This window comes from Chiroxiphia lanceolata, chromosome 2 (assembly GCF_009829145.1).
Source record: "Chiroxiphia lanceolata isolate bChiLan1 chromosome 2, bChiLan1.pri, whole genome shotgun sequence".
NCBI classification, from domain to species: domain Eukaryota; kingdom Metazoa; phylum Chordata; class Aves; order Passeriformes; family Pipridae; genus Chiroxiphia; species Chiroxiphia lanceolata.
Genome location: NC_045638.1, coordinates 17,957,858 through 18,029,946, shown reverse-complemented (window position 1 = coordinate 18,029,946; position 72,089 = coordinate 17,957,858). Strand labels below are relative to the sequence as shown.

Below are 72,089 nucleotides of genomic sequence, written 5' to 3'. Positions count from 1 at the left end.
CAATGCCTTAGGCATTCACAGCTCTTCCTCTTCCCAGGTGAACTACAGAGAAATGGAGAAAAGGTGGAGAAGAAGACTAACTTAAGGAAGACAAACATTATATGGAGATATTGCATTACCTTCAAACCATACATTATTTACCCAAGGTGTTTGTAGTTAAGGTTTTATTTCAAAGAAAAGCAATCAATTTCAGGAATGAAAATACACAGCTGGCGCTTGTAAATAGCCTTAAGTCTACCCTGCAGTGACACCTTGAGGGGAAAACATTAAAAATAAATAACCAGAACATGCATTTCAAATCAATGCTAAAGAAACAGGAACTATAGGACTACCTGGTTAGACAGCTCCCTGGTTTCATGGAGCAGCTCACGAGAAGGTGGGGCTTTATGGTTACCACTCCTGCCAAACAGCTTTCTGTTTACCACCTCTCAACTTCTCCTGTACACATTCCATATTTCTACAGTCTCATTTTCCTTTCCCTTTTTCCTCTTCTCCAAAGATACAAGTATTTCATGATTTCGAAAAATATTTTGGATCAACACTTGGTTTTGACATTATTTCTGCAACTGAAAATTACCTTTTTCAGAAGAGGGCTCCTCATGTTCCTTATAAATTGCTCAGCCTCCTAGAGAGCAACAAAAGGCTTCAGGGTAACCTGGAGCTGGCATTCCCATGGTAGTCTGGTCTGGCAGATGTGGTTGTGGGGTCAGACTGATGCTTGCAGCCATAGGTGGGCTAATTGTCTCTTGTTCCTCTCCTACTCACCAGCCTTTTCTTTCTGTTGCATGCTTAAGACTGGTCATACACACAAGCTCTTACAGAAGCTTTTATCCAGACATGATACAAGAATGGCACCAGAGATGTGCTCTTGGAAAAGACCCCCATTTAAGGCTGTGCAGTCTCATCTCTTCTGAGTGCAGAGGCAGACGTCTGGGGAAATGTCCCTGTTTCACCAAACTGCGGTGGCCAGCCTTCTGGGGTGTCTGGGGGATTGCTGGTTATGAATAAGAGCAGCTGCACATGACCACTGCTCCTTACAAAGGGCATTCATACAGAAATTAATACTGGCATAAGGCTTCTATAGGTGTGAGATGCACCTCTGTTCTTTGTGGTCAAATAGCAGGTCAGCACTAAAAATGCTTTATAACTCCTCCGGTGGGGCTTTGGTCCAGTGAAACTCAACAAAGGCAAATGCAGGGTTCTGCACCTGGGAAGAATAACCCCAGCAACAGCACGACTGGTGGCTAATCTGTTGGAAAGCAGCTCGGCGGAGAAGGACCTGGGGGTTCTGGTGGGCAGCAAGCTCTCCATGAGCCGCTGTGTGGCCCTTGTGGCCAAGGTCATAGTACCTGGGGTGATTTGGAAGAGCGTTGCCAGCAAGTCTGGAGGTGATCCTGCCCCTCTCCTCAGCTCTGGTGAGGTCCACAATCTGGAGTACTGTGTCCAGTTCTGGGCTTCCCCCTTCACAGAGAGGACATGGAGCTCCTGGAGGGGATCCAGTGGAGGGCAGAAATAAGGTGATTAAGGGGCAGGAGCATCTCTCATGAGAAAAGGCTGAGGGATCTGGGCCTGTTCAGCCTCAAGAAGAGATGACTGAGAGGGGGACTTTTGGTGGTGCTGAGGCACTAGGGCAAGAGGCAACAGGCAGAAACTGATGGACAGGAAGCTTCGCCTGAACATAAGGAAGAACTTCTTTACTGTGCAGGTGACCAAGCACTGGAATAGATTGCCTGGAAACGTTGTGGAGTCTCCCTCACTGGAGCTATTCAAGAACTCTCTGGACACAATTCTGTGCCATGTGCTCTGGGATGACCCAGCTTGATTGACCCAGATGACTGTGATCCATTCTAATCTGACCCATTCTGTGATTCTGTTTCAGGGACCAGGTTACACAGCAGGGTTTGTGTAGCTTGCAGGCTTCATGTTTTGTGAGTAAACACAGTTGGTTTGAGTTCAGCTTGGGGGAAAGGGGAGAGGGAGTGCTTTAGAAATGCTGCTATCATGTACAAGCAAGAGATAACACTGTGTGCTTTTGTTAGAGAGATAAAAGGCACGGGCACAAAAAATTTGTACATTAGTTGTTACGTGCCCTGGCATACTAATATGAATTAATTTTAATTTCTCATCAGTATGTTTAATTTGTAAAACTTTAGAAAATGCAATTGATGTCATTTGGGAAGGGCACATACTAAGAAAATTAGACTTTTTGAGTACAAAATTCATTTTAACCTGCCTGTGGATACTGCTCCTAACCTTCATAATTAAACTATCTCAAATGTCAAAAATATCTTAAAATACAATTAAAGTGAAGGTTTGTGAGTTCAGTCAAATAACATAGTCAGTACATTGTTTACTGCTGCACATATGAAATTCCACAAATTAAATTATATCCAAGACAGATGGTGTCACCACAGCAGTCGTATGTATCCTGTATATGCTGGCACTGGGATAATGGGAAATATTTTTTCTATTCACTGCAACATTAGTCTCAATTACCTTCAAATTAATTTACCAACAATAACACCAACAACAAAGACGTCAATTTATTCTGGTTTGCACTTACAAACCACAACAAATGACCGTGTAAGAAGTAATCATATATTATAGACCATTATGGATTCAGCAGGTCAACACATTGCTGACAGGCCTCTCTAGAAATCCCACATATGTGGAAACAAGACATCAGGCACCATTCTTGCCTTTCATGTGCCAATATTCTTCACTGGTCAGTAATCAGCCCACTGGAGAAAATTAAAGGAGAGTATTTGATCTCATCCCAAATACCATCCTGTGGCCACAAGTGATGCACAAGCTGCCTCCATGAGAGGCAGCTCCGTGGAGCCAGGTTTATTAGGTACATTTTTTCCAAAGCTGCCTTGGGAAACAGATATGCCTCTTCAGCTTGGTGTGAAACCTGGACCAAACATACCAAACCCAAGCGTGGGTCAGGGCCAGCCAGGATCTGCCGGCACATGGTTCCTACATCTGAGCAAAGCATCACAAGCACAACTTACCCCTTTCCAGCTTGCCTGGGAGGCAGCTAGAGTTATTAAACCTGACCAGATGTGTATACTTGGATAGAAAATAGTTGTGCAAAACTTGGTGTAAGATAAGATGGAGGGGTAGGTCGCATTTCTTTACAAACATCTGCAAGAAAGTCAATGTTACCTGTTCACAACCATTCCCCTATACATTTTGTCCACCCATTCTCTCATATCACATATTCACCAGCAACAAGATGTCTGTGCTCAGGCCTGACTTGGACTATTGTGTATGACACCAAGGACAAAGAACAAAAGCTGCCAAGTCCTCCATTTGTCCCTGGAGTTCCCCTTCAGGGCCACACAAAATGACATTTTGGACAGATCTCTTATGTCTGTTAAGAACAATCAGCTCTTATGGAGCAGTCCCCCGTGTGAGCATCCTGTTAACTTCAGGTCTTTAATCCTTAGGCCAGGTTGCTGTTCATTTAACTTGTTGTTTCTTTTAACTTGTTAGGAAAATTTTCCTTGTGGGCTAATGGGAAAAAGTATATGTGTTATGTTATATGTGATCTGTTGCCATGTTGATGCCACCCTCTTGTTGTTAGGATGCAGAGTCTGCTGGAGAGTCAGTTGGGTTGGGATCTTCTCATAGAGCAGGTCTTCTGAGCTTGGTACAACAACCTTTGCTTCCATTTTACTACTGAAAAAAAGGTGTTTTTTGAGGAGAGTATCTATGCATTTAACCCTTTATTCTGGTAGTTCTTCTAGTGCTCAATCACACTTTGTTCCTACTCATCTTCATGTTTCTTTTACAAATCTCCCCATCCTTTGAGCTCTCCCAGGTTCTGGGCAGACTCTCTACTTGAGAAGAGGCACAATACATTCACAGAGGTGGATGGTGAGGCTGTGTGCCTGGCTCCTGTCTTGTCCAAATGATCCAGGAAATCCTATCTGCTGGTAATGGCAGCAAATGATACTCCCTTGCCCGTGCAAGCCCTTTCACAGCTGATGAGGAGAAGCACTTTGCAATGAAAGAAATTTGAAGGTGCTCACAGGTACTAGGAGCTATGTTGAGCCTTAGCAAGGGGGTCCCTGCAGAGCAACCTCCAAGTTCCCTTTGAATGGTGCAGCTCACGAGCCTTGGTCACCTCAACTGATAGGAGACAGCTGGGCTGTTTCCCCAAAAGCTCCCTCACTGCTGGAAGAAGCTGGCCCTGGGAGCCCCAGAGCTGTGCTTGCTCCTGCAAACCCTTGTGGCCAGCTGCACTTGGCCAGGGTGAGCCCTCTTTGTTCATTTGTACAGCTTTCCTGGAGTCAGCTCTCAGTGACTCATCTTGGATTAAGTGCTGATGAAACTCTTCACCATGAGAAATGGGGTTGAATGACAGCCAGAACATGTTTTGATTTAGTTTGGTTTGAAGAGAGGAAAGATATGCTTCTTTATCACCATATATTTCTATCCAATTGGCTTTTATGCACACACATGGTACCCTATAAGCACCAAAAAGCTTTGACATCTGTGGTGCCTGCAGCACTTCAACACAGCCTTAAAAAATTGACGATTGTCATTGTACAATTCAGCTCTGTATTACCAGATGAATGCAGCTCCAGCCTTCAGTAGCTATCATTTACAGTTTTATTTCAAGTAAAGACTACTGGGTAGGCCTTTTAAAAAGGAGTGAAAAACAGCTTTGAATTGTACAAATTGCAACAAATAGTGGCTAGTTGTATGTATGCAAGTCTGTGCCACAGGGAAGGTGGGTATTACAAATGCTCTGGGATTCCATTTCATCCTTTTATAGTTGCTTTTTCCCCACCACTGCATCCTCTCCAGTAATGGTGTTAAATAATGCATACGTAATTTTGTTGTTTTATGATGTGTTTTGCTTCTAACACCGAACTGGGACTGTCTTTCCCTCCCTACCCTGAAATTCGCAGTTGTAGATATAGAAATTCTATCATTTGTTGCTGCAGCATTTGAATAATTAGAAAATATTGTTTGGAGCACATACCGCTTTTTCATCGGCCTCTCTTGACTGAATCAGATGGTCAGACACTGTCATGCCATCTGTAGTGAGCCCTGCAGGTGGATGTGCCATGCCAAGAGGTTTTGTTTGACAGCCTTTCTTCATCAGATGGGTTTGTAGGCAGCTCATTACGGAATGATGAACCTGCCTGTTTCTGGGTAATTATCAACTTCACAGTCCATTGGGTGAGATCAGCTCCCTTATAAGTGACTATTGGTTCCTGTAAAAGGGATATTTTTTTCTCTTGAGCTTTTTACTGCACCGTTTAAAAGCAAACCATCATTTCAGAGACTTTAATCACAATTGTCTTTCAGTCTCCTGCATAGAAATCTCCATTAAAAAAAAAAAAAAAGGAAAAAAGTTACCAAAATATAGATAAATAGATGTACAGTGTACTGATCAGCTTTGATAAATCCTTTGTTTCTGCACCTAGCACATTCGCACTATCAAAAACATAGGCCAAATCTTCTCTTCTGTTTCTTCTGTTGCTGGAGACCATCTACTGCATTCTGGGTACCTGGTTTATTTTCAGAAGTTATTGGGTTTGTTTACAGTTTTTACCATTTAGAGCTCAATTTCATAAAAAAGTGGATGAATAATTCCTTCCTTAATGTCTTCCTGTGGGTCAATGCAAGAGAAATGAATGCAGAGCAATAGGAAATTGCATCAGGAATGTTGTGGTGCATTAAGAGACCAAGTAAACAAAGAGACAGGTGTCACCAGATACAGCTCCCAAAAGCACTTCTTTTGCCAAGACAGGACCAGGGATGGTATTTTACACCTGGAGAAGCACTGAATTTGCTGACATTGTAGCAGTCACACTATACACTCATGAAATTTGTATTCCAGGCTGGGTCAGCAATCAGGTTGTGACTAGTAAAGCATCAAAGAAAGCTGTATAAGGGAGGAAAAATTGCATCACTGGTGTCACTCATTGCACAGACTTGATGAAATTGGGTTTCTCACGCTGTGCTCTCTCAGCAGCTGGATGCTGTCCCCCATGTGGCAGTGCTGGGAGGTGCCAGCCAGCAGCCAGCACCGGGGAGTTCTGCTGCTGTCCCTTCTCCCCACAGCACCTTCCCACCCAATGCCTTGCCTACTCTCCAGGGGTCACAGCCTCTCTCCCCACGCTGCGGGGCACATCTTGCCAGGCAAGATGCTCCAAGCCCTGGGTTGCACAGTCCCTTCTCACTTGGGGCTGACAGCAACACGATACACCCATAGGCACCAGTCCCAAGAGGATACTTAGCTCCCTGCAGGACCATCCAGCCAGCTCCCACACTGCACAAATGCTGCTTCTCATGAATGCAGGTGAACCCACAAGGCTGATCCCTGGAGGAAATGCTTCTAGTTGGTGCTGTAAATTCAGTTAAAAAAAATGCATGTTTGAGAGTGCAGCAGCCTGCGAGAGAACTCCAGGTATGAAATCATTACAGGCAAAACAAAGCAATTTCTCTCTACAAAATGGGTTCTGTCTTCACATTGCCTCTGCAAACAGAATGACACAATGGTGGGGAAAACACATCTTTGCAAAACACAAATATAGCTAAGGAATCCACAAACAAAATGCCACGCTCTTCCATTCAGAAATGGCAAAATGTCTCTTAAGTAGGAGATAAAAAAAATGTCCCATGCTATCTAGCTGGCTCTCCACTCTGTCCACAGCAACGCAACAAGAGGTATCTCGGGAAATGCTTATACATGTTACGTATATAAACTATGGTTAAAATATAGTGAGAAATATTTTCTTTGGGAAAATGAATCTTATGACAATTAAATTATGTTTCACAACTGTATAGTGATCTAATAAGGAGTTAACACATTTACTCACAGTTAGCATCCATTTTATAACAGAGTTCTCTAATAGTAAGGATAAATTACCTGTCTTTAAAAATTATTCCAGCAGCAAGTTTGTTGCATGAAATACAGCAGTGTAAATGATTAAGTGCAATTCCTGCTGTAGTCACTTGGTGGCATTTGGATGTGTTGGAAGACTTCAATTTTGGACGGTAAATGAAATGGAATATTGCATTTTATACAGAGTGATGAAATGTAAGCAATAGATCAGTGCCAGAAATAAGAATGTAGATGAACGTAAGAGTAGATTAATAATAAAAATTCTAGAATAAATATACAAAATGGGTCATTAAAATACTTTAAGATGCTGTAAGGTGCTTGATGATAAGTAATGTTATTAAGGCTAATCTCAGGATAAGCTTGTTATTGAGAGAACAGTAACTATTAGTCTTGTGGCCAATGTCCCACACTGGTCAGGTGGGTTCCCTTAGGCTCACGGAAACCAGAGAAAAGCAAACAACCCCTGGGCTTCCATGACGACCCCAGGCAGCCCCAGGTGCACCAGGGTGGCCACATACAGAGGCAGTGTCAGTCATGTCAGTCTGTGATGCTGCTCCTGTGCAGGTCAGTCCATCCTTCCTTCCTTCCTTCAGTCATGCACATCCACCTAGGTCACTCATCACCAGGCTCAGAGGTCTGCAAAAACATAGCTGTCTCATCAAATGCAGTGAGATCACAGTGAAACAGGCCCTACCAGTTAGGAAACAACCAGGCAGCAAGTCCTTCCTTCTGTTGCACAAACCACTGCTTCCTACTGACAGAGATGTAAGTGTTGCTGAGCCCTCATGGTTCATGGACATATGAATTCAGCTGTTAAGAGGTGCCTTGGGTGCAGCATTGCTCTCAGCTGAAGAGAACACATATTTCAAATCTGCTAACACTGCTGCATTCTGGTTCCAGCAAAGTATTAAAAAGACCATCTAGAAAGAGATTAAGTTTTGTTTGTAATTTGAAGGACAAAATCAAGGAAGAAAAAAATCTTTTAGAAAGAAAAACTGTGTTTTGTGTGCTCTTCAAAAAGAAGAAAAACTGGCTGTAAACTGTCTCCACTTTGCTGCTAGAATTACTTCTAGACAGAAGGGAAGGGGGCTGGCAAAATTTTTGTTTTAACTGCAGGTCTGGCAGTTCTTACCAGGAAAAAACAAGCACAATTCATAATATTGTGAAACTCTAGAGGAAAAAAATTGGGTAAATAAAATGCTATGAGGGAATTAAATATTTTTTCTACGCACAAATACACCCTCCCTCATCTCTAATATGAAAGTCTGGGGATTTTTTGCTGAGCAACAAAGTACTAGTAAAGACTTAAAATTACAAAGCGTATGCCAGTTATTTCCCCATACAGTCATCTGTAGATATATGACTGTTGAGATGTCCCTTTCCCTAATATTTGCAAAAAAATGAACTACTGGATATAAGTCACTGTGTATTTATTCGCCTGAACCAGTATGCTTTAAGAGAACAGCCTCTCAGTTTCCACCAGAAATACTGTTGCCATAATGCATATGTTATAAAGGAGCCTGTTTTATTTCCAAAGAGAAGGTTGTTTCTCAGAAAAAGTGGTCACAAGTCTATTATCAAGCCATTTATTTCCTCTGCCCCTTTCATCATTGCACCCCTTTTCCCAAACGTGCAGTCAGGGACACGAACACTAATTGTTGAGTTAGTGAAGTTGCAGAATTATGATGATTGATACTGCTTTACCTCCCTTATGCTGGACTCTTTCTCTGGTGAGAAGCAAGAATTGAAACATGAGGTACATATAAAGGTGAGACAGCTGCATGAGACCAACACAGTAACCTACTCACCACAAATGATTCTTCCTGCATCCTAATCATCACACACACACAACCAGTATCCAGCCATGATGTCAAAAATAGTCCCTTCCTGGCAGATTTGGTCTGCTGCCTGTACGCACCCACTGCCAGCTGAGTACTTCAGAAATGGATCCATCAATGAGTGCTGGGAACAGAAAGTCAGATGGTGGCACTCCACGTTCAAACTGGAAACGGAGATGTTTATTTGTCAGCATTGCAAAGTTACACCCAACCATCCACCTCATAAAATATGATTTTGCTTCAGGTCTGACTCACAAAGTCTCTTAGCTGTGTCATTCCCAGCCTGGCAGCATCTGAAGAGCATGACCATGCGGGGGCTGGCCAGGCTTGTGCGTTCTGGTCCTCTGTGTGCCAACAGAGGAATCAATACACAGCTTTTACTCTGAGCCACCAGTAAAATACTCCCAAACTGGGATCTGCTCCCCAGTTTGGTAAATTTTTTTGGATAGCTATGGCTGTAGGCAAGAAACTGAGACTGGTGGAGAAGAACAAGGACTTTTAAGAATCAGAATGTGTTGAGGGGGAAAACAATCAAACATCACAGCAAAAACCAGATACTCTGTTACCAAGCTCAAGGCAATTCCACACATATAAATAAACCAGAAGTATAGTACCCTGCCACCATCACTTTAGCAGTATATGGAGCTATTTATACATGCAGGAGCAGTATTTCTGCCACCACACCCCCGGAGCGTTACCTCTGGCTGTGACGTGACACCGCAGCCGCAGCTGGGGCCACCTCCCCGAGGAACATGAGGGCACTCAAGGCCACAGCCCATGGCAGCTGCGGGGGGGCACAGAGCATCCCCAGGGCCACCGAGTGCAAAATCATGGAGAAACTCTCCCGGAGAGGAGAATTCTATGATTCTATGAAAAAGGTTGTCTTAAAAATTCCCTGTGCAGTTTTAAGAAAGACATCCTCTGTGCACAGACACAACCAACCTCACTTAAGGCTTCATCTCCTGTTTTATGTATCCTCAAAGGCCAGCTGCAGACAGACGTGCTTTCAATGATTGGCATCTTAGTCTACCATTGATTATTAATTAGCAGACATGCTGTAGGCTAAATGCAAGTAAAAACCAATTTAAATATAATTTTTTCCCCCTAAGAGTATTTGAAGGGTCATATTTTGCCAATTTCAAATAATATATTGAAATCACTTTTGCTTTTGGAAATAATACTTCATTTTTCAGGTATCAAATGAACTTCACTATTCTTTCTTTGGTGATATAGTCTTGGTTTTGTAATAGCTGGATGTTAGAAATGGAGAAGCTTAACACAGTTTACTGAGGTAAGGTTTGCTCTGAGTCAGCATAGTTTGGTAAGAGATTCCAGCACATAGGTGAGGTAAATCAATACACATCATCTGCAATAAAGATAACACTTGTAAGCCGATAAGGGAAAAGTAAATCCTGTTTTAATGTAGAAGAAAATGCTGAGGAATTTATATTCTTTTTTTTTTTTTTTTTTTACTAAGTCATGTGAGGTAACTATGTTGTTTAGAACTGACAGATGCCTTTGAAGCATTTTATCCGGATCAGCTATCTTGTAGAATCTTCTTAAGCTAAATAACAGAGTCTGCACTAACATCACTATCTACACAAGACCTCAGAAGTACATAAAGACTACCTCAAAGCAAGGAAGATGATTCCCAAATTGTAGTCTCACAAATCACCAAAATCACCTCGACATACCCTACAGCCAGCTAGTTGGTGGCTTAATGCTTCTGTTCTTCATCTTTCAGACTCATAAGACAAATAGCTTTACTACATTCATTATTACAGTAGCACTTCTTCACTTAATAGTACCTGTCACAGGGACGCTGTGTGATTTTTGAGTAGGAGGGTAATGGCCAGAAAACCCCTTATGTTTTCCTCAAAAGAATTTGGTAATTCCTTCTGAAACTGTCTATTTGAATATCATTAAGGACTATTAAGCTTTCAAGTTACTCTTTGAGTCTCTCAAACTTTATCTTAGAAGTTGGAAACATGAACTCCTAAGCATGTCTTTCCTCCTTTGTTATGATATTAAAAGGACTTGAACATAAAATGAAAAAAAAACAAACATATAATATTTCTACTATGACTTGAAGAAGGAATGGTGTTTCATTGCTCTGCAATTAAATCTAACTTTAATGGATTTCTTGTAGTTAGCAACCGAAATCTGGTTTTCACTTCTAGCACAGCTTTGGCATTCAAAGCACATGTATTTTCATACTTTTTCATTCAATCATCAAACTGTGCAGTTTGCCATGAAGATATACAACCTGAAATATCATTATCACTGACTAAAACAAGTTGTATTGTGTTACCTTGTTGAATATGGGCACAATACTGGCCAGCTTTTCTGCAAAAAAAATTCAAATAAAATTGAAGCATCATATCTGTTGCCAATGTAAATATAAATAAGTAGGAGCAGAGACTCAAATAAACTGTGACTAACTGCAAAATAAATGTAGGTCTGAATTTATTGCTGTGTTTAAAATTTATTAGTTGTCTGTCTTTAACTTCAGAAATTCAGCCAGGACATACCTACTTAAAAATTACACTAACTCCTGGTAAATGCCTGGGTAAAGGAGTAGAATACTTGTGAATCTGGGTCTGTGAAAGCCACTAACTCCCCTGCTAAGACAAAAACGAGGTTCTGAATCATGACAGTGATGTGCAGACCTTGGAAGGTCTCAAGAAGGCTCACCACTGTCTTGGATGGGGCCAGGGTTTAACCTCAGGAGTGTAAGAGGTCTAAAAAGGAGTTCAGGTAGTGGAGAACTGGAGGCATTGCACTGGATCCCAAGAGGTTTAAAAATTGACATGCAAGAGAGGAAAGACAGCTACAGCTGTGCACAGATGAACCATATGAAAAAATGCTGACAAGTCAAAGATTTTGTGATTTTTAAAAGCAAAGATTCTAATTTTTTTAGGTGTGCAGCAAAATTAAATTCCCCAGCTGCAATGCTAGCATGGGGGGTGTGTGGGTGGGTTGAACAACCCATGTTAAGAGGGTATTAGAAATAGTGCTAGGCAAGATGATGGCCTGTGAATGTTACAGGCAGATGTGACAGATTAGCTGTATCACTGGGTAGATTTAAATGTGTATGAGCTGGTTAATTTGCAACAAATTCTAATAACTTACAAAAAAAAAAAACCAAAAACCAACACCAACATTTCAGGTGGTGTGCTTAAGGAATCATTACTATAACCTCGAGCTATCCACAATAACTTAAAACATTCAAATCCTGGATCATTCATACTGTTAATGTGTTACTGGTTTAGACATGCTACTAATTTATAGAAGGTTAATGTGGCTTGTTGAAGAATTCAATTCACTCCAAGTGTTTTCAACAGCCAGTAAGAGAGAGTACTTACCGTAGAAAGAATCTATTTCAAAATGACAGGACTCCCCTGTTCTTCTTCCTCTTTTTGACTATAACATGTCAATTTATCAAGAAAATACACTAGTTTGCACAAACTCTTACCTCTTTGCTGGGAAAATAGAGTAGGGTTCATTTATTCATCTTCTTCGATTATTTCTGCCAAGTCTATTTCATTGTTCCAGTCCCACAAAATATGAGGAAGTTTTTAAATTAGCAATTTCTTTCTGAAGTAAAACACCCCAGTAATAAAGTACCATGGATTTCATGGACTGGGTGAAATACCAAATGAGTTCACATTTTGAAAAAGTGAACTACTTTGAAAGGAACAAAACCAATATATTCTTTCCGGAAAATTACTAAAAGCTGACCTGTAGCTAAAAAAATACCACGTTTATTGACAAGGTGGTGTGCACTACTGAGGTACTTTGCATTGCAATAGTTCACTTACTGCAAAAGTAAATGAACAGCTAAGGTATTACCTCAGGAATTTATTTTTTTCATTTCTGCATTTACACAGGCACTCTTCCATCCAAGTGGCAGGTAAACTCTGGAGTAAACTGAGATAATAAAATTCTTGAGTGTTTTAGTAAAAATATCACAGCAGAAACATCCTCTTTGAGCAACTAAATAGAAATCATGTACTTTAAAAAAGTTAGGGACATCATTAGGGAAAAATAATTCCAGTGAAACCATCAGCATTACAGGATCGGTGATTATTCCCTACTGGAACATGCAATTACAGCTCTGCTCCTGCTGAGGTCATAATTACTGTTATCCATAGGGTGGTGGTTGTATTTACTTTCCTGTCATTAATTCACAGGCTGCCTTTGGATTGGACAGTGAAAGACAACCCCACTCATACGTACAACGTGACTGCTACAGTGACTCTCCAGCATGGGGAAGAATTCATAATCTAATGAACGTCATTACAGATAAGAATTAATTCTCACACGAGCATTCTTCTAAGAAAGTTCATGGGATCTTCAAATCCAACAGCTGCTCTCTGTGACTATTTTAGCCTATGCCAACAAACAAACAAAAGCTGACAAACAGAAGATTGCTGAACCGGTCTGACTGTCTCTTTATCATTTCTCCTTACAGTTGTGTTGAAATAGACACAGAACTCCAGAGTTACACAATTTTCTCTGATTTCTCTGATATAACTATCTTATGCAGCTGATTTAGGGTAATTAAAGAAGCTGGTATATTATCTGCATTTGAACACATTTGAATGATTCGATAATTCAGAAATTTCATACTACTTTGAAAAAAGAAAAGAGATTCTACCAAAACTCTGAGAAATTCACTCCTTTCCGGATTTCTATAAAGCTTGTGTATTAACAATTCATATCCAAACATAGTTTAAAAATTCTGTTAGCATACTAACACATCCAATGAGTGCTGAATTTTCCTAAGTGACGTTGAGAAGAGGCAAAATTAAAGGAAAAGCTTAAAATGTTGTAGACAGCATTAAAATCTACTATCAACAAATAAAGTAGAATTAAGAAGGAACCTTAATTGCAGAAATGTTGTGAAGTAAACAAACCAACAAACCTGCACAGCTTGTCATCATAAACAGTAACAAAGTGCTGGGGAGTGCAGATCAGGAGGTAGAGAGGATATTTTTTTTCTGTGTTACACAATTACTTGCTTGAGTGCCCCAGGCACATGAAAGCTTTATCCAGGTGTGCTTTGCATCAGGGACATGACTTTTATCTGTAGATTCTAAGATTTAGCAGAGTTATGTCCCTTGGAAAAGAAAATATACCTGTTTCCTACAGGACAAAGCAAGGTAAAGATAACGTTTTGCATTAGAAGTGATTGTGTTTGGTTTTCAGTATTTGATCACTGGGGTGAGAGGGAGTGGAAAGTATGAAAGTACACAGTCAGTAGAGTCTGTGCAGAGGAAATAGTATAGACTACAGAAACAGCAGACTCCCACCAACCACGAATTTTGGAAGGTTTTGGCAGCTTCTGCTTTTCCCCTCATGCTTGAGAACATTTCAAAGGCAAGATTACAAAAGAAGACATCACATGTTCAGTTCCAAACTGTAACTGGGGCTCCAGGGAGCGGAGAGGGGGCAGGTACAGAGGCAGCGCCCGCTGTTTTTCAGGATTCACTTCAAAGCACTTCCCTTTATACCTCTGTGTGCAGGTAAGGATCACAGCCCAACAGATGACCCACCGCCTCTCCATTTAGACAATAAGGAGGAGGATTAAGTTAACCTGAGACTGCGTTACCAACCTGTGCCTCTGACCTAAATACCACAGTTAAACAACAGTGTTTTGTGAATGTAGGACTTCAGGCAGGAACTGGACTGATACAAACCTGGCACGTGACAGCCTTTGCTCTAATCAAGTGCTTTATAAACATGCAGCTCCAGTCTCGCACCTATGAATTATGAATTTCTCAATACATCCAAGGGGTAAGGTTGTCACACACCAGAAACCCCAGGTCACAGAAAAGACCAAAGTAGTATCACCTCCTTAAAGCAATGTCACTAAAGACTTGCACTAAACCTCCTACTCTTTTGCTTTTCCCCTGGGAGTATTTTCTTGGCTAGAAACCTATACTACATACTGATCAAGATGTTCACCTTTTTCTTACCCAGTAGCATGCCTAGAGTGCAGATAAGAAAATACTGGAAAAAACCCCATAACCAACCTCCAGAGTAAACCAGAGTTGGCAACAACAAAGTGCTCAAACCCCTGCCTTTACATCTGAGAATTTAAATACTTGCATTGGCAACTACTTTCCACCATTTAAAACTTCATCTCTCCCAGGAAACTAGAGAAGGGAAGAAAACTACCACTATTTGGATATTCCTTTTGCTGAGTCTATCATCTTTGTTAATAGCCTCTAATGAATAACTCACTCAAGGATAAACATGCTGGCACTATTATTTGTCAGGAGAGTCAGTATGATTCAGAGGAGAGCAGTCATATGACTGTCACAGTTTCTAAGTTGTCAAAACCTGTGGGAAAACAAAAATTAGTAGCTGAGAGAGAAGCTTAATTCTCACTACTGCAAACAACTCAGCAGCCTGTGCCTAATTCAAAATACATACACACAAACTTAAAAGGGAAATATTACTATCCAACAGAAACTACTCTAGAGCAGACAGGTTTCTCTTGCCTGAGAGGCCTTAGAATGACAGAGAAAATCACTACAAATTATTTATTACACCAACTTGGCTGAAGTAACAGTTCTTTGATACACAGTCCCTCTTCTTAGAAGAGTCTTAAATCATGCTGACTTTAAAAGTACCAAGGTGGACACAAGAGTGAATCTAGGCATGACACCTCATGCTTCCTACACCAGACTTCCCTTTTGCATCCTAGTCTTTTCAAATGGGTGATAACAGTCATCAAAAGTTAAATGTCTGCACACATAGATCACTGCCCTGGCCAGAGGACTGGAATCATTCCTATAGAAGCCACTGACATATGGTTTCCAGAATTTGGAACTGTTTTTTTGACCTCTTGGGGTCAAGACAAGTTGATTCTAGGCATAAATTTTACTACCTTATCAAAGGCCCCCTTGTGTAAGTTTGTGTGACAGGGTTCTACAGCTCTGGAGGGAGGAATGTTTACCAGCAAGCAGCAGACTGAGGAGATTATTACATGCTGAGAAGCAGCATGGGAAAGTCTCCCAGGACTGGTAAGCTCTGGAGACCAGTTGTTCTGTTAAATCCACCAGAACTGATAAATTCAGAACACCAGAAGCCTGCTGGCTGTGTACACAACCACTACCCACATCAGTATCAACCATGGGATGCATTAACTTGGATCATTTACAAGCAGGTAGTGCCTGTTACATGCAAAAAAAAAACAAAAACCCTACAGGATTACATATACACACCTAACCAAGCAAAGTGCTCTTCAAAGGACCTTCTAAACTACCTACCTTGGAGTCAGAGGTCCCAGAGGTGGGGCCTGGCCTCCCAGTTTTTACTCCTACAGAGTAATTAGGAGTGTGTAAGTGAATGTGTTGTGTGAATAGTTATCTGCTATTAGTAACAGCTCTAGTAACAAAAAACCTGTTTGCTGTGATGCATGTCTCCCAACTTGATCTGCTATCATGGAAAGGGGAATTTACAGAATCAAACATCCAGCTACATTTTCAGTTATTTCTTGGCAACACTAATCCCCTGTACCCAGGATTGTTGCTGTCACTGATTTAATCTGTCATATGACTTTCTCAAAAAAGTACTTGCAGAACTCGCTTTATGTAAGATCTCATTTCCAAGACTTTCCTGGAAGTCAGAAAATGGAACTCCAACTGTTCCTGATAGGAACATTGTTAGCCAATCTAACCAGTTCTTGCTAATCTGTGGAATTTGGACTCTTCATTTGAACACCAGCATGTGCAGAGATTAATCATCACAATAAACCAAATAAATAGAGGGTTAACACCTTTAGTTGCTTTTACTTATGAAAGGCAAATTTAGGAAAGGAAATACTTCTAAACAAGATTCCTGCTGATGCTACTTGATGATAAGATTCTAGAGAGCCTGAACCTTTGTTCATGCCTGCTCCATTTTTCCATTATTCCTGGCAAAAACCCACACATACCAGCATAAACCTTTTAAGTATTTCAAGCAGACCTTTGGCACATAAAAGTATCTCCCATGCATATGCAGTACACCTACTAATTGCATCACTACCACTGAAAGTTGTGCCATTATTAGTCAGTTGGAGAACTACTCCCAGGAATCTTAGAGCTGTTAGGAAAGTTTTTAATGATCTCATCTGACAATATGCAAACTAAGCATTAATGCCTCAGGAAAGACTCTTTAGCAGGAACATGTTGTTGTATGTGCTACTATTCTACTCTAATAATTTCACTTCTACACTTCCGTGATTTTGCTGTCTGCTTCTTTAAAGTAACAATTCCATGGAATTACAAACTGGCAACTTCGGTGCCTAGCAGCTTCTTTTCATTTGTCCCATTTTACTAGTTCAATACAGGGATGTGAACACCTGGAAGTTTCTCTTTAAAAACAGACAGACAAACACGATGGTTATTACAACATGAGAGCAGGTTGCTACAGTAATGCTAATAAAAATCATCTGCTGGACTGTTTACACTGCTTTGCATAAACTCCTTCAAGTGCCCTGAGCTAAACAGTAGCTTTGTTGCTCTGAAGGTTTCTGCTTAGATGGCTTAGCAAGGTCTTGCCCTTTGCTGCAAGCTACAGGATTGCACTTTCAAGATTTTTCCCATCATTTAAGTGTTTATAATCAGGAACTTCTGGAAATTTCAGTGACAACTGACTGCCAAGCCCTGACAATGAGTTCTTATGCTTTGACTATTGCCTGAACAGAACTGTGGCTTAACAAAGAAAGTTCGGGGTTTTTTTAACAATTCTTTCTCATCCAGTAAATACTGAGTTTCAAATATCCAGGACAACTTCTTAAGACATTCTCAGCTTCTTAATGGAAAATTTCCCTTCTATATAGCTAAAAAGGAGTCATTTAATACTTTGAGTATCTCAAAAGTGAAGCTACATCACTAAAGTGCTTTGAACTTACAAAGCACAATGTTCTCTCATTTACTGTTTTTCTAGCTAGTACTTTGCATTTAATGTGCATTGGTTCACTCCTGTTGCCAATATGAGAAGGTGCCTTGGACTGAAAAACATCACCACTTAGTGCATCTAGAAGACACACATTCAGAAGCTGAACTTTCTGATGAAAAAAAAAGACATAAAATTATTCTGAAACATCAGTATTCCTTTGAGTCAATAAATATCTTCCATTTTTCCTGCCAAACTTTTATTGTCAGAGAGAGTGCATGTGGGAGATATTAACTATTAAAACTCTGTTTACAGGGAAAATGAAAAGCAAAATTTGGACAGCTTCAGAAAAATAGTGACAAACACTAGCAATGTTTTACTTACGTAAAGCAGAGATAAAAGGAAGCAAATTACTTTTCTGTCTCTCATGAAGCTGAAAAATTGTGGAAAAAATTGATTAAAAAGTTACTACCTCAGCAAGTAGTACAGGCAGTTCTCTTCCTGGATGCATAGGCAGTGTCTTGTTCAAACCAGAGAAGAGAGGAATAATAGGCAAAGCTGCCCATTGTTATTTAAACTACTTGAGATAGGTCAAAACCACTGAGCAGCCAGTATCAGCAGACAATCATTTGACTCTGGGATTGAGCAAACTCATCTTCTGACATTGAAGGTCAGTTAAAGCCCAAAGAAAGATTTACCAATGAGATTAGCCCTACCACTAAATTCTGTGTGGGGATGGACCTCCCAAACCTGAAGCAGTTTGATTATAGAGTGAATCTTCACTAGTTCTTGAAATCTGGTAAGAGGCCTAATCTGGTTCTCCATCTCCAGTAAATACTTCATAATCTCTCAGGTCTAAGGGTGGGCTCTAGAAGATAGGGCTGAAAGGTACAATCAGAGTCTTCTTCCTCAGGTGGTATCACTAGAAATTATTTAAAAGGTTTGATATATCATGAAGATAAATTGCCTCTTCTTTGAATTAGAATGTCAAACTCCATACTCAAACTATGAATTAAAATTGGTCACATAGCTTAGATCTTTTCTATACTTGACTTAAGATTTCTAAAAAATGCTTAAATTTTACCTGTGTAAACAGTTATCCTTCAGGTTTAATAGAACTATTTTAAAGAGCATATGCTTATTATTTTTTGTATATAAAATAGTTCAAGAATTATGATTTTAGAGGAGGATTTATTAAAAAATACCTTAAAATATATTTTCAAAATCTGTAACAAAATAATGACTCATCAATCTTTAATATTAAGTTCTTGCCAAAGCAGCTACAAGTCATGAATCAAAATACCAGTATTTATCTGTAGAAATAACAGAGTTTTAGAATACAAAGCAATATAAGTACCCATGAAAATATAAATATTATTTAGTAGGATAATTTTAATAAAAATTTTTAAAAATAAATTTAGGACTTGCTCAGTCTCCACACAATGATATCTGAACTGAGCTGAGCTTCTGCTATTTTCAAAGCAATTTTCTGGTAGAGGGCACCATTCATAGTTTGATTCATACTTAGCACACTCTCTTCCCGCTCATTCTGAAGCTTCTTCCTGAACTGCTGAACTCCTTCCTCAGTGTCCAGTAAAGAAGCCAGAGGAGCATTATCCATTTTCTTGCCAGTCTCATTCCCCCATGGCAAACTGTTTTCAGCTTTACTTTCTTTTGAGAAGAAAGAACTCTTCGAGGTGAGCATTTCTTTTTCCAAAGCCAGTGCTAACTGTTCAGTAAGTACACTTCTTCTTCCAGATCTCAGGAGTTTTACACGGCAGCTTGGTGGGAGAACTCTAGTAAGGCTATGAAGGCACTGGAACACAACAGTCAGATTTCTGTAAAAGAAGATTATTATTATTATTATTATTATTAATTACTATCTTATATCTTTAAAATTCCATAGTGGAAAATAAAACAAAGCTACTTGAAAACAAAATAAAAACACTTATGCTGATTATAGTTTTAAGTATTGTGTGTACTTTACATACAAGAACAAGCATTTAGAGGCAGAAAAAAAATCACTTATTCATTGATTGTCACTATCAGTAGGTATGTACATGCCTGTTAGGTGGCCTACAGCTTGTCTTTCTTAAACAGAGGGTGCACTTAAAATTAGACATCCAAAATTATTAAGAAAGCCAAATAAAAGTGCTGGTAATCATCAGGAAACCTACTCTCCTGGATAGCAGTGTAGCATATATGACACAAGGACATATTCCTTGTTCTAAGAGAAATGCAGAGTTTGTTAAAGTCTTATTCCCAGTGTTTGCCCTGATAAATAAAGAAAACCTCAACCCAAAAAACCCCAAAGCACCTTGAAACAGTGAGTTTTCTCACACAGATCAGAAAGACGTCTTTCCTTGAAGTACTTCTATCTCAATTTAGTTATCTTAACATTCCACTACTTGTAATGTATAGTTTATTTGGTTTCTGAAAGGCTGTGAAAAAAAGAATAGTCTGTAGCTTCCACCTATCCTAGCTGGATAAAAGGTCAATCCAAAGACAGGAAAAAAAGATACAGAAAGTAGAATCATAGTTACACCACAAACATGCAGCTCACTAACTATTAATGCAAAACAGGATCAAAAGTGAATAGCACTAAGTAAATTAACTTTTCAAAAGGAACCAAGAGTCTTGAGACTTAAAATTTTACTGATTGATCTCTTAAACATTTCAGCCTTTCCTCTTACATAAAGGAGATCAACTCCTAATTTGATAAAAAGACTGAACCTCACTATAAAATACAGACTCCTAAAAGTTCTACCTTTTTTTTCTTTTATTTTTCAGCTTGAACTCTTCAGGACAGCAATATTTGTCAATATTCAAGAAGTACTTTTTATGTTATAAGCCTTATCCAGCTAAATCATAAATTATGGCAGTATTACTAACTTGCTTAGCCTGGCTCAGGAAATTTTCAAAACATTCCTTCAAGAATCTACATAAGAAATGAAATCACTGAGACTCTTCCGATTATTTCCTTTTCATAATCATGGCAGATAAGAAATAAATATAGCAGAAACATGTACAAAATGAGACTAAATTTATGTTGCAGTACTAAAATAAAAAATGACCTAGCAATAAATTTAAACTTAGTATAATTTGATGTTTATGGTTTGGTTGGCTTTTTTGTTTTAATACGCCCTTAAGGATTTTTCTTTTAATCAACACATGTTGAAGAAAAAATTATACCTTATACTAAGAATAAAGTAAAAAAAAAATATATAAAATTAGGATGCAGCAAAATGAAGAGAAGAAACAGTACCAAGCAGATCTACTGGAGACTAGACTTATTTGTAATTCTAACTAATTCTAATTGATATTCTAACCTAGACAAAATTAAACAATACAGTTCAGGTTCTGTCGTAGTTCTGATCTGAAAATAATTCTCTTATTGCTGATTGTTATCATATCATCATATTGGAAGCCTATTGATTATGATTTTGGCAGCTGTTTATGGTATCAGTAGGAAACAGTGTAAAGACTAAAAAAGCATTGTATGGAATGATGAATATATGCTATGCTTCGAGTGAATTTACCTGCAAAATATTGTTAGAACCCCTTCAAATGGATTTTTCAGGCTCCAGTTAAAAACTGTACCATACACATTTCCTGCTTTATGACAGAACATGTTATCATGGCATTCCTTAAATGGTGTGCATTCCATTTCTCCCAGTAACCATGAATTTACTGGAGTCAATGTGTAGTCAGAAGACATAATCTGAAAGGAGAATCTGACAGCTGTTGCAAGTACAGCAAGTATATCTTCCATGGCACCTGCAAGAAAATATAATAAAAAGATATTTGACCCAAATATTTTGATCATGCTGCATGCATTAAATGTGTTTAGATTTTTGGCTCATACTTCTAGTTTTTCATGAAGCATTTGCACCTGCATTCAGGCATTCTTTGGGAATTTTGTCTCACCTAAATTCTTACACCTACTTCTATCAAGCAAAAGAGTTGATTAATGGAGCACCACCAATATAATGAAAGCTCTTAAGATAAACATCACCTTGCCAAAAGAAGGCTGTTAACAGCCTCCTGGGATAGTAAGATGACGTCAGCTTTAGCAATGATACAGCATTAAAGGAAGAAAAATTAAAATTCATTGCAAACAATCAAAAGGACATTTCTTTTTGTGAGCGTAAGCTCAGTTAAAAAATCAATTCAATCAGGAACATTAAAAGAAAGGAAAATAAATGACCATAAAAGACATGTAGATGAGGAAAAGCTTCAATTACTTGGGTATTATTTAAGAGGTAATACTGTGTCAGAAAAAAACCCATATATATATATCTATATATGTCTATATAGATATCTATACATATATATCTATATATGTCTATATAGATATCTATACATATATATCTATATGTCTATATAGATATCTATACATATATATCTATATGTCTATATAGATATCTATACATATATATCTATATGTCTATATAGATATCTATACATATATATCTATATGTCTATATAGATATCTATACATATATATCTATATGTCTATATAGATATCTATACATATATATCTATATGTCTATATAGATATCTATACATATATATCTATATGTCTATATAGATATCTATACATATATATCTATATGTCTATATAGATATCTATACATATATATCTATATGTCTATATAGATATCTATACATATATATCTATATGTCTATATAGATATCTATACATATATATCTATATATCTATATAGATATCTATACATATATATCTATATATCTATATGGATATCTATACATATATATCTATATATCTATATAGATATCTATCTCAGCATTCTGTACTCAGACACCTTCAAAATTATCCTTTCCAGATACCCTTCAGCATCAATGCTAGCACAAAACCCTACAGGAACTCCATTTTGAAAAATGTTCCATCTGGTATTTCACCCAGCTTTTAATTCCCAAAAGGCCTATGCAGTTCGTGTTCAAAGAGACAGATGTGATTACAAGTTGAAAACTTAGTTTGGCATCACCTAGAATAACCAGAAGAATCAAATACATAAAAATTTATGAATCCGAAGTATATACATCTATTTACCTGTACAGTAACTATTATCCCTTAACATCTTTACTGAAAATCTTCCATTTGAAATATCTTCCATACTTAACAAAATTTTCCCACAGAGTACAGTGATCTGTTTGCTCTCCTGTGAACCATCATTCCCGTGTTTTCGCCTCTTCGCATGTAGAAGAACTGCACAGCAGACACGATGAAACGCCAATAAAGGTGAAAGGCTGGTGACAGCAATGACTGTCTTTGCTCCATCCAGATGAACCCCTGAAGGTCTCTCAGGAAACTCTTTTTTCAGATCATCCTTGCTACGTAAGTCCAATTTAATCTTTTTTGGAGGCGGCTCAATTTGACATGAGGAGACGGCCAATGCTGAGAAGGCCTTGTTCAGCTTAATGATTTTACTTTGACACTTGATAATTGGAGAAATTGAAGAGAAGTCTTGATCCATCACTAAAGATAAGCTGACATCATTCAGTGACCTGTGAAAATCCATACAATACCACTGCACTCCCAGTTCATATTTTTGCCGTCTGGTACACAACCATAACTCTGCAGATATGTACAGACATTTAAGACTACCACAAATTCCAATACCATTCCAGGTTAAGTCACAGAGTGGGCAAAGAGTATAAGTCCTTCACATGACTATTTCATCTAAGATTAGTATAAAGATTTTCAAAACGTGGACTGAATTTTCAAATAGCTTCTAGGAGTTCCATGCCTCACTTCAACTGAAAGAATCTGGATGTTTAATTCAGCCAGAAAAGGTTGAAAATTCTACATAACCTATGCAGATACTCTATCACATTTGTAAATTATTTTTAAAGATTTAACTTAAGTTTTAACAAAAAGTTGCAAAAAGTATCAATTCTGCCCTTTTGAGGACTAAAAGCCCTTCTGATGATCTGTATTTTTATAGACATTAAAATAAAATTGAATGTAGAGTAAAATAAAAGGTTTAAGATACCATTACCTTAAACATGCAGCAATTTCCTGAAATGTATGAAGTACTTTATTTATTCAACACAGGGTTGTTTCAATGAAATCCTAATATTACTGTTTCAGATCCTCTCTCAATGAATACATTATTCTGTCAATCAACTCAATCTCAAGATGCCACTGACATTTGAAAGTCTTACAAATCTCTAATTTTCTTTACAGAGAGGTATCACCACCTCATAATACAATCTAAGATATCACTGCAATCTTGCATTAGTAGGAAGAACAAAAATAATCTATAAAGAATTTCAGTGTTAGGAATGGAGAGAAAGCAAGCCCTTTACCCCAAAAACACAGGTTGTTTTATTACAGTACTGATTTAGAGTCCAGAAGACCCAGGTTCTGCTGCTAGCCTGCCAGGTAACTTTTGACAAGTGACTTCTCCACAGATCTTTTCTCAACTGTAAAAATAGGGGAGAGGACTAGATATTGCCACTGGATTTTAAAATCTGAGGATCTTTGAAGCTATACAAGAATGAATCATTTAATTTTCAAAACCAAAGTCATCACCATCAATTCTAAAAGAACAAACACTGGAAAGGCAAAAACAATCTCTTGCCTCAGCAGGGGCTGTCAAGAGGATGAGGTCAACTTTCTTGTAAAGTTACAGCAATCTGGCAGTTGAGAAAGAAGATACCCACAGCTCCAGCAGAATGGCCAGAGGGTGTAACAGGTCAGCTCCCTCACAACCACTTGAATGATTTTCAGTGGCATCAGTAGTCTTTGAGCTCACCCTAACACAGTCTCAGCTACACTGCTTGTGGGAACATGGGTCAAAAGGCACGTTCTGACTCCACCAAAGTTTACGTTACACAATGAACATCGTAAATTTATGTTTCATGTAATCCTGTTTTTTCAACCTATGTTGCAAATGAGTTCCTTCTCTGTAAGGGGGAAATGACATAAGCAGTATTTACAACTGAACTGAGTAATTAAAATAAACAGAATAAACAAATAATTGTAAAGATGACAATAAGAACAATCAAATTATTTTGAAGGTTTAAGTATTGTATGGCTGATCATTCTATTGTTCTACATAATTTACACAATACATAAGCTTTGCAAATACTTTGACTGGATACTTGACTAGAATAGTCAAAACTTAAGTACTTATTAAGTTGATGAGAGAACTTAGTATGCTTTCTTTTGTGCTTCTTCAAGTAAATCACTCTTTAGGAATGGCAAGCAATTAACAGTAAAACATCAGGAACTGTATACTTAAAACAGAGCCTTATTTACAACATATACTGATGTCAGCATAGCTATATCAGCATGGACTGTAAAGAACCGTAATTTTTGTCAAAAAAAGGAGAAAACTTCTGTGAAAAGTCTCTAGTAATTATACTCGCACAACTGATTTCTGGCTATACAATGTATTTTTTTGCACAGTGCTAGAGAGACAAGCAGCAGCAAAAATACTGACAAAGACACACAAAAAACCACTTTAAATACATATGTTCAAAATGCGAAAAATCAAAGCTTAAAAATCCACTCTCACTACTGCAGAGCTTAACTTGCATATTCGCTTTCTATAAAACTACCAATGAAATTATTAGATAAATTTACATACTTACCAGTGAAAGGATTCAGTTAGTTTTACTCCAACTACCAAGCTGTCACCCACAACACGCTGCCACAATTTCTCTGTGAAGTGCTCTGGGATTTTAGATGCCAATGATGTCTCTTCACTAAGAGAATGAGGAGGATTTTCTACATCATCCCAGAGAGAGACAAGACCTTCCTTACAGAAAAACGGGTTTTTTAGGTAAATTAAGTAGAGATACTGGTTCTTTTTATACTGCATTATTTTGTTTTACCACAAATGATTGCTGGAAGAGCTTTTCAGATACATAGAATGAAATATATAAGTTAGTTTATTCTCAACAACAGGTTCAAAAGATAGAACTGCATATTCTTAAAACACATGATATCATGTAAAGTAAATCTCGTTCTCTCCTTGTGAACATCACATGTCTAAATCTTGACCTGTCACACAATTAATTGTCCAAAGAAGATTTAAGGTGCTAGAATTTATTCTATATTAGTGCATTTATTTGCTCAACACTTTGTTGTCCAAAGTTGGCTAACTTGAAAGGGACCACAACAGTAACTGAAAGGCAGATCAACTCCATTTCAATTAAACTAGGAGGCTTTTCTGGAGCAACATATTAAGATAACGTTTTCCCAACCTCAATCACCTTCTCAGCCCACAGTTCACTCTGCCCCCATTATAAAATCGATTTTTCTCACACAAATCTATGACAGCTCACTTTTTGTAACATGTTAGATCACAGACAGATATTCAGTCTCTAGGCAACTGTGCCAATTAGGACTGTACACTCCCCTACTGTTTGTCACTAACTCTGTTAGAGGTTACTCCTCCATACAACTCAGTTGTCAGGAGGTATTGTGCACATCAATTTCAAGGAAAGACAAAAGACAACTAAATTCACTCTAAAGTACACACACTGGCAAGTTAAGATAATGAACCAAACTTAAAAGGCAGACTAATGAGTTTTGATAGTGGCAACCCCTACTGGTGAAAGTAATAAGAGGTTGAGGGCAGCACCCTCTACAAATGGCTCAGCAGAATTCAGAAGTGATCTGTACCATCTTCTGCATTTTACCTCTTCTGCCTTTGGTAGAATATGGGTTCTTTCTTCAACAAGATCTATCAGTGCTCTGCAAGATTCAAGAATAACCCTCTTTTGGAGTTCTAAATGCTGCTGTAGCTCTCGAACAGAGGTGAAACCTGCCTGTAAAAGATAAAAATCATCATTAGACTTATGCTTATGTCTCCTGCAAAAAAAGCAAGGTTATTGCAGATATCAAAATATCTTTTCGGCTTTACATTCTTATTCAAGTATCACAAGCCAAGATCCTGGCATTCGTCAAGTAATGTTTCTAAAGAATGTTCATGTCAGGCTACTCAGTTGCAAAGTATGAATCTCAGAATCTTGGTCTCTCAATATTAAATCCAGAGTTTAAGATAAATATGAAGGTAAACTATCAAATTATGTAGATATTCAGATCTTTCATTATTAATTCTGCTTCATGTTTTCACTGATAGCAGTTTCATTTTCTTATCAAGATTAGCATTGATTATTGGTCAAGTAAATAAATTGAAGAGTTGGGAGATTTACAAACAGACATACATGCTGGCTATGTCTCAGTTAAAAAAATCCCCAAACAACAAAACCCCAAAACAACAACAACAAAAATACCAAAAAAAAAAAAAATTAAAAAGCATGCCAGCACCAGCTTCTCGGGTTTTAAGAAAGCTCCTCCAAAGCTATTATCTGGAAAGCAAGATCCTAAGAAGTCCAGTGCTGCCAAGGAGTGAACAAACTTACCACTGGAATGCAAAACCAAACTTCCCTCTTCCCCATCCCCTCAGAAAATCCCCAAATCCCCCCAGGCAGGATCACACATAACACCAATACAAGCCTGAATAAAAAAAACAATTCATGGAAGCAAAGTGATGTCCTCTGCTCAAGCTGCAATGGAAAAGGGCACTTAGAACAAGTAGCACTCAACTCTGTAAAAAATTTATCTATCAAACTATGCACCCAAGTACGAGATTCCAAGAAATATTCCAGTGCCAGAAGACAGAAATGAAGAGTTAAGAACAAAGATGAGTCTACAATACCTTCCTAATTGAGGTCATCAGAATACTAAACCATCATTTACTCCCACTGGAGTCAACTCCTGAATAAACAACTGAGTAACAGAAAGCAAATGGGGAAGCACAGACTGGGAAGCAGTCAAAATGGCCAAAAATTCACTGCTGTGTGCTTGCTGACCAAGCTGACTTTTGGAAGCCCTTCTTCCTCATAAAGCAACACAAGAAAGAGACCTGAAATTTAGCACATGGCAAACTCAAGACTGAGGAGTGCCCACCATCAACTCTCTCTGGCACAAGGGACAGGCACATCCTTTCTCCTATGTGCCAAGATGTACTGCACAACAAGCATAAGAAGTTCCAAGCTTTGCGCTGTAAAACTAAGAAAATAAAACTAGATCACCTGAAACCAGAAAATAAACATGAACATAAAAACAAGGCAGTCCAGAGCCAAACGCAACAGAGCTGTGAGTAAATCCAGCATTATAATCCTTACAAAACTGTAAAGTATTTGGAGAGGACAACAGACCAGTGGACATAAAGATATTTCTAACTTGTGGCATTTCTGCCAAAACAACCAACTAAAACCATGAGAAACCCTGTAACCACAGCTGTTGAAATGTATCTGCAGTGCTCTGCCACAGGATGTCTTCTTCAGAAGATACTAAAACGCATATTAAAGAAAAATAAATATTAATAGAAGAAAAGGCTGGATTCAGGCCCAAAAGACTGTATACAAGATAAAAATAGAACAGTTCCTAAATGCACGAACTGATCTATTTTTCAATTTCACTACCTCCAAAACACAACTTATATATGACTGTGTATAAGGTAAATGCCACCTACTTATATAGTAGACCATAATTCAGTCCTGCCAAAATTTTCACACGGCTAGAAAACAGTTGTGCAGGTATGAAACAAGGGTAAAGCAACAGAGGATGAAAAAGGGCTGCATCTGCTTCATTTTGCTCTAAAAAGCAAGATTCCACAGAGACTGTCAAAACACGATTTGATTGGCAATTTCTAGAATACCTGATTTTTGATGACAAATATCAGGAGGATCCACTCCAAGATCAAATAACATTTGGAAATTCCCAAGCTAACCAGAACCCAGGCTTCAAACCAGAACCCTATTGCTTAAAAAAAAATCATCCTTGAAATTCAATTATGCATCAGATTATAAAAACCAGCAAGAGTACTTCATTGTTCAGCAAATACAATACAGAACAATGGAGATGTCAACAGCAAAACAACAGTAAGGTTAAAAAGAAATATCTGCACCTACTTCCAAATTCATCAGCTTGACAATTTCAAAGTTTACAGCATTAAAACACAGGAAGACTTCCAACTTGCTTACAGTATTTGTGCTAGCATGTGGCTTTGAAAATCAGAGATTAAAAAGATCTCAAAATACTGAAATAAATGAGGTCTTATGAAGGATTCTGTGTCTGTAAGAACAACTTTATCAGCACCTGATAAATGAAATCTCCAGCCAGTGGCTTGCTTCTAGCAGAACTAGTAGAAAGTGCAAACCAGATTATTCATTTGATCCTAACACAGATGCAAAAAAGCAAAAAAGCATTTTGACCACTGTTCTGAGAACAACAGCTTTTATCTTTTGGAAGAAGCACAACATCTCTTTAGATGGTTGTTATTAGAACTAGAAAAGTTGTTTCTTTTTCAATCTTTTCCTAATATCCCTCCCTTCATTTATTTATTAACTGGCAAACTATTGCCAGTTAATTTGCTTCATTTTTAAAGGCTGGAAATAAAACTGACACAATACTCCACTTAGTTTTCACTAATTCTCAAATTATGGGAATAATTACCTTGTATCTTGTCGTTAAAGCACTTTTAGCAAACCAACAATAGCCTTATATCTCAATCTGAGATCTGACTCAATATGAGCTTTTTTTTTTATTAATCTTCCTATTTTGCCAATTATTATGCATTTGGTATAGGCCAATACACACACTGCAATACTGGGTATTTACTAACAGAATGAAAGAGAGAAAGGCAGGTAGAAAGTTAAGCAGAAAGGCAATCATATATTCCCATGGATTGCTTGGGTTCTAGCAAGTTTCCCCCAGCTTGTTTTATAAATGATGCTAATTAAAAGAAGGATACACTTTAGCTTCACCTACTGTACTTTGTAAAATTACCCTTATAAAACCACTAGGAACAGGAGGAGAAACATCAGCAGGTGGTAAAACAACAGTAACCAACTTGTGCAAAAGCACTGGGAACCTGGCACTACACAATCTGATAGTTATGGCACGTGGAACAAAAGAAGCAAACATTCTAATTTTATTAAACCGGTACTAAAACATCTATGAGTAAAATCACTGTTAAGAAGCTTTGATAAGATAGCTTCAGCATTAGCTCAAACTTTTTTAATTAAATTTAAACTAGATCTTTACAATTACCCAAATGTATTTATAACAACTGAGAGAACCAAAACAAAGACAGCCATTGATTTAAGAATAGATACTAAGTCTGTTGTCTTTTTTCCTGAACCACTTCTTCAATAAAAACAGCATAATTGACCTCACCCTTTAGAAAATGTAATGATACAGAAAAATAATTTATAGAAAATATGAAGGCAGAACAGCTGAGTACAAACCTGCAATCTTGTTTCAAGAGCTCGGATAGTAAGCAAACCATTCTCTTGCAATCCTTCTGTGGCAGGAACATCATGTTTATAATTAATACCACTCTGAAAGAAAACAAAACCAAAACCAAAATCCTGAATGAATTAAGAAGCTGAAAGTAAGGTACAGGTTATTACACAGCATCATAAAATTCTGGGGGAAAATGCAGAAAACCAGCAGAACCACATGATGCCTTTTAAAAGAAAAATCTTATCTTCTGAAAGCAGTTAGATTTTGATAAAACATAATGGAAAGACCCAATTAGCTAATTAACAAGCACTATGGCCTTAATTAAGAGCCCTTAGCCAACAGGTAAGCATTGTAGCAAAACTGTTACATATGTGAAGCATTTTCAACTGCATGAATTTCCCAAAAGAATGTTGATACTATCAAGGAAGTAGATAATTTATGATTACAGCAGGGAATATTGTATTCAAACTTCAGGGCATTTCACAGCACACATCCAATTTCACTTTGCACCAATACTTCAATGATTTGTTGAGGTTTTCTTAAATTAATAAGCAAGGACTGAGTAGCTGAGAAAAGGCAAGCTCAACTTACTGCAAAGTCAACCCCTCCAAGGTCTGTTATTTTGAATGTATTTAACACGTCTGTATTGGAGTCATCCTTAAAAAGGAGTAACAGTTGCTCACTTCCAGAGCCAATAAAATCATCCACCAGAACACACTTCACTTTTTGGCATCTGGAAGCCACCTACAGTAGAAAAGGTTTTAAAATAGATTTATTTGAGATCTCATTTGCAGAAGCTTGCTTTTTATAAAGAGGCAGCTTATTCAGGTGCATGGAATACAGTAGTTTTGAATTTTAAACTCTCACTCGCACCCCATAATTTAGAGCCTAAGTAACTCTGGGAAAAATTAGCAATTTCTCTTTAAAGATCACTTTCCAGAATACAGGTTGCAGAGATGACAACTTTTCAGTGTACTCAAATGGCTGAATTTTTTTAGAACAGTAATACTTGCAGATCAGTTAAAGGCATTGTAACTTTGACAATGAGAAATATTTTTGCTTTGTTACACTCTTAAATATGCTTGAACTGTAAAGTCAAATTTGTACAATAATGCTGACAACTAAGTAGGACAAATTTTTATTTCCTGAGTTATGTAAGTATTCTTGTCAGGTTATTACAAAACCCTAGCACTTTGTCTCTCCTAACTTTAAGAAACAATAGCAAGGCCTCTTCTTGTTACGAAACAACACTTTTTGTTACTAGGAAACGAAACTCAAAAAGCTTTTAAATTCCAATGAGTAGTTTAGGCCTTGCAACAATATCAGTTTAACACAAATTATGTAGGCACACTCATAACTGTCTTACAACTTCAAGTTCTCACACTACTGCAGTTTTCAATTAGCAGAAGCAGCTTAGGCTCAGATTCATAAGCGTATTTTTAAGACACAGAATCCCAGCTTCATTTTCAGATATACAAGCAAGCAACGAAAGCAAAACAATCTCATACTTTAGACTGGTTATTTTAACATCAGCAACAATAACAAACAAGAACTCAAACAAACTTAAATGAGCAGTTTTTCAGCTGCAGAAATGTCAAATAAGACAACATAAACAAAAAAGATAGTGGTAAAACGGAGCTGTTTAAAGCCCCCAGTACCTGTAAGTTGTCTCTCCTCTGTACAACACAGCTATTTCCAGAGGCAAAAGACACAATAAATACCAAATCATTGCTACTGGTTACAGCTGTTTTTACCGAACACGGCTTCTCGAAAGGAAGCTCACAAACACCTTTAGGGAGACCATTTTGGAACCAAATAAGCTGGTTCTTGTGGGTTATGGCAACAAGTGATATTCGGAGCCGCTTTTTCGATCTCTCACTCTTGCAGACGTAGACAGAAGATACCACTCTGCTGTAAGCGTGGGGCATGAAGCACGTGCCAGGCAGCATTTGCTGTGTTTGAACTGCGTATCCAAAGAACTCGCTACCCCAGAGGGCTCTGTCTGAAATGGAAAACTCATCCACATCTTCACTCTCTGGCAGGCAAGCAGTTCTTATGCCTAAGACAACAGCACCTTCACCTACAATTTCACCTGTCCATACAACTGAAGAAAGCTGAAGAGGAGCACTTTGAACCGTGCGGGTGTTGGAAGAGATGTAGAACAGCTTGTTGGTGTGTCTCCACAGCACTGACGGGCCAGCAAACAACCTGATGTCTTCTTTCAGCTCATAATCCAATTTAAAATTGAAGGACTGCTCAAATTGATTTGAACTGTGAAGCAACAGTAAAATGTATTTGACATTATTCCGTTTTTTCTTTTTCATCAAAATGCAGGGAAGAATAATCCCTGTTCTGGAATCTGTTGTGCAGCTACAACAAACCATTTCAATTTTTGAGTGACCAGCATGCATGCTGAATGCTCCAGAAGACTTCTGAACAAATACCTTAGTGTCTCTGTTGAACGCCATTCTTCTGACACATAAATTCATTGTTTTATCAGCTGCTCCTTCCACATGTTTTGGTTTTGACAGCTGAAATACAAGGACGTCACCATTGTAGGACAAGAGTTGTTCTTGCTCACCCAGAAGCATCTTGATTTGTCTTTATGTATATTCCTCTACAAAAAAACCATATGCATCTCCAAGGATTATTTCTTTGTGAGAAACCTATCTGGATATTTTTCACCTACAAAAGCAAAGAAGAAAAAAAAGATAAATTGTTCTGGGACTAGCTGAACTGATCTTTAAAAAAACCTATGCATTGTAAAACAACATCATGAGCGACTGAAGAATGAGACCAGTATGTAGTTTAATGTCACAGATTAAAAATGAAGTTAAACAACTTTCTACTGAGACATTTAAGTAACAGAAACATTTCAGAAATGCTTATTTGCCAAAGTATGAATTCTCTGGTTATCAACAGTTGCACAGAATAATATAAATTGATAGAAACCAAATCAAACTGTACACTTGCAATTTGTGTGATTGAATAGGAGGTGTCAACGCCATAAATATACTGAACAGACTAGAAAGCAACGGTGCTTGAATTTCCAAATTTAAGAGCCTTGTCTCAGGTATAGCGCTAGTTAACAATTACAATTCTTTTTTCTTTATAGCCTCGCTAAGGAGAAGGCTCTCTGAAGAAGCGCACAGTCATTTTTCGGCTCCCTCCCTTCCTCCCTGCCCACAGAAGACCCCGAGGACCTGGAGCGAACGGCAGCCGTCTCACCAAGTTTCACTCAACTTTCGGGGTCCGCACAGACGACCCTCACCCGGCTGAGGCAGCGTTACCGCCCGGCCCGGACCACGCGAGCTCCTATGTGAGAGAGCGGGCACGAACAGGGGCAGCGACCGCGGGCTCCGCACCGGCGGGGCCTCGCCCGGCTCCCGCGGTGGCTCCCGCGGTGGCTCCCGCGGTGGCTCCCGCGGTGGCTCCCGCGGTGGCTCCCGCGGTGGCTCCCGCGGTGGCTCCCGAGGTCTCTCCCGAGGTCTCTCCCGAGGTCTCTCCCGAGGTCTCTCCCGAGGTCTCTCCCGAGGTCTCTCCCGAGGTCTCTCCCGAGGTCTCTCCCGAGGTCTCTCCCGAGGTCTCTCCCGAGGCCCCTCCCGCGGCGCTTCCCGGCCGGGCGGGACCCTCCGAAGCTCCCGCCTCGGGGAGCACGACGGGAACGCGGGAGGGGGCGGGGCCTCAAGGCGGCCAACGGCACTGAAGCCCCGCCCCCCGGGGTCACGCGGCGCTCCGTCCCCTTTTCCCGCCGCCCCTCGCGCTCCTGGAGCCGCCTCAGAGCGGGCGGCGCGGGTGGATCTGCTGGACTATGGCTGAGGTGAGTCCCTGTGCCCCTGCTCCCTCGTTGTTGCCTTACTACCTGCCTGTCTGTCTGCCTGCCCACATGTAGCTGCCCGCGGTTGGTGGTCGGGCGAGGCGGGGTGGGTGGCTCGGCCCTGCCGCACAGGTGAGGGGCTGAGGCTGGGGCTGGCTGGGGTCGCTTGGGGCCCCGACCTTCCCTTCCTTCCACGGCCTCCCGTTCCTTGTTTCGTTTCAGCAGGGGCAGGACAAGGCGGCGCTGATCAGCGAGACCCGGCGGCGTTTCGAGGCGGAGTACCTGCCAGGTGAGTCGGGGCCGGGCGGCGAGCGGGGGATGCGGTCCCTGGGGCTTGTCCACTGTCGCTTTTCCCCTCTGCGTGTCAGATGCCTCCTTTCCCAGGTGACTGGGTGTTTGTGCCTTTGCACAGAATCAGTTAGGTTGGAAAAGACCTCCGACATCATCGAGGCCAGCCTAAGACTGAGCACCCCCATGTCAACCAGACCATGGCACTGAGTACCACGTCTAGTCTTTATCCTTAAACACCTCCAGGGACGGCGACTCCATCACCTCCCTGGGCAGGCTATTCAAATATCTAATCATTTTTCTGTGAAGAATTTCTTCCTAATGTCTAACCTAATCCTCCCCTGGTGCAGTTTAAGGTGTCCGAAGCTGTAGATGGGGATAGTGCACAGTGGATTTCTGTGCTGGCTCTCAGTGCTGTCTGTCCTGCTGGGTTGCTGTCTTGGAATTCAGGACCTGTCTGGGCAAAGCTCTCGGTCCTTTTGCCTTCCTTCTGTCTTCTGGCTGTAGAGTGGTGTCTGGGACACTGGTGTGCTTGGTGCTTTTTGGACATAAAACATGGAGGGGAAGTGGGAAGAGAATTCTGTCCTCGACGAGTTTGTTAAGGGAAGAGTTGCTTTTCTGGAGTAACTTGCACTTGAAATTCATGCATGGCATCATTAAGATCATGCTTGTGTTATGTGGGGTGTCCTGCTCGGTTCTTAAGTGCAGGTGCATTTAAACATGTGAATGAAGGCAGGGAGATGGTGGGGATGCCTAGGGGAGAGGGGAGGCGGGATTTCCTTTCATTTCAAGGTTGATTTACATTGCTTATGATGGAAGAATATATAGTAGTAGAGTATGCTAACAATTGTAGTAAGCAGTACATTTTATTATGACATTCTAGAGACTTTTCATTAAAGACACGCTTCTATCTAATTTTTAATGCAAATACAGTAAGAGTCCAGTAGTTGTGTTACCTGCATCACCTTTAATATAAGCCTCAATCCTGCAAACACAGGCCTTGCTTTGTTGTTTTTGATCAGAATTATTGAGGTTATGTCGCTTTCACTTTTATGTAAGACTTATATGTTTCTATGACTTCTTTGTAATTGGCCAGAACACTTTTTTGGGAAACCTTGAGGGTGGTACAACTTTGTCGCATATGGCTGCTCTGCTGAGTTTCATAAAGGAGTCTACTTTGGTCTTGGTTAGGGATGACATATTTCTGGCAAGATGACAAAATTATTAGAAAGTCTTGAGGCAGAGAGAGCTTCTATTACCATTTGAAATTCATATTTCCAAATGAATAAAGGTGTCTTTGGAAAGCTCAGGCTCAGTTGAGTGGAGGATTGTCTTAAATTCTAGATTCTTTTGGCTCTTAATCTTTTCAGTAAGTGTGTATTTTCATATGATAGATGATTCAACTTGCTTTATATTCTCTTATCCTAGAGTCACACTCATAAATAGTTACTTCAGAAAGCCTAGAACTGCTTTGGGACAGTTGCTGTGGAAAGGGAGTATTACCCTTTCAGTTGATCAATCCCTTAAAATCTTGGAATTCTGCAAGTTTCTCTAATTGTGATGAAGCCTCTGTTGGGCTGGTTGATACAGCCATTAAAATAATTGAATACTGTTGCAAGGTAAGCCCTAATCCTATTTGTAGTGTTTTGAACATGTTTTTCTCAGTAAGCCCATTTTTGGGTCACAGTCTAGGGCTCTTAGCCCTTTCAAGCAAATAGGATTAGGACTTTTTTGAGTTTATGTTCTTAAGACTCTGCCTGAAATTAAGGAATTCCAGAAGCAAATTAACATTGTTGCGCCGCTTCCAAGTGAGGAAAACACAGGATTTCAGTTTTACAGTGGTCCTTCAGCCTTTACTGTGTGTTCTTAAATATATTCTTTTATGCTTCTTAGTCAAAAGAAACATGGAGGTGCATGTATGCAGACACCCCCAAAACTGTGAGTTTGTGGTGTAAGGGTACAAATGATTGCTTCATATCTAGGAGTTTTAATCTGCTTTCAAAACTAAGGGCACGTTTAGGCTACGCTGAGAACCTGATCATTCCTGTGGAAGTTTAGAGTGGTCATAGAATTGTGGGCCTCTACAGAGCAGACTTTATTCCATTTACAGGTGAACTGCAGGTGTTAAAGGTTTGAGTTAAGTTTTCAGGCAGTTGAGTTTCTGGAGGTTGCAGCTGTCACTGTTTCATTTTCCCTCTGAGGAAAATAGTGTAACTGGTTATTCTAGGAACTTGGTGGTTCTGATCATCAAATATGGTGAAGTAATTCATCTACATTCTGTAACTCATAGTTATTGGTTTCCTCCTTCACTCTCTCATGCAGGAAGAATTAGTAATGGTCACAAATGCCGTGATGACCTTACAGTAATGTTTGTTTTTGTTGTGAAATGAAAACTTAGGGGGCCATTGAAATCACTTATTGGCAGAATGCTATTTTTACATTAAAGTAGAATCTACAAAACTATATTACTATATAGCTGATTCAGAAAAGTCTAATGTTCCGACATGAGTTGAATGTTATAGTTTGATATTTCACATAAAAGTTACAACCAAATAATATGCTTTGGCCTTAATAGTTTTCAAGGTAGGATGGGAAGAGTTTTGTTCAGCAGTTGAAAGCACCATAAATCTATTTTTTGAATCATACAGTTGTTTCATTTACGTGACTAAATCAGAAAACCGTTTTGATAGTTGGATACAGTGTGGAAAATAGAGTGTCAGAGAACCTTACTGGCTTATTTCCCCAAAGCTCGCACGAGAACTTTCTTGCTGAAGTTCTTGAGCAAATTTGGCTGCTCAGGGATTCTAGAAGGAAAGTTTGGCCACTGTTGGATCTTATCTGCAAAGCAGTGTTTCATGTTAACTGGGATCGTGTGATGGTTTTCTTTTTCTTTTCATTTAACTTTTTAGCTGGGTTCCAAAGACAACTTCAGGTCTTCTGAGGAATCTATGTCCCATTAAATTAAAACTCTTGCATTTAAAAGGCATATTTCCAATAGTGAAAAGTTCTTTTCAGTCCAATAGACTAACAAACACTGTCTGATGTGGTAGGTGGATGGTGCTTTGTCTTCACAGTTTTTGGGCCTAATTTCTCTTTTGTCTGTTTGGATTCTTTGTTAGAGTTAGTGATGTAACTGATTCTGGTAGTGAAAGGAACAATGAAAACAAAAGATTATTTTCTAGTACTGACTGGTACTAACAGTGTTTTCTAGCAAACAGTCATGTCTTTTTCTGTAGTGAATTTTCATTCCTTAGAGGATTTCTAAAATTAGCTTCTATATCTGGGCTATTACTTTCCATTTTAATGTTACAATGGAAATTATTTATAATCAAATCTTATTAGGTTTTTTCCAGTCAACAGGTTTTCTTTGCATTTGCTTTTGCATATTTACCATTTCTAATTGCTTGTATTTCCTGTCCTCCCCATTTACATCCTCTTACTTTCTCCTATAGGCAAAGCTTAATTTTCAGAAAAAGATTTTGCAAAAGAAGTTTCCCACTCCAATTTAAAGAATTAAGTTTCATCATGACTTTCTTTAAACCGGTACCAAATGGGTTTTGTTAATCATATTGTCTGATTGCAAATAAAATTTTAGACATATGGTGCATCCCTAAAAAAAGCCCGTGATAGGACTATTGTAAAAGACTCTTAAAGTAATGTTTTACATACCTGCTTGTGCGGTTTAATCCTCTGAAAAATGCATTTTCCCTGGTTCTTGGCTTTCAGGTTGAGGATGGTGGAAGGATGAGATAGGAAACATACCTTTATAAAAAGCTCTGTAATATTAATGACTGAGCCTTCTATTAAAAGTGGTCTCTATTGTCACTGAAAAGTGTTCAGTTTTGCTAAAAGTTTATCTCATCTTGTGGAGACAGATATTTGTTTATTGCTGTTTGTTATTGAAATAATTCTTTATTGGACTGAAATAATTGTTTTCTTTATCCTTGTCCCTTTATGGCTACTGACCTTCTTAAATTGTTTTCAGTCTTGCTGATTTCCTCATCTAGCAATTGAAGGCACATACCTGAATTGTTATAGTACTTAATGTTTGGCATCAACAAGCCAATTAAAATGAGTTTCCTTTTTCTAGCCAAGATCAGAGGAATAATTATGACCATTTTGGACTGAGACTTCTTGGCTGAAATGGCTTTAAGGCAGTAGTTCAATTGAGAGTCTTTGTGTGATGGAACACTTGACATACTTTTCTAAGTTGCTTTTTTCCCCTGCTTTGTACAGTGAAGTGTTGGGTGTGTTTTTCTCTGTTCAAAGCTGCTATCACTACTTAGCTTTATGTATGTCTTGTCCTTTTCTAGATAAGAGCTTGTTCTGAAGGGAGGAGTCATTCAAGTTGTTAATTCTGAACTTCTGGATTAATTTAGTGCAGGACTTAGCTGTACTGCCTGGTTTTGAGTCCTGTAGTCTTTCTTCTATATTCCTGTTGAATATTCTCAAATTTGTATAATTTTTCCTAAAGCACGAACATGGGAAGAAAACACAGCAGCACAGCATTGCTCTCCTGGTAATCACAGAATAGGTCAGGTTGGAAGAGACCGCGGTGGGTCACCTGGTTCAACCTTCCTGCTCAGGCAGAGTCATCTTAGAGCACATGGCACAGGATTGCCTCCAGACTGTTCTTGAATATCTCCAGTGAGGGAAGACTCCACAACCTCTCCAGGCAGTCTGGTCTGTTCTAGTGCTCGGTCACCTGCGCAGTAAAGAAGTTCTTCCTCATGGTCAGGTGGAACTTCCTGTGCATCAGTTTCTGCCCATTGTCTCTTGTCCTATTGCTCAGCACCACCAAGAAGATTCTGTCCTGGCTCCATCCCCTTGGCACCCTCCCTGCAGATACTTAGACACTGATAAGGTCTCCTCTCCAGACTGAACAGGCCGAGAATCCCTCAGGCTGTTCTTGTAAGAGAGATGCTCCAGTCCCTTAACTGTCTTCATAGCCCCCTGCTGGACCTCCTCCAGGAACTCCTGGCATTTTAATGTAGATGGCATTGATAAAAGCATGATGTGAAGACAAGGGATGTGACAGTTTGTGCATCAAGGACTTAACATTCTTCTAGTGAAAGTATTGCAGTGAAATTCGTGTTCATTCAGTTTTGTGCAATTCTGAGGTTGTTTTCGGAGCTGTTGTCTGGTGTTATAGGAGATCCTTTATGTTGAAACATGGTAATTAAATGATACAGTTTCATTGTAGGTTTCTCTGCTTGAAGAAGACAACTATTAAAAGGGCAGGATGTGCTTATGGAAAGAACAGAACTCCTTGCTTAAATGGAAAAAAAAAAAGGGAAGGCAAGTAATACAAGTAATATAAGAAGCTGCTGTTCAGACAGAACTTTGTCTTCTTCTAGTCTTTTCTCTTAACCTCAAATATTCAATGAGGAGATGAAAGTAACTTCAACTGTTTTCAGAATAAGGGTAAATATCTGGTCAGTCTTGCTCATTCACATTTTCCTGAAGGCCTTTTAACTAAAGGAATAAAGAGGGCTAATCGTGGCCTCTTCTCCTTGCTATTGTCGCTGTTACTCTCTCATGTGTATCTTAGAATTTGGGTTTGATGCTCTGGTAAATATAAAATTTGCTAAGTAGATTACACTTTTTCTTGCTCTTTTGTATCTGTCTTGCTTGGTTTCTACACAGCTTGCCAGTTCAATGGAAGAGTCTTGCAACATTCCAGTTTTGCTTCTTCCACAGGCTGTGGAACTATTCTGTGATGCAGAAAGATTTTAATCCTTTGGACTAAGGGAGTAATCAGGTTTCTAATTTTCTGGACTATGAAGTGTTTCACAAAAGTCTGGCACTGCTGTTGCATACGTGGATTTCAATATCTTTTTCTGGCAAAAGTAGCTGTTAATGCTGTTCCTTGTGTTACCTTTAGAGCAAGTGGTGTGTGTTCCAAATACTTCATGAAATTCTGTTCTTTATGGACTTAAATACAGAGATGTCCATCTTCCTGAGGTGAGGATGACTAACTTTAGTGTCTCAGTGTCTTAATGGCAGTTCTGTATGTGTGAAGAATCAAGCACCTAATTTTCTGTTGAGAAAATTACCAGTATATGTTTACATGTATCATGAGTGACTAGGCTTGGAGGTTGTCTGAGGTAAGTTGCTTCAGTTTATAGTTTCACTTGAATTTCCATTTGGGTGTCCCTCAACTTCTGTTTTCCTTTCTGGCTTCTTAATTGTGGTGTAGGATGTATTTAAATTATGTGTTGAGAATTCCAAATGTCTTATTTTCTTTCAACTGATTCTAATTTAACTCCAGAAGTTTCTAATAACACAGGAACTACAGTCAAGTGTTTCAGGAATGATTTAAATTTAGAAACATATTTCACAGCATAGTTTGAAAACAAGTTTCCCCATGTCTGTAAAATTGTGACATGTACAAATTTTAAGAGAAATTCCTCCTCTGAACTGACTCATTTTTAATCACTGGGTTCTTGGAAGGACTCCAGCGATTTCATATCACTCTGCTTTATATGTGAGATAAAACACCTTTTTCTTGTTCGCTTTCTCATTCTAAATTTTACTTCTTTTGTAGCAAGAATGGGATAAATCAGGTAAAAGTCACACAGTAATCAGTACTCCTGTTGTTCTGTTGGTCTTGTTAAGCTTACCTGATTCAAATACTGGCATTCTGCAAGTGCTTGTGGATGCACAATTCTACTACTTATTCCCCTTGGTTTAGTGTGTTGTATTATATATATATATAAATTAAGGTTACATACTCCTTGTTGAGAATATTCAACTATCCCTATCTCTGAATCCAGCTTGCTTCCCACTGGTGGTGGAAGTTTGGATAAAACATTCTCTCTGTTCCTCTTTTGTTTTCTTAAAATATTCACAAAGTTAAATTTTTATATTTATTTAAATATTATCTAAGTTCAGAGTTTGGGAGAATTTTTAGTGGCTGAGAAATGTGTTCTGAGGCTTGTTTCACATAATGATATCTCAGTTTTTAAGTTACAGTTTGATACGAGATGCATAGTTATGTCACTTTGACAGTTGTGCTCTCAGACAGATACTGAAAGCAGAGAAGAGAGCCTCAGAAAATAGTGTGAAATGTTATCTTGTCAGGTTTTTACAGAATTACAAGGTATTCTGAGTTGGAAGGGACCACAAGGATCATCAAGTCCAGCCCTTAGGTGAATGGCCCCCACAGAGATCAAACCCACAACCTTAGCATTACATGCATTACCAGGCTCTAACCAACTGAGATAATCTCAGGGTCCTGGCGGTGGGTTTTCTCTTCAGGTACACAGTACCCAAATCCCTTTTATAAATAGGATGTACATGGGACTGTTCTCAGCAAAATACTTGGCTGATGGATCAACTGTGGTCACTCAAAGCTGGAAGCTAGTGCATGTTAGAGGTTACTAAACTAAGGTGAAGTAAGGTACCTCAGGCACTGGAGACACGTAATACTGATGTTAAAGTAAATATTTGATCTCACAAAGCCCTGGTTTGCTGTGGCTCTGAGTGGGTAGGTATGGCTTGAATAGCCCATGCACCGTAGTGAATAAGGCACAGCACAGAACAGCCACTGTGCTATGGCTGAGAGAAGCCAATGCTTCTCTTGCTTTACCTGGCTGTGGATGTGACAGCTTAGTTACTGTACATGACAGTATCTCTGAAGGGATTATGAGTTGGAAGGCATGCTACATGAAAAGAGGCTGTGGAATCATTCTACCCTTTAGAGTTTTCAAAACATGACTAAGAAAAAAGTATCTAACCTGTTTGAACTTGAAAGTTAACCTTGCTGTGAGCAGGGAGGAATTAGGACTCAGATGTCCTGCAGAAATCTTCTTCAGTGTTAATTTTTCATGCTTTTCACTTGAAACGAAGTACTGTTAGCTTTTCTATGTCCACACCCTAAATCATTGGGGGAATAATAAAATTTCAAATGAGCAGTTGAGACTACAAATTTCATACCTAGAAATTTTGCAATCCATCTGTTGACCTAGAGCCACAGGGAAGTTAAGCACTTCAGTCTTGTGCTAAGTGATCACTTTACTGGGCTTAGTCAGACTATAGGGAATCAGCTGTCTTGTGCAAGTATAGAAATGATGAGAGAAGGAACTTAAATAGTTACAGAGGTTTTAGTGGATTGCAGGCTTTTGGGCAGAGAGGAGCAAGTAGGAGGCTAAGATTAAGGAAAGCATGATTTAACTCTAGGCTAGTCTAAGGAGCAAGGTAAGGAAGTGGGATGGGATCAAGGGAAGGAGAAATTTGGAACCTAATGAAGAAGGAACCCAGTAGACAATGTATGTGAGAAGCAGTCAGGTGTGAAGAGATGCGCTGGGGGAGTGCAACTATAATAACTCAGTGGATGGACACATTTAAAAGTGGTATATTCTTACAGCTATATTGACTAATTTGTGACAGGAAACACTATAAATTGAAAGACAAGTAAAATAGGTCATTTCTTTGGATGTAGACCAGTAAAACTACAAATATTGACAGAATTTAATGGTGTCTTTCTCTTAACATTTTCCTCAGAGCTAAGTTGATTGAAATATGCATCCTCAAACCATCCAGTCACAGTTCTGAGTAGTTTAATTATGATGGCTCTGAAAGTAGTTATTTCAAATTTGTTGCTGCTGACAAAGGAATAGTCTTTGCAGTACATGAAGATTAACTGATTTTATTAATGATCAGTATTAAATTCATGCTTACCTTGGGAAAAAAAAAGAATTATGTCAATAGCTTAAAAATGTAAGTTTTCTTGGTTTTCTGTGGTTTTTTTTTTTAGTAGTTAGCAAAGAGATGTGTATCAGTGTCTGTTGCATTCAGAAGCCTGTTTCTATCATGGGCTCGTGATTTACATTCTGTTTATACCAATTTCTCAGATAGAGGAGCATTGTTTTAAAAACTGAGCGTTTGTTTAAGCATATCTACAATAAGAATAGGTCCACTTGGGCATTTGTGTTTTACAAGCCTCCCTGTGAAAAAATTAAAAAAAAGAGCAGCAACAACTCCTATTTTATCTGAAGTATTTCCTAAAGCTGTTATCGTGTTGTTAGTGGGGTGCAAGAAGATTTTAAGTCTTAGGAGCTTTTGTACTCCTCTAGAGTTGCACGTACTTTGTGTTTGTTAGGGTAACAATTTACAATAGGTGGAAACAATGCAATTTTTTTAGAGAAAACAGTTTTGTTTATTGCAGTTATGTATAGCACATGGTCAAAAATAGTAATTTTAACATTTGTTGTCTGACAAGCTGATGCCTGTAAGCATGAGCTAGTGATGCCTAATGTACACATTCATCAGTACAGAGATTCTTAGACTATATAATAATTCATGTTAATTACAAAAAACTGGTTTTAGGAAAATGACACCAGTTCTACAGGTACCTTCTTGTTTTCTATTGTTTTTTTTCTTTGAATAGGAATCACAGAAAATGTTTTTCTAGTGACAGTAATCTTGTAGTGTCCCTAAATAGCATCACAGCAGGTTTCAATCAATTTATTATGCTCTGCCTTGTTTGCTTAAATTTGAAACTGCAAAAGAGATCCTATGTACCTAGTAGATACTTATATACATACACTTGGCAAATCTCATCATGTTTTTCTAGCAAATGCTATGTTCTTACACTAATTTATTTATTTATTTGCTAGATAAATCAGATAAATATGATTGTCGAGATGTGGAAAGACTTCAGCAAGATGATAAATGGGTTGAAAACTATCTGATTTGGCGTCATGATGTTGTGGATGATACTTTAAAGATGATTGATGAAAGCTTTCAGTGGAGGAAAGAATATACAGTTAATGGTAAGCTGTGTTTATATAATGATTTTGAAGCTGTGTGTTGCTTTCCTATGGAAATACAAGTGACTTCTGTATGTAGTTTCATTAAGCATCTCTTAAAGGTCTCGCAAGTAACACAGAGCTTTTTTTTTTGTTGTTGTTGGTTTGGTTTTAATTCTTACTCATCTGTCTTGTTTTGTCTCCTCCCAGTTACTTGAGTGGAGTCCTAAAAAAAAAAACCAAACAACAAACCCCCCACAGCCAACAGGGCTCTCTTGTTCATTGTAACAGCACTACTCTGGCACACGCAGTAGAATAGATCTCATTTTTGTGCTGTGAGAATGTTTTGAAGGCGAGCTCTGTCTACAGGACTTCACAATCTGAATTAAAAGTTAGAGCAAGGGGAGGAGGGCTGCAAATATGAGCAAAATAAATATTTGCAGCATTTTTTTCTTACAGAGTTTTTATTCTTATTTCTCAGTAAATAGATCCTACTCTGTAGTGTGAGTGGAAGAAGATAGAAGAGATTTCGGATGATCTCAATATTTGCTTTACTAAAGGCCTCAAAGTGGTTTATGAAGATATTTTTATATTTTGTAGCTAGATCTTTGCATTTTTAGAGACTTAACATGTTAAGTTACAGTATGATTATTAACACAGTTACTGAAATAATATTTCCTTTGGCTTTGCAGACTTGTCAGAATCTGTCCTTCCAAAATGGTTATTTGAAATTGGCGCTCTCTTCCTGCATGGATACGATAAAGAGGGCTATAAATTATGTAAGTTATACAGACTATAATTTGAGTCATTCATCATGATTTTCTTTGTGGCATTTTAGCATCTTTTTGAAAAATAAATCTCTTAAGAACAGAAGTAGGTACATATTGGCAGTTCTTTTTGGTAGAAATGGTATTTTAGTAGCCTGGAGTGCTTCTTTGGGTCACAGAAAGGGAATGGGTAAACTTTGTCAGCAGTTTTAAAAAATCATAAACCTTCATCCTATTTATAATGCACTTTTTCACTTGCCTGTGTAAGCTCATTGTTTTTGTCTCCACTGCAGTGAGTATGTGGCCAGGATAAATGTTCCTTATTGTAGTGCATTGTCAGTGCTCTTCTAGCAGCTCACGTGCTTTTGTACTTGCAGTGGTTCACAGGAAGGTCTGCAATGGTTTTCTTGTTCTGTTGTTGATTTTTTTTTTTCTTTATGTCAGAGGAATGTTCAGAAACAGCATGTACAGCTGAGAATTGTTGGAGAATGAACTTTGAAGTTGTGTGATTAACTTCTAGTAATGGAAGAGTAAAATTTGTAGGCATGCAGTAAATATTGCATGTACTGTATTGCAAGTACTCTTGATTTTTTTAAATTGTGTATGATAGGTAGTCAGTATTATTTTCTATAAATAAATCTGTTGTAACATCTCACATATTTACTTTTAATTAAGCTTAAATCCTGTGAGGCAAAAAAGGCGTTTTAAACAAATCACTTTCCAAGCCTCGTGAACCTTGAACTCATCTTGAACCTTGGGAGTGGGGAGAAACCCAAAACTTTAAGTCTGAAATTTTGTTTTTCCTTTTTTTGCAAGGGCTAGTTTATAATTCCAGAAATAGTCATTACTGTAAGAGATTGGATTGTTAGCATGTTTTAACGACTAATATAATAATTCAATGTATGTTCTCTTTAAATAGGGGTTTCTCTTAAAAATTTTGAAATTAGTCTAGTTAGTATACTATTTAAATGTTAAAATGTTCTCTTCTTTACATGATGATTTTTTTTGTTTCATTTTTGCAATTGGAAGTAAAGGATATGGAGAAGAAATCTTGAGGTTTTTCACTGATACTTTCTAAGTTTCAGGGAGAATAATATTAAGACTGCACCTAAATTACTTTCTGGCTTGTCTAATTTTGATATCATAAAGATACTAAACAGGAAGGCTGCTCTTCACATTACTGCCCTGAATATTTCTTTTATCACTTCACTGTATAATCAGTAATTTGGTCTCAGACATTTTTATAAAGCCTGTTACTTTGAATTATGCTTGTGGGGTTTTTTGTGAAAAACAAGTTTCTGTATGACTCATCTAGTTTTATTCCAGGTGAATATGTATTGGGCTTTCATTTAGACAATATTGCTCACCTTTTGAAATTTTTCAATTTATTTTAGAAAGATCAGTTACTTTTTCTATAATTCATAATGCATATATAAGTAGTTTTTCAAAACACATCAAGTACAATGCTGTAGAAAACCTAAACAGAAAAAGAAACATAAATTTTACAGCAGCACATAAAATACATGCTGAACATAATGTTCTGTCTTAGGACCACATGATTTAATTTGAAATTATGAAATTATAATCTAGATAAGTAGTCTTTAAATGCATGAAAAGTATTTTTCCACTTATGTTTCTTCTGGGGTGTAATTCTTTGTATTTTCAGTTTTTGAAAAGTTGGATTTATAAAAATGTGAGGAAGGAAAGGGGGGGTATGTGGAGAGGTATGCAGTTGTTTTTCTGACTGTTCAGTAGCCACAAAATCAGTAGAAATGTAGAAGACAAACTCAGAAGTGTTAATAAATTTCACTGGGTCCTGTATAGCTATTTGCATAATGTTTTCTCTTGGTTTGGATCTGTTTCAACTTTTGTGTGTTCTTCTCCAAGTTTGGTTCAAAGTGAAACATCATACAAGAGATCCTAAACAGCAACTTGACAAAAAGAAACTGGTAGCATTTTGGTTAGAACATTATGCCAAAAGAGATCATGGAAAGCCATTAACAGTGGTATTTGACATGGCTGAAACTGGAATCAGTCACATAGTAAGTATTTTTATTGCCTTTTCCTGATTGCTTTTTTAATTATTTAACCTATGTTCCCAGAAAAAGGGAAGTCCCTGTACAGTCCTTGATATCTAAATAATGTAACAATTGTTGACATCAGTGTTACCTTGGGCTTTTTTTCATGGCATGAGCAGTTTCCAAAATAGTTTGTTACATATTAAACTTTGTCTTCTGCAGCACATGGAAAACTTTGCTTTTAGTTTGGTGATCGAGCTGAATCTAAGCTGTTTTAGCATGAAAGATGGAGATTCTGCCTTTCATTACATATTTATAGATTTATTCTAATAACTAAAAATTTTGTAGGTTGTCTATAGGTCAGAAAAATGGTATTTCTATAGAATATTGACATTTTTCTTACCAAATACCATGCTCTCCTGTTATTACAGAAATGGCTAAAACTTTATGTTGTTGTTTCTTTTTTTTTTTTTGGTTGGTATGGCAAGAATGCATTTGAATATAAGAAAAAAACCCAAACAAACAACAAAAAAAACCCAAAAACTTTTCTGCCTTTTGCAGGCAGGATAGTTTGTGTTGCATTAAGACCTTGCAACTGTGCAGCACAGGCTTATGAGAAGATATTTTGATAAATCACAGAATCACAGAATATGCTGAGTTGGAAGGGACCCAGAAGGATCATAGAGTCCAACCCTGAGCCCTGCATAGGACCATCCCCAAGAGTCACACCATGTGCCTGAAAGTGTCATCCAAACACTTGTTTAACTCTGTCAGGCTTGGTACTGTGACCAGTTCTCTGGGGACCCTGTTCAGTCCCAACCTTCTGGATGAAGAACCTTTTTTCTAGTATCCAACCTAAACCCCTCCAGCCATAACTTCAGGCCATTCCCTTGGGTTATGTCACTGGTCACCACAGAGAAGAGATGAGTGCCTGCTCCTCTACTGTCCCTCATGAGGAAGTTGTAGACTGCCATAAGATCTCTCCTCAGTCTCCTCTTCTTGAGGCTGAACAGACCAAGTGACCTCAGCCAGGACTTGTATGGCTTTCCCTCAAGGCCCTAAATAAGTACTTTGAAAGGGAGGATCAGTGTTCTTACTCTTATCAGTGCTGCGAGAGCTGTCTGTCCACGCTCCTAAGGGCAGTACTGGAGCTATGGTTTTGTATAACAAGAATAAAGGACTGTAGTAATTTCCTTCATGTAAAAGATCAATTTGATTTAGGTTTTATGGAGTATATTTTGAAGCAACTTCTTTCCAGTGTCTTTGAGAATCCCAGAGGCACAATCTCAGCAAATGCTGTCCCTAAGTACAGCACTGTCCCTAAGTGTCCCATTGTACAGTCTTCCTTTACAGTTGGTACATTTATCAGAGAACAGGAATATTTTTAATGGCTGTTTATAGGCATGTAGAGTAGTTAAGTTTTATGTTAAAAGAACTAGGATTTCCGAGTTCTTTTCCAGAGTGTACCTCTTTTTTGTTCCATTCCTATGCACATCTACTATGTTGGCTTTCATCACTGGTATGCAGCTGATAATTCTAATAGCTCATACCGTGTTGCACCATGTCAGGTAACTAGAATAGGTGCAGTTATTGAATGGTCTGTGAAATCTGTACTTCTAATTCCAGACTTTAATTGAAATACTGTATCTGTCCTTCTGCTAATCTGATAGAGAGCGGCATCCTTGTTAATGGAGATTCTAGTTGTTATTTTGGAATCCATCACTGTGTTCATGCTGTTAAATGAAAGATACTGCATTTAGTACAAGCAACAGACAGTTGAGATAAATGCCTCTAAAGATGCCAAACTAGTTTCTAGTTACTGAAGCTACTGATAAAGCTTTCAAGTTGTGGCTTGTCTTCTTACACAGTATTTTGGGGTTTTGTTCTCCCTGTCCACAAATGTTTTAGCAGTATGTTTACATTGCTCTAGGAACCCATTCTCCATAGCATTTTGACTGTTACAACAGGCTTTAGATTCTCAGTCAGGAATGTTTTGTGCTATTTCTGAAAGTGTCTGCCCACAATTTCTCTGCATACCACGAACTAATACTGAAACAAAAAATCCCCTTTAAATGAAAACTGTTTGTTTGTGTTTTTGTTTATTTTTTTTCCTTTGGAAATATTCTACTGAGTGCGGTAGTATATTGAACAATGTGAGACAACTATTGGAGGGAAGTTTTGGTATATTTAGTGCTTTTCCATATAATACTTCAGAGAAGCTTGACAGATTATCTTAGTGCTAAAGGTTTGCTTTTCCTGCACGTCTTAATTCATATTGATACTCTGCAGTAGTTTAGATACTTAAGTTATTGCTCCGATCATAAATCCGACTTCTTTCCTAGGTCCTAAAGCTGAGTTTGGCCACAATCCTGCAGCAGTTTAATGAAGTGAAAAACACTGGATTGCATTTTGATGTCTGTAGTATGTGTAAAATTAGCATTTGTTTGATTACAATATACGTATCTTGTGTTATTCTTAACTAAACCTGTATTTTTAATGTTTTGAATAACATTGCATTTATGCTGTGATTTTTACTTTAGGACTTGGATTTTGTTCGGTTTATTGTCAACTGTTTTACAGATTATTACCCAAACTTCCTCAGTAAGTATTGTATATTAAATATTAACACTGTAGACTTCTGTTATAAGAGCATTTCATAATATGACAGAAGATGGGGGAGAGTAAGGTTTTTGCATATTCTTTCTGGGGTAACTACATGGAACATGTTGATGTTACAGAGTCAGAATATTTTTGTGTCCATAAGTCAGCACAACTTCATAAATAAATTTTACATTAATCAAAAAGCAACTTTTTATGAAGTAATAATCTAATATGTTTTTATATATTAAAAATTAACATAAAGATATGTTAGAAATGAATTGGCCTGTTATTTCCATTGCTTGATGGTACTTGAGTAGAAGCTTTACAAACCTGCATGACAGTTTGTATCCTCTAGAATTCTTCAGGGGATGAAGAATGAATAGCTATAGAAAATCTGAGGGAACAAGGGCTTATTCTGAAAATAAGTAAGACGTGTTTCTGTGCACACTTGGATAACCCAGCTTACTTGCCTGCTAATTTTTTTATGGATAGGCAAACATGGAGTAGCTTTTGCTAACTGATCTTAAACATGTTATAAATTTTAGGTGAAAGTGTTTGTGAATATTGAAATTCTGTACAGAAACTGCTTAAACTCTGAATATTAGATTTCAGCTTGCTGATCCAAGTTAAAAACTTTGATCAAATATCAAGGCGAGTGCAATGTTGTTCTTCTTTTTTTGCCATTCAAGAGAAAATTTTGGAGCACTTCCAAGTATTTTCAAACTTATATGCTAAAACAAGGAATATTTGGAGAAAACGGATTTACAGTGATTCACAGTACTTGGTTTTTTGTGAAGAAGAGGTGCTGAATATACCAGTCAAACTTTTTCCTGTTCAGTAGTTGCTTTTTTAGGTCAGGTTGAGATCTTGCCTTTCTTTGCCTTACTTGAGAGATTAGTTATTAGTAACAATATGTCAGAAAAAGTAATATCCCAGGAAGTATATAAACAGTATGGAACTTAAAATTTTATTGTCTCTTTTCCAAGCAAACAACCATTGTTTTTATATAGTAATAGCAATAAGCTTATACAACTTAAAAACAATTATACAAAATTGCTTTTACAGGGAAGGGAACGTGGAGGTGTCTGAAGTGAATATTGGCTTTTTACATTAATATTATTGCTTTGCTTACTCTTAAACAGAGAAATGCTTAACACTTGGCATTCAGATTTTATTTTTTCTTTTCAGCCAAGATAGTAATATTTGAAATGCCATGGATAATGAACGGTAAGTTGTTGTTTGTTTCTTTCTTTCTCTTCAGATTGTGATAACTCTTAAAATGTAGAGGCATAAATAGGAAGTGTTTTTCTGCTCTGTGTAGATACAGATGAATAGTGGCATTTGTTAAGCATAGATCTTTCAATCTGTCAATTTGATGGTTGCTTACCTTTTATTTTTCCTTCTAGCGTTGCATTTTGGATCATACTTTAAATGGAATCCATATTCATTGTGTTGTTTTTAAAGGCTGGGAGACTTTGAAAACTAGTCTATTCCTTAAATGTTTTCAACTTGAATCCTTTAAGGAATCCCATATATTTTACTGTATATTCATGTTTTACCATCACTGAAATAACAATGGTGTTTGAAAACACTTTGTAGATCTAAACAAGTGTCCTTTAAATCAACAAAACATTTCGGATAGGAAGAGTGTATACTTATCTTTCCTACCCCGTCTCAGTCAGATTTGGAAATACAATTGGTTTTACCCCTCAGTACTTCCTGGGCTAAATTCCAAGACAACAAATCTGTCAGTTACTAAAACAGTGTAAGGAAAAGAGTATTTACAGAGAAGATGGAAAAAGTATCTTTGATTTATCTCCATTATAAAAGTACAGAACCTGCTCTGAAAAGTATCTTAGAGGATGTAGCTCACTTGTGTTGTGTAAGATCTACCAATATGGAGGAAAAAGAAATCCTATAAAAAATAATTAAAAAACCCAACAAACCCCCTTTGCTGACAACTGATGTATACTCTTTGGTTTTTTTTGTTTTGTTTTGTCTTTAAGCTGCTTTTAAAATCGTGAAGGGTTGGCTTGGCCCAGAGGCAATAAGCATGTTAAAGTTCGCAAACAAGAGTGATGTACAGGAATACATCAGTGGAGAGTATCTGCCACCTCACATGGGTGGAACTGTGAGTATATTAACATTTCATGCTCCTTCTGTGATAAATTGATACACCTATATAAATTCCATATGTGGGGTTGAGAGTTGGCACTTCACAGATGTGAAATGTTTTGAAATTGTTTTGCCAATGATAATTTGAAAATATAAAATAGGTTAACTTCATAAGAATTTGGCATCTGGCAGTCTTAAACAGAAATAATTTTTCTGAATCATTCATCCACTTACAAGTCACTGGAAATCATGTAGTTTTTCAGACCTTTTTAAGAAAAAATATGTTTTAAGTGCATTCTTCCTTCTACTTTTTTCCTGACCTGATGAATTACAGATAGTGCTGGTTTATTAAACAAGTTCTATGAACCAAAAGTAGGTTTTGTGGCCCTCTGAGAGTTTTTTGTCCTGCTCTAAAGCTATGATTCACTAAAGACAGTTATATTGCAGTTATTCTTTGTTGTCTCTAGGGCTGCATTTTAAGACATGGTTGAAGATTCTTTTTAAAGAGTGTAGTAGAGCTCCAAAATGTATGGTACAGGCAGTATCACTTTAGCAGAACCAGAATCCCATTGCAGTGCTATCTAAAGAGTGGAACACCACAAGCATGTTGCACAACAGGTTTCACTTTTCACAAAGCTAGTAGATTAGTTTGCATAATCTAGTAGTTTGTGTAATCTTTATAATAGAATTTGCAGAAAAAGGATGTTTTCCTTTAAAGTTTTCATAGGCCACTTCTGGTAGCAGAATAAGCCCACTGCAGGGAAGTTACTTTAATTGTTCTTTTCTACAGTTTCTTTTCTAAAGTATTTTTGGTGTTATGGCAGTAACAATATGGAGAAAAGGATGGTTATGGTTCAGCAATAGTAGGAGAGTCCATCTTCCTTTGCATATAAATTCAGGGGAAAGTTCAGGTGGTCAGAGTATATGGAACTTGTTTTGGGAATATAGAAGAATATCACCGTGGGAATTACCTTGCCTTTTTATTTGACTGAGATTAAAAGCCTCTGAAAAGTGCTTTTGCATGAGATTTTTGAAGAAAAGATAACCTTTTTTCTTCGTGAAAAATTGCTGTACTTCAGGAGTGGGTATTGAGGAAAGAGCTGATGATGTCTGAAGTGACTTCAGTAAGGAATTGGATGGGGTTTATTAGTCGCTCTGGGCTTGGCTGCTATGGTATTGTCCTATTGTTGCAATAGAGGGGCAGGGTTTTTTTCATCCTTGGAGCTGAATATCTCCAGTCTGCTTTTTAGACCATCTTACCTTAGAGTTATGTCTTTAAAGAAAGAATTTATGGCTTTGCTAAATATTCTTGTGAAGCGTCTGACTGAGCGCACGATCTTAGTTATCCCTGATACTGCCTTGGTCCTGAAAGGTCTCATTGCCAGTTAGTGATTATTGATCAAGTTGACTCTATATTGCCCATCTTCTGAGAGCATTAACAACTTTCCTAGTCATGGAGGCATCTTATCTAAACCATTTGTCTGGGATAATAAGTTCCAGCGGCAGAAATAAAAAATAGAAGTAAAGTTGCTTGACTCCAGAGGTTCTGACAATTTCAAAAAAACAGCTGGATCTCTGCATAATAAAAGCTCTGTATTTTGAACCAGCACATACTTTGTCTAACTACTGAGTTTCGTAGTTGTTTAGCCGTTCAATGGGTGTTTTGAAGTGTTAACCTGTCATAATTTGGAAGAATTGTTAGCTAATACTGAGAGTCCAGAAATTGTGCTCCTGATCTTTTTTTGGAAGATGTCTTCAGTGTATACACTAAAGCAGGATTTTTGCAGCTCTCACAGCAAGGAGTTTTTCAGTGACCAGACAACAGGAAACTTAATGATCTTTTTTCAGAATTTAACTTTTCATGATGTGATTAACCTTGGGTCCTCTTAAGGCAACTAGATAGAGTACATTCTTCATTATTAGTGTTGTCAGGCCTGGGTTTTTTTAAACACAATATCTGACCTGCACAAATTGATTCCCCTGCCACAAATTCTCCACTCAAGTGTTTGGTTTTGTTTGTGAGGATTTGGGCTTTTTGCCTCCTTCCTGTTTTCTTTCTGTCATCTTTGATTTCCATCTTCATATTTGCAGCTACCATAATGCCACTGAAGAGCCCAGCATATCCGTGCATCCTTTGCATTCAACACAGCAGCCATAAGACTCTCATCCCCTTTCTACTCTGTCCCCTAGTAGGATCCATCTTTAAAGAGCCAGGTCTTATCAGATGTAAGCAACTAGTGGAGCAGGTTTTTGGCTGGTTACTTTGGGGAGATAAGAAGAACATAAGTGCAGTGGAGTCTAGGTATCCCAGAAGAATGTTAGAGACTAGTTGTGCAAGTAACAAAAAAAAAATCCATTTTGGAAATAGAATGAATAATGTTGAACTTGGAGTCAGTGATTACTTTGTTAATTAAAGGAACTCTTCTTTGTCTCTATTGGAAGCCTCCAAGCTTCAATGTCTTGGAGTGAAGTTATCTTTAAGTATGTTTTGTTTTAACTCAGGGTCACTCAAAAGATGAATCAGAGACTTTCCTTAGTTTTACAGTCCTTCAATTGACTGTCAGCCAGCTGAGAAAGGAGGAATATTGCACGCTTGATTTTAGACAACTAGTGGACAAAGGTACCTGAGTGGTATCAAAAGAATTAACACTATAAAAAACAAACTTGGATTTTGAAGGACTTTGGAATACAAATTTAAGTTTCATACCAGTCCTCACCAGGACTGTGGCTATTACCATGCTGCTAATCCATACATGCAGCACACAATGTACCTGGCTTTGAGTTGTTATTGTCCATAGTGCACAGAGGTGCTCTTTATAGCAGATTTGTCTTGGAGAGCTTGTCAAAATTGTCCAAAACAAATCTAGCAGCAAGCTAATGTTAACCAGTCTGGAAAATTAAGGTTAGGTGCTCAAGAGCCACCTGCTAATGGTTTTCATTACTGATAAATGGATACTCAGTGTTTTCCTAGTTTTCTAATCTATTGTATCCCGCATTCTACCATTTCCAGTTGACATGGGTGATGGAACAGTGCAGTTCTTAAGGCATATGCACTTTTGACTGACCGGGAAGATTCATTGCCTCTTCAATAACATTTTGTGCCAGACTGATGTACAATGTCAGTACAATGTACAATGTACATTGTACCCTCATACAGAACATGTAAACACAGTAGGGTTTTAGTTTGTGGATTTGCCCTTTGTCAGAAGATGGATTTAACAAGGATGGATTGATCAAAATTCTACTGGTGCCAGTATTGAACAATGTGTGCAACTAGAATGCTGTGGTCTTCACCTGGGTATCTGAATTAATAGCCCATAGCTTGTGTTCTTGGAAGGACCTTTTATATGTCATGACTAACATATAGAGATGACTAACATTTTGCATGTGATTCCGTGGCAACTGTGTACATGTAATCTTAGAAAATAGCACTACTATGTTTAAGATATCTATACCACAATTGGCAAACCTGGTAATATAAAGTCTATAGATCTTTAGATTTAGATAAGAGAGAGCTGTAAGTCTATAGAATGGATGTATCAAGCGTGGGATAAATCTGTCTTGTTTACCTGTCTGAGGTTTTTACCCTGTTAGCAGATAAACCCATGTCACTGAAACTTAGGGGCTGTGACTTTGAGTTATCCCAGTGATGAGAGTTCAGCTGCTGAAGCAATCCAGTACCAGGGATTAATGAGGCCAAGTGAAGTGTGCAGCAAAATTGACTTCCCTTTATTCAGGTCACTTTTGTCATATGCCTTTCATCACATGCTAGAAGGGAGTAAAAAGGCTTTTTATCAGTTTGGCCAAGGAAGCTGGATATGTTTCTTGTATTTGCAAATGGGAGGTGCCAGTATTCTGGAAGCCTGCTGCAATATTTCTAACAATCTGGAGTCTTAGTCTTCTAGTAGTGGATTAGTCTGTAACTGATGCTTAAAGCTTGTCCTTCAAGTCCTTAATAGGATATTGTTTGAGCCGGTGGATACGTGTATCATTGACCTAAAGGTCTTTGTTGCTACAACCTGAAGAATAGGAGAGGTTTACACCTTGATTATAGATGATAGGAAGTATGCTGTTCTGTTTGTAGTTTCTTTGAGTGGTCCCATCGTAAGATTTTTCCCTTTTTTCCCCTCAACCTCACATTATTCCTTGTTTGGAGAAAATGTACTTACTTGTGGAGAGCTCTCTTGGAACACCTTTGTAACTCCCTGCTGGATACGTAGTTTTGGAACTGTGGGCATTGCTCAAGTCTACCTCACAGGAGTCAAAGCTATGTTAGGGTTTTTTCCCACTGGAAAAACTGCCAGACTAATTCAGTTTACTTGAAGTTTAAAACTGTTTGAAAATGCAGTAGGAACAGAGATGCCTGTTTAAACACTGTTTCTAACATTAGATAAAACTGTTTTGAGAATGTTAAGAGAATTTCTAGTTAGCAAAAACTGGTTTTTACTGGTCATTTAATAGAAAAGATACCTTTACTGTGGTCATTGAGAACTTTAGCATGCTGCTTCAGCATTACTCAGATGTCTTAAATATGGTCTTTAAGTTGATTTGGCATTCCAAAGACTGAGGTCTGACTTGTAGAGGGTATGCTAAAGGTCCACACACTAGGTTAAGGTTCAAGGGTTGTTTTGTGGTTTTGGGTTTTATTTCCTTTTCTAAAATGGCCACTATGAAACAAACATGCAAAGAACAACTGATGTTGTTCATCACTTTTGGAGTGTTTTTAGAAATAACTGTCATAAGTTTTAAACCACATCTTCTAGAACTGGGAAGAGAACTTCAGCATTAAGACTCCAAATGCTGATTCTTGATACACCAGCTTGAGCAGTTCTGCTCTAACTATAAATAACAGTTCCAGTTTACTGGCTTCATTGGGTGACAGTATTTATTTGTCTATTGATGGCAAAATAAAAACTACTGGTAAGTGTCAGCTTTCTGCACAGCGGTACAATTTAAAATGGATAATTGAAACATACAAGTAATGTGAAATAAAAAAAATTGATAGTATTTCTGTTTGAAAAATCCTAGAGAAGGCACTTCTCACACTCTTAAATAACCAACTGTTCCTTTAAAAATCTTTATCTTTTAGGATTCTTTCAAGTACAGTTATCCTCCACTGGTTGATGATGATTTTCAAACTCCTTTATGTGAAAATGGGCCCATTACTAATGAAGATGAGCATGAAAGTAAAGAAGAGCTAGATGCAGACACCAGGGAGACTGGAGAGCTGAATGAAGCACAAAATCTTAATCAGAAAAAGGTATCTATGAAGACTTAAACAAGACTAGCTAAATGGTTACAAAGTGGGACAAGAGGCATATCATTTTGGTTATTTGTCTTTGTTTCAACTTTTTTAACACTTTGTTCTGTCTTCCAATTTGACAAAAGAAACCAGTAAAACTGAAAAATTATACTTGCATTTCAGCCTTGGCTCTTAGTCTGTTAGGACAAGTTTGATACTTCAGAGTGTGTAAAATGTGTACCAAATACTTAGTCTATCTCTTGGAATATAGTGAATTGTAAAATTAAAAAGGGGTTTCTTCTTCTGCTTTCAAAGGTTATGTTTTTCTATTTAGTTTATTTTTAATCTTGGGGTATTTAGTGGTGTACATCTTGAAATACATCTAGGTTTCTGAGTTGCTTAAATCAGTATGTACATGAGAAAATATTAAGTTAAATATTTATACTGTATTGGATGTTAATTTTTTTCGTAAATTATTGATAAAATCTCAAGGTATAAAGTTTTTCATTTTTTCTCAGGAGAAATTGTATTCCTACTCCATCAGCCCTGTTTTACGACATAATCTTCCTGCAGTGTTGTTTGTCCAGAAATAAAGGCATTGTTTTACTTTTTTTTTTTCCAAGTTCACGTGAAGTGATGTTTAGGAATATGCAGTGATAATCACAGAGGATATTGCTCATGAAAATAGTAGGAAAAATCTGAAATTTGCCACTTTAGTGCCATAATTAATTTTGGAACATGCATTGCAAAACTTGTGTTTAATGGAGTAGAATACTTCAACTTTCAGTTTCATTTACTGTTCCAAGTTTGTCAGAATAATTTGAAATATGCAGCTCACTAAGCAGTCAGTTGTTCTTTGCAGCTTGGCCAGCTTTTCAAGAGAAAAAAGATAATTTCACTGACCTTAAGGTCAAAAGGAAGCATTGCATAACAATGGTGACTTCCTGACCATTAGACTCGGTAGCTTCTTTTGCTTGTAGTGTATTTTCCAATCTATAATTCTCTGATGCAGAAATATGAGCAACTTGTGTTCAGTGTGTGAGTTGCCTTTGGTACTTAATAAGCCTCAGTGATCGTTTTTGGTGGTTTGGGTTTTTTTTGTTGTTGTTTTGTTTTGTTTTTTTGTTGGGTTTTTTGTTGTGGTTTTTTTTTTTTTTTTTTAATTTTTTCTGGCTGACCTAGCTTTCTACTTTTTTTTTTTACTCTTTTTACTCTTTAAATACCATAAAACAAATAATTATTTTCTGTTTTATACAGCGTAATCAAGTTGCTACTCAATTTCTTCAGTGAACTGTGATTGACTTTTATGTTCATCACATGTCAATTAGCCTTAAGGCACTTTTAAGGCCTTACCTTTAACATAGTTCTGAAATTTCAGATCAAATCTAGTTTTTGGTAGTTTCTGTAAAAAATAGGTGGTTTTCCTTAAACTCAATTCTTCTGTTTGCATATTTAAAAATACTTACTCTTTCTTCTACAGCAAGTGCACCATTGTTGGCCACTTTTAGTGGCACATTCTGTTACATTCTTTTCTAAAATGCATTTTTAAAAATGCTCCCTTATTGTCTCAGAATGGTTGGCTTTTCTTATTTCCAAGTAACTACTTTCACTTGACTAGTACCTATTTATATATCTAAATATAATATTCAGGTTTTTTTGTAAGACCACCTTCAAAATTAGTGTGTTTCAAGTGATCTGTGAGAGATCTTATCTTCATTTTTCTATACTACAGGTCTTTGCTTTCAGACTCTTGTCCCCTAAGAATTCATCTGATTTATTTAATATATGTAAACCTCCTCTTATCCCATAGAAGAACCTGTGTCTTTCCACAGAGTACAGGGAATCATGAGTGATAAGCTTGGTTAGTAAATGCCTGTGCAGTAGATGCCTTCACCTTTGTGTTCTATAGTTATATTTCCTCTGGTAATTTTTGTAGAACAAAGCTCAACATATAACTAGTGCACTATATATAGGCACTAACCTTTTACTATAACTTTTATATAATTATAAGAAAAGTTGCTTTGTGATTTCTTTTTATAAAGAATATAAAATTTTGTATTCTTCTCATTTCCGTACTTAAAACTTGCATGAACTGAATTCTCTTCATGTCTCTTCTCTGTATTTTAAGTGGAATAAAAAGGAGACTAAGCAAACTCTTCAACCAGCTGAACCTGAATCATGATGCCACTAATTCTTTCAGTCTTCTACATGTATTTTCTTAATGTTATAGAGGAAAACCCTCAGTCCCTAAGACACCTGCAGTTTTGGATGCACCAGTTCAATCAGCATTATTTCTTTTATGTTCTGCAATACTTCAGATTTTCATCTAAAAGTAATGAAGATATGTTTAGCAACTCTGCAATGTGATCAAGTGTGGAATTGCTACTGTGTTTTCTGTTCAGTGTTGCAGTGATTGTATTGGGGCGTCTGTTTCAACTGAAAACTTTTGCAGTGGATGAATAATACCAGTGCTTTATTGTCTTAAACATTTGAAGTACTGTAACTTAGTGTGTCTGCAGTTTTCAAAAACTGACTTAGGCATGAGGAAAATACATGGGGAAAAAAACAAAGCAGAAGTTTTGTTTCATGCATGTTTATTATGTTATATAACTTCTATAGCAAATCACTTTCTTCAGTGGACTTCAAGCAACTTCGGAGAATGAATACATATTAAGCTTGGTCTGTAATATGTAAATTGTTGAAATAAGCCTCCTTATATTCTTTGAAATGCCTGCATGATTCTGTAGTGTGTAATCCAGGTTGCTAGTTAATCATTGTAACTATCATTTTTACTCAGATGAATTCTATAGAACACATTTCCAAATCAGAGGAAACTGACAAAACAGAGGTCAAACCAAAAAATGCAAAGAAAGCATTAACTACTTTTAAAGGACCTTTATTACATATCAGGTAATAATAATTTTCCTCAAGTTTGTTGGTTTGTTTTTTTTATTTGTTGGCTTGTTTTTTTTTTACAATGTGCCTTGGACACTTGAGTACTGAACTAACTGGTTTTTAAAATAAACTGTTTTTTTCAGAGTATTAGAGGAAAACAAGTTATAAGCATCTTTTTAAGGCTGAATTTTACAAAACTTAAAGGATTTTCTGGTTTTTACATGTTCTTAGTGAATCTTTTTGTCGCCATAGGCATTCTTTTTGTACTGATAAGTGTGCATTTCCTAGAATTGTAGAAATGTTTTCACTTACAGTTTGCTATTAGATGAATGAAGAAAAATATCTAATTTTTAGGTAATTTCTTAGCTAATTTTGTAAGTGCTGTAATGAATTAGATTTGGAATGAATTTGAATAATGACATGCACATTAGCTTAAAAATTATTTTGTATGTGTAAATTTTTCCTAATTTTGAGATGAAAAGCCTCCTCTGTATAGCTGTAGTGTCTTGTATGGCAGGACAAAGGCATAGACAGCAGAACTGTGATTTTTAAAAAGATGTAAATTTTCTGGGACAATGACAAAAGGAGATGTCTTCTTTCACCCACTTTTTATTAAAAAAAAAAGGGGGCAAATATCATAAGACAAAAAAATTGTAAACAAGCAAAACTAACACTCAACCCCCCACACATACCTTTTTTTTTCTCTTAAAATATTTCAAGCTGCCCTTGAATATAAGGGTTGCAGTTGATGTAAACTACATGGAAGAGCAAACTTAGTAAAGTATAAAGGTGTCAATACTTGTAGCCTTGCAGTCATGGAAAATAAAATATTAGTATCTCCATTGTCTTTGTTTGTTTTGTTTTTTAAAGTAGACTCATGAGTGCAGTTGTTGCTCTTCATCAGTGCTATATCCCTGTAGAAACCAGAACTAGTTTTCATTTCCCTGCAGTGATTCTCAGGACACTGAAGTTGATTGAACTGATAACAAACAGTGCCATTTATAACCAGTTGTGGGCACCTATCGCAGTGACTGTAAGCTCTGCCACTGTGATTAACTTGCATCTTTGCTGATCCCAGCATTGCCCCTGGAGCCTGACCAGGAAGATGAGGCACTGCAGCTCTAGCACCATGAAATTGTGGACCAAAGCTGGGTCCTTGTGTTTTTTGTGTTTGTAGCCACACTCACAGAGGTGACTCCCTCATTTAGACCACTGTTGTATTTGCCTTGCATACCTTACAAGGAAAGGCTGGCCTCTGCCTTTCCTCCCCAGTAAGTGACTTCATACAACACAAAGCAGCCATTTACTTTGTCTGGCAAAGACCAGCTCATGTGGTGTCTTTTGGAACGAGAATTTCTAGTACAAGTGAAGTGGTTACATTACACACATCAGAGTAGTGTTTCTGTGAAAATTAAAAAGCCTGGGTGTTTGTTTAAACAACCTATCATCCTAGCAGCTACACCTCACCCACCCCCAACTGCTTGATTTCACAGACAAAAGTCACAGAGTAGTGGCCCTCAAGCCTTTTTTTTTTTTTTTTTCTTTGTTTTCTTTGACCAATAGCCACAGTGGTAGAACAAGAAAGATCAGGTTCTAGCAAAATGATCTCTTTGTGGTTTGTTTTGATGCTAATTAATATTTTCCTGTCTCATTTATGGTTTCTCTTGCAATTGCTGTAACACACAGTGCAGTAGTACAATATTAAGATAGCCAAAATACTTTGTAGGTACAATCCTTCCTGTCTCTACTGATCATTGGTTACTTAAGTTGAGAATTTGGAAATTAAAAAAATACTGAGAGAATGAGGAGATAGAATTACCCTATGAAGCTGTTTTAAACCCATCAGTTTCTTGGTTTCTGCTTTATTTGGCACACTTCCTTCTTCCCCACCAAAAAAAAAATATATTCTTGTCATGTGGACTGTCTGCTGCATTGTAGAATATCAGCACCCCCTACATGCACAGTCACCGTTGGAATCCACTTCCAACATGGGCATTCAGGCTTACCCTACAGCACCAAGGGTTTTTCTTCTCAGCCAATACACTGCTTTGTTTTAAGTGAGAGAAGAAAAGATTCATACTATAAAAGGAGGTCTTTTGAGGAGGAGGTCAAACTAACATGAAATTGGCATTCTAAAAAGAGGACAAGGGATAAAAACCGTGTTTTTTGGTAAAGGTTTTCAGTTAAAAGAATCTGCAGTTTTGTAGTACTGTGTAGTGCAGCAGTTCTCTGTGTGCTCCTAATGTGACATAATGAAAGAAAACGTTTTGACTTGTTACTCAAGTTTCCTTTCAGCTTAGATGAGCATACCCTACCTTTTGCCTAGTAGTGTTCATTTGAATGCTTATCCAAAATGAGTTGTGTTTGATGTGGTTTAAAATATTTTATGCATGACTCTCCTAATTGCACAAGAATATTAAAAACAAGCAATAACTTTATTTATGCATGTGACACCACAAATATGCAAAGACTGACTCATAAGTACAAGTGAATTTAGCTGTACTGGTTGAAATGATTGCCAGTTGCAGGTATCTGCCTCTTACGAGTGCACTATATCCAGCACTGGGGTAGGTGTACAAGGTGGTAATTACTCCCTGTCTGTGACATCCTGTATTCTTTAAAATTAGCATAAATTAAAATCAACAGTGCTTTCCCTTGACATAGTGCTCTTAAGATGCAGTGGCTGACTCTATATACATGTTGGTTCTTCCTGTTGTTGCAGCTGGTCATGCTCTTCCAGATGGGAGAAGTCAAGGGTAGTAATCAGCTGAGGCAGCTAGTTCCACTTGTCATGAGTCAACCCTGAGCTTCACTACAAAATTTCTGCATTGTGTTTTCACAGCTTTGTTTTATGAAAATCTGTTATACTGACTGTAGCTGCAGGGTTGAAAGTATTTATGTTCCTGTAGGTGTGGTCAGGTTTTTTCTATGATACGTTGTAAAGATAATTTGAAGAAACTAATTCTTTTCAAATTCCTGTTAGCCAGCAGAAGAGCTATATTTGGATCCAAAGAAACTGGAGAGAAAAAATGTTTGATAGTTCTCACAAATGTCACTAAAAACGTAGTGGCTTTTAAAGTAAGTGTTTTATGTGTGACTTGGTTTGCTTTACTAAATGTGTAATTTTTGCTTGTTAAGGAGGAAGAAATGCTATTAAACCCATTTTTTTATTCTGTTGTGATGTTTGAAGCAGATCAAAGAAATCTTCTGGCTGAATTTATGCCTATAATGTGCTACCTCTAAGGGGATAATCAGTATTACAAATCTTTGGAGCACTGACTGGGAAAGAGCTATAGTGATGGTTAGTTTTTTAGTGAGAGTTTAATACTTCCTGAAGAAGAAGGGCTTAAGCTTGGAAAAGTCATCTTTTTAGAATTCTTCTTTTTAAATATTGGCTGGAAACAATTTAGTAATGCTCCAGAATGATGGAGATCCATGTGCAAATGTCAACATCAAAAGAATGAATGCAGTTATATTTGCTTCAGAAATACTGAGTTGACTTGCATCTTTATATGGTTTTTTTCCCATATTTTGTGCTCTCTGTGCACTGAAATAAATAAAGTTTCCATATTTCATATTAAAAATTATAATGGGTAGTCCACTTGATATTCTTGACTGTTTTTAAATATGTATGCAAAGGAAAAATAGCAAATGCAAGAAAAGAAAGATAAAAGTGGTTGAGAGGAGGAAGAAGTCAAATACCAGAATGCTGTTCTTCCTGCAAAATTATGTATTTTAGAGACTTGTCCTAATATTCAAGCTTTTCGGGATTTAGTTATTATAGAATGAGGGAGATTATGAAGCAGTTGTAGTTTGTACATGCACTTACTCTATGTTTGTTTGGTATTTCTTGTTTATAGGTGAGAACAACTGCTCCTGAAAAATACAGGGTTAAACCCAGTAACAGCAGCTGTGAACCTGGCACATCACTGGATATAATAGTCTCTCTTCATGGTGGTAAGTAAAAATTTACAATACCATTTTTAAGAAATCTGGACAAGTTTTATTAATAGATTGGTGCTCTAAATACTGATGTTTGTATGTGCTCGCCAGTGTTTAAGACTGACTGATACCTGTGTCTGCTTGACTTGTTTGAGGATGTTACTATATGGCAAGAAAGCACGGATGTCAGGAAGCATTTCAGTAACTGCCCATAATGATTTACTACTCCACTTAGGTATAAGCAGCTGTTATCTTCAGCCCATTCTGTTTCTTGTCTTAAAAAACAAAAAGCCTGATTGGCAGCTGTCTCTCTTGTTCACTAGGACAGTGGGAGTTTATCTGCAATAAGTCAGTTTCCTAAATTGTTGCAAGGACAAGTGAATTTGCTGGTGAATGCATTCTTTATAAAATTCTGGGTTGCTTTTGAATTGTTCAGATGAAACTAGTTCTGTTAAAACTATATAATTTTGGAAAAACTGTAATCAAAATTATTGAGCTTTAGAGAATGATTTCGTTATTTTTATTTCTAGTAGGTCACTATCTGGTGTCCTGCAAGCAATCAGCTCTCATTTTATAGCACTTTCAAAATGCTTCTATACTCTTTGTAATATTGTCATTTTATCTAAGCACACATTTATTGATTTTGGTTTTTTTCTTCTTTGAGGGCAGGTTTTTCAGCTTCTCTGCAGGATCGCTTCCTTATAATGGCTGCAGAAATGGATCAGTCTTCTGGAGCAGGTGCACCAGAACTGACTCAGTTCTGGAAAGATGTCCCTAGGACCAAAGTGATGGAACACAGGTGAAGTTATGTTTTAACTGAGCACACAGGTATTTGTACTCTTGCTTTCTAGATCAAAAGCTTTCAAAATGTCATTGGTGAACTGAGGAAACCTTTTCAGGCTATCATTGCAATAGTCATTTTAAAAATTATTCAACCAGAACAGATAATAAAGAGCATATAATAACTGTTAGATAGACTGTTGACTATTAATTATAAAATGTTGCAATAAATTTGTGATTTTTAGTGTGCATTTTTGTTCCCTTTTCACAGGCTCAGGTGTCATGTCATAGAAAGCAGTAAGCCTTCTTCTCTGACGTTAAAAGACAATGCGTTTAATGTTCCAGCAAAAACAAATGAAGATTTACATATACAGGTACTACTGTGTTCCTTTGTGCTGCATATTGAACAAAATCATAAGATAAAAAGAATTCTTGCTGAACTTTTTTGATATGTTGTAAATTATACTATTTGAAAAGGTCAGCAATTGAAAGTAACTAAATCGGTCATAGCAGTTTAATTACTTTGTTGAATGACAATGGTTTAATAAAATGCTACTTTCAGTGCAGTTTGCTCATTCCTTTTACGTACCTACCAATCTGGGGTACCAGTGAACCTCAGTGGTATCTTTTGCTTCCTAGTGTAAAGATGTCACCTGCTTGATACAGGCTGTATGGGTTACCCATAACTTAAGATTTGAAGCTCCTTTATGGAACAGAATCCTGAAGTATGTAGTGATAGAAAAGGTATTGCTGAGGGATCACTGTGAGAAGTCTTTTTTTTTTTCTATGCTTATGCCTAAATAGCTCAAAATTTCTGAGTACTTTCATGCACAGTAATTCTAATTTAATGAAGCTGTTCTATTTTCAGCTAACTCGTTTACTGCAAATTAATAAAAGACTTGAAGAGCAGATGAATCGCTGCCTCTGGTTCCAGCAGTTGTCAGTTGTTTTATCTTTGCTATCAGTTACTGTCGCTGCCTTCTGCTTCTACCTGGCATCTGCCCAGAGAAGCTAAAGAGAGTTGCTGTGCCCTGGATGTGCTGCTGCCTATCACGGTGTGTTGGAGTAGAAGAGAACGCAGTGCTCCACTCAGATTCTGGAACTGCCAAAATGAGGTTTGTGAGCCTACAGCAATGAACAAGGATGCAGTTTGCTGGGGGAAAAAAAAAAACAGAAGAAATGAATGACCAGCAAATAAAAATACTGAAATCACTGTCTAAGATGACAATTAGAATAGGGCATGAGGAAGATGTTAGAGCTAGGGCCTATTTTCACTGTACAACTCAATAAAAACTACTGAACTGGAAGGAGAAAACCACATACAATATTTAAGCTGTTTAGTTTTTTTTTTCCTTTATTCAACTACTTCAAATACAATATTTCATTTCTTTTCATCATATTCATTCTTACATTCTGAATTACTCTCACAGAAGATATAAGCAGTCAACTTAGTGTATTCTAAGGTTAATCTGTTCATTCAGGAAAACTTACAGACATTATGTAGTACAGGCAGATTTTTTATATAATCTGTGTACATGCACATATAAAGGAAGATATTTGTTAGTAATTATTTTGGTAATTCAGACTCACTGCTTTCATTGGTTAAATTCCTTATTATTTTGCTTCTTCTGAATGCGAAGTTACTGTAAATATTTCTTACCAAGTAACATACACACAAGACACTATTCCTATTCTTTTTTTTCTTTTTTTTTTGGTAAAGAAACTTGTATTCAAATTGCAGGAGTGTGAGACTTGCCTTTTGGACTGTGATGGCCTATTACTGGTTCATAAAAAGGCTGTTAAATAGTCGGTGTAAGAACTTACTCTGAGTTGTGCAATATGGTTAAATTACAGATGAATTTATGAAGAAAGCCAGTCAAATCAGGAATTAAATAGTGTAGAAGGCAACATAAAAGTATTATATCTGCCATTTCACAGAAGCTGGTGTGGAAATGGCAAATGAAGCTAGGGAGAACTTCGCTGACAAGAATTCTTTGTATTCGTTGCTGTAAATATGTATATTAAAATGATAAAAACTTAAAAGGAGACTGATGGTATCTTTCATACATTTAAGATTTTCACTTTTAAAGAAATTTAAAAAGTTAAAATAATTCCATTACTAGAATTAATTTTTCCTACAAATTGGCTTTGTAACAGATCATTTTGTTTTGTCTGCTGACCTCAATAGATGAGAAGCAATTATTGAGGAAAAATAAAGGTCATACTCTACTTCTGTCTTTTTGCTTAGTGTGTTGCCAATCTAGGATCATTTCTGGGAAACAGAAAAGGACAGTTTAAAATAATACATTAATAAACAGATTAACTAAAAAAGCCATCAATTTGATTACTAAAAAAAAATACCATTTAAAAAGCAAGATTACAGAAATGTTTGGCACATAGTCTTCTGTCCTTTCTTAATTTATACCATGTTTTACCACATCTGCATTTTCTTAATTTTTCATTAATCTCATTTCTGTTCAGTTTGTTTCTCTGTATTTTGTTTTCCTAATGAGTTGGCAATTTATATTATTCACTGCTTATTATGAAGCTGTTACTTGGGTTATTTTTATGTGCATGCAACTCAAATGTTTTGCTTCCAACGATGTGGGTTGTTGTCTTATTGAGAAAGGTAACGAAGTAATTTGTAACCTTAAGATAATAATAACCATGCTATTAAAATACCAATTCCTAATTTGGAGTGGATTGAATAGCACTTTATTGTAAAATTGCAAGAAATATATTCTTAAGAGTCTTTGCCAATATGAATATTTTAATGTTTTGGTGCTTTCATATATTCCAGTATTTTATTACTTATTTTGTTATTGGTATTTTCTTTGTATGATGAATCAGATGAACATCTTTTCTATTTTAATATGTTTTAGAAAAATACAGTTAAAAAATAAATATGAGGAAATACACAGTCTTGAATGTTTAGTCTCTTAAACATAGCTGTATCTCCTGAGATTTTCTTTTTAGTCTGCAGATACTTCATATGAGACCAGTCAATATGGTAATGATTGTTGTAGTAGTCTGTTGTTGAACAGAAGCTGTGATGATACTTGTCAGACAAATGTAAAATGGTTCATATTGGCTTCTTGAACAGAATGTCCAACGTGATCACACAGCACGTGATATTGGCATGTAAATGGTACCATGGCACAAGCAGTGCAGATCCACACAAAGCAGATACATGAGTATCTCGGTAAAATGAACATTGCACAGTAAATGGAAAAATATATATAAAAAAAAAAGAGGCAAAGTAACAGTACCTTTTCTTAGCTTAACATTGACAATGGCCAACTTCTGTGTTTTTCTTCTGTGAGAACTTTGTTGTTTCCATCATCACAAAGCATTTTCCCAGTTGTCAGTTGTAGTTTCAGATTTTGTTTGTCAGCCCTCAGAAACACAGGTTTCAGCCAGTCCATCTTGGAAGGTTTTGTGTTTAACATACACTGCATTACACAGTTCACAGGAGGTAACATGATTTGATACCCAAAATTGAGAGAATAGACAAAAGATTGTTTTCAAATTTTTTACTTTTTTACAGTACATGAAACTCGGTTTATAAAGCTGGAGCATTTTAGAACTCTAGGCAGTTCACAAAATAAAATTTGATTACGTGAACTATCAAGATCTAAGATTTAGTTTTCCTTTCCCTCATTGCAGAGTAGTGGTTAACCTTGGCTTTTACAGACAATTAAGAGACAGCAATGATTGTAATCCTAAAAATTGGCAATTTGTACCCCAAAAGAGCACATGCTCCCTTCCTAGTAAGTAATTTTTGTACCCTGTTCTGAGCTTCATTTTTTTACTATGTAAAAGATTAGACATTTTGTAAAGAAAAAAAAACAAACAACCACAGGTGTGACGGGCAGCAGTGCCAGGAGCAGGGTTTTTAAATTGCCTTTGTATTTCATCAGTGAGTCCCTGCTGTAACTAATTTGTCTCTAATGTCTGCCTTCAAGTTCTCAAACATTTTACCGTTGCTTCCAGAGGTTTTCAGTTTATATGGGGTTTGTTGACTATATGGGATTTTGTGGAGAGCATTTTAAGTCACTGCGCTGCCTTGGGGATCCTCATATTTTCTGTGTAGTTGCACTGAAGTGTAAGGGTATAAATGCTGTTCTGTTAATAAGCACAGTGTTAGTTCATTCATTTTTTATGCCTTTGTTGTGAAAGTGGACATTCAGTCATAATAATAGAACAAATAGAACTGTTCTGCAAAGCCCATCACAAGTGGCTGTAAGAATTCACTGGTTTAGGTCTCGTAGTCATTCTGTAGGGTGTTGTGTTCAAGACACGAGGGTGTCTGTATGTACAGTATATGTGTTCATCTAGGAAGAGCTAATCAGTTCTAATTAGCCAAGAAGAGCAGGTTGAGTCTTCTGAGGTTGAAGAAGTCAGGTTCTGCAGTGCGTGTCTTATTTTCCCTGGAAGATGGCTCACTGAGGAATTACCAACCTGGCGTTACGGTAGTTGCTACATTTCCATTTTGTTTGTGTTAACACAGGTAAGTGATAAGTTAATGATTCCAATTAGGCATGCTTTTCAATATGCCTGTTTCTTGGGCACACTTCAGCTTCAGTAGCTTCTGGCTCTGTCTCCTGCAGCTGCTGAGAAATGTGACCTCCCACTTTCAGTTTTCTGAATCGTTTCAGTCCCACTTTTTGATTCAAACCTCACTGATCTTACTTTTGACACTTTTATAGTGCTTGCATACAGTAATACACATAAACACAACTCAAAAAATAAAGTGCAGGAAAACCACCTCTCCAGGAACATGCCAGTTGTGAGAGGTTTTCCTTGTTTGTAGAGGAGGTGAGTGAAATTCCACATGCCAGCCTTTGCTGGGACCGATGTAGGTAGATCTGTGCAATTACTGCTTTGCTGCTTCTGAGTAGAAGTACTGAAATTCCCAAGTTGTATGAGCAAAGAGTCAGCAGCTTGCCAGATTTTTTCCTGTTGGTATCTCAGCTCCTGGCTTAATTTATTCACAAGACTGATGCATCAGCCTACCTGTTTGTCATGCTCTAAGTCACTTCTGTTTTGCTAAACACTGAAGGAAGCACTGTGTGATCAATTATTGCTGTATGATTGCAGCTAATAACACTTGTTTTTTAGATTGCAGTAGGCAATTTGTCCTGAAGTTAATAATGAAGTCCATATAACAAACCCTTTAGACAAAAAAGAAAACAAAAACAAAAACCCAACTAACTATTTATCAGTTGCCAGTCATTGTAATCTTCACCATAGTCTAAAGTGTAGCACTAGTCCACCCAAAGGACTGATACAATCTTTCTTATGCCAGTTCAGGGTCTTTTGATATGTTAGTATCTGTTAGTAATACTTTATTCTATTCACTTAATACTAGTTTTGCTGGTTTTGGAGCTGGTTGAAATGCTGGAAAACTTGATTATGAAAAAAAGCTCTGTAGCTTCTGTTTATTTATCTTTCATTTTCTCTAGTCAGCAGTAGAATATATTCATTATTTTACTGTCACTTGGTGGTTTGGCAGAAAATATTTTTGAAGGTTTTCCTTTCTCTTAAAAATGTCGTATTTAGAAGGATGATAAATTATGTGTTTCCTTCATCTTGATTAGCTCTTAGGACAGGCCAACACTTGATGGTGACTTAGCCAACAAGAAGCAGTGATTTTCTCGAAAGTATTCAAGGATTTATTATTTTTTCATTTTTGCAAAAGCATTAACTGTGCCTCTCTTTTCTTTAATCTTGATTAGAACTTGCTCCTGAATCTACACAAACTTACTTGACTGAGCAGCAATAGACTTGACTTGTGGGAACTTGCCAGAACAGATGGTTGAATATGTACATTTTGTTACAGATCCAACTACAAATAAAGGTTACATCTACTCATGTTGTTCCAGTACATGTATGTAAGATACCATGAAGTAACTACGCAATAAACCTACATTGCTGCTCAATGAGAAAGTAAATGATAAAGATTCACCCTCGTGTTAGTTTTTATCCAGACAGTCAGGAGGGCAAAGTGGAAAAATGCTACATAACCGTACAATCTTCCCACAGCAGCTTATCTAAGTGGTCTCTCTGGAGTAAGTGTTCCTCTAATTTTGAGCTCAGGAGATTGATCAAAAACAACCTTGATAGGGTCTGATCCACTGTGTTTTCCTTAGGTTTGCAAAGAAAAGCTTCGGACAAGAGAATTCAAATCCAATTCTCCACTCTCAGTCCCACCATGACCATAATCTCATTTTGTGTTTATGATGAAATCTGAATTAAGATATCCTCTAGGCAATGATGATGTAACCTAACAAATCCTATGTGGCATTTCATTTTTCAAAATTACAGCTTTCTTTTATTTCCTCAGCTCTGTGTCTGTTAAAATAATTGCCAGTTTTATTTTTGACAGCTTGGAGCTATATCTGAACACCTGTTCTTCAAGCCTCAGGGAAAATGTCAGAAATGAGGAACACCATTTAAATAAATATAGATTACAATAGTAGTGTGAAAAAACAAGCATAAACAGAATTTGTTAAGCATTTTTTCAAGAATGCTACAACTGACAAATTGCTGAAAGGAAAAGTGGATCTGGGCAAACACCACAAATGCTTCATTAATCTGGTGCAACTGACACTCACAGATGATTGACCTACTGGCATCTGAATTACTATAATTCTCATGCCCTGAAGTCCATTTTTCCTGTACCCAAGTAGCATTTATCTTTTTTTAATTATTTTTTTTAATTTTTTTTTTATTTTTACAGTTTTGTTTGGAATTGAAACTTGCAGCTGATGGCGATGACTCATGAAAAGATTTTGTAGTGTGTTCTAAAGAAAATCACCTTTTTGTCCTGAGTTCACAGTTTAATGGACTTTGTTCTGCAAAGAGGATGTATAAACACGACTTCTCAGTCCATTCTGGAATTAGGTGTGGGAAACCTGAGGACAGGAATGCTCCTTCATGCTAATGTGTTGCAAATTTTAAATACAATCCTGAACAAATATGTGTTGATGTATATATAATCTCGAATATTGCTGTTCTATCAGGCGTTGTGATTGACATGATACATCTTCCCCACATTGAATGTGTGTAGCAGTTTAGGTGTTAAATCATTTATTCCCAGCCCATACTGAAAGTACACTCCAGTATTCCTATGCTGACTGTCCTGTATGGATGAGGAATGTAGGGAACTGGTTCAGATGCTGTTCGGAGAATCTTCAGAGAGAGCATTCACTTACTCCAGCAAGTTCCCAAATTGAGGAGAAATTGCAAAAGCATCACAGAAAGAGTAATTAGCTTCTTTCGCTACTTTGCCTAAGTGCATCTGCTGGAAAACTTGAGAAGTATTACAAAATAAACAAAAGGTGAGGTAGCCAAGGAAGGAGCTGTGTCTTGGTTTTGTCTACTCTAAGCTGCACATTGAAAAGACAAGGTAGACAGAATGATTTTGTGCTCTGTCCGTTTTCAATGAGAATACCTTCCATTAACCATTTCACTTTGGAAAAATATCTGAGCTTCCTTGGTCACATAGATGCCATCTCAGAGCAGTCTGGCCCAACAAATGGCAAAGCTTTCAGATACAGAACATTAAAACACGGGAATACACTTCCTTTTTAAAATTCTCCTTGGAATTATTTATTATAATTGAAAATACAATGTTGTTCCTGTTAATCCCTGGAAAACCCAAGAATGTTTGGAAGAGCCATCCCATGTTTACAGGAGATTCACAGACAAGGGTCGTAGAATCGCAGAATAGCTTGAGTCAGAAGGAACCCATGAGTATCAGAGTCCAACTCCCTGCTCCTCAAAAACTACCGAAAGCTAAATCACATGCCTAGGAGCATCACCCAGATGCTCCTTGACCTTTAGCTTGGTGCCCTGACCACTTCCCTGGGGAACCTGTTCCATTGACTGAAATGACCTTTCTCATTCTGTAATGTCTTTTCAGCTTTGTCCCTGTTTGCCATCAGTACTATCCTTGTAGCATCTGAGCACTTTTCATA

The 72,089-nt window shown here is 37.4% G+C and overlaps 2 protein-coding genes across 4 annotated transcripts; one reads left to right on the top strand and one right to left on the bottom strand.

Annotated features, from left to right (window-relative positions):
* Positions 1-17,839: 17,839 nt before the first annotated feature.
* Positions 17,840-33,961, bottom strand: FANCB (FA complementation group B). Of its 3 annotated transcripts, none has more exons than XM_032679728.1 (9): positions 33,887-33,961; positions 31,549-32,575; positions 30,482-30,634; positions 29,893-29,985; positions 26,275-26,403; positions 25,222-25,388; positions 22,673-23,127; positions 21,138-21,375; positions 17,840-19,436 (listed from the first exon to the last, which is right to left on the bottom strand). In XM_032679728.1, exons 2-9 carry the CDS (start codon positions 32,479-32,481, stop codon positions 19,016-19,018), a joined length of 2,589 nt encoding a protein of 862 aa, XP_032535619.1. In that variant the 5' UTR covers positions 32,482-32,575; positions 33,887-33,961; the 3' UTR covers positions 17,840-19,015. The 3 variants fall into 3 exon arrangements, with proteins under 3 accessions (XP_032535619.1, XP_032535618.1, XP_032535617.1); XM_032679727.1 differs by lacking the exon at positions 33,887-33,961 and adding an exon at positions 33,094-33,258; XM_032679726.1 differs by lacking the exon at positions 33,887-33,961 and adding an exon at positions 33,119-33,258.
* Positions 33,610-66,799, top strand: MOSPD2 (motile sperm domain containing 2). The gene is made up of 15 exons (XM_032679729.1): positions 33,610-33,710; positions 33,930-33,996; positions 43,616-43,771; positions 44,440-44,526; positions 46,402-46,556; positions 49,073-49,133; positions 50,322-50,360; positions 51,140-51,264; positions 56,338-56,508; positions 59,288-59,400; positions 62,373-62,463; positions 63,246-63,342; positions 63,997-64,126; positions 64,379-64,481; positions 64,976-66,799. The coding sequence occupies exons 1-15, from the start codon at positions 33,702-33,704 to the stop codon at positions 65,120-65,122; spliced, it is 1,551 nt and encodes a 516-aa protein (XP_032535620.1). The 5' UTR covers positions 33,610-33,701; the 3' UTR covers positions 65,123-66,799.
* The last annotated feature ends 5,290 nt before the right edge of the window (positions 66,800-72,089 follow it).

Excerpts from the sequence above, each read along its gene's own strand:
- FANCB (XM_032679728.1), bottom strand. The coding sequence starts at position 32,481 with ATGCTTCTGGGTGAGCAAGAACAACTCTTGTCCTACAATGGTGACGTC. Across the intron at positions 29,986-30,481 it reads TTGGAGGGGTTGACTTTGCA|AGTGGTATTAATTATAAACA; the intron begins GTAAGTTGAGCT and ends GTTTTCTTTCAG. Across the intron at positions 21,376-22,672 it reads GGATAATAGTTACTGTACAG|GTGCCATGGAAGATATACTT; the intron begins GTAAATAGATGT and ends ATTTTCTTGCAG.
- MOSPD2 (XM_032679729.1), top strand. Across the intron at positions 44,527-46,401 it reads TAAAGAGGGCTATAAATTAT|TTTGGTTCAAAGTGAAACAT; the intron begins GTAAGTTATACA and ends TTCTTCTCCAAG. Across the intron at positions 51,265-56,337 it reads CACCTCACATGGGTGGAACT|GATTCTTTCAAGTACAGTTA; the intron begins GTGAGTATATTA and ends TTTATCTTTTAG.